Here is a 67,170-nt window from a genome sequence, read left to right as displayed (position 1 = left end):
TCCTTGGAGAGGAGGTTGCTGGCAGGGGCTCTCTCCACACTGCAAGGTGCTGGAGCTCAGAGGGCTTCGTCAGAGGGAAGGAACCAGCAAGGGGCTGGATGCCCAAGACCTCTTTGGCCCAGCAGCCTCAGGGCAGCAGGGAGAGCAAGAGGCCCACTGTGCCTCTAGGTCGGCTCTGCCCCTTCCCACACGGGCAGCCAGCCCAGCAGCTGCCTGACAGACTCTGGCTCCCCCGAGCTCTCTGCCGGTGTAGGGGGCAGGAACAGACGTGTGCATGTGGTTCTGCCTTGGCCTGGGAGTGTGGACCCCTTGTCTGGCATTCAGGCTCAGGGGCAAGGGCCGGGAGAGAGCACCACCCCGAAGCGCTTTTCTCCCGGACTTGGGAGCATTTTGCGCGGCTGGCGGGAACAGCCGGCGAGAGTGCTTGCAAAGCGGCCTTTGGAGGCAGCCGGGGAGGTCTTCCAGCGGGAGAGGGCCGGTTGTGCTCAGAGGCCCCACAGGCCAGGGGCAGGACCCAGCAGGGCCCCTGCCCCTGGCCAGCCTTGCCCAGACCTTCCTGGCCTCCGGGGGTACAGCCCCACCAAGGGAAAGGCTGCGGGGACTGGGCCCAGACATGTCTGGGCGCCTCCCCAGGCTCATCCCCGCTGGTGCCTTTCCCCTGGGCCTAGGCCTCGGTTGAGGCCTCCTTGGTGAGGAGGTTGCTAGCAGGTGCTGTCTCCACACTGCAAGGTGCTGGAGCTCAGAGGGACTCGTCAGAGGGAAGGGACCAGCAAGGGGCTGGATGCCCAAGACCTCTTTGGCCCAGCAGCCTCAGGGCAGCAGGGAGAGCAAGAGGCCCATTGTGCCCCTAGGTCGGCTCTGCCCCTTCCCACACAGGCGGCCAGCCCAGCAGCTGCCTGACAGTCTCTGGCTCCCCCGAGCTCTCAGCTGGTGCAGGGGGCAGGAACAGACCTGTGCATGTGGTTCTGCCTTGGACACGGACTGTGGACCCCCTGCCTGGCCCCCAGGCTCAGGGGCAAGGGCCGGGAGAGAGCACCACCCCGAAGCGCTTTTCTCCCGGGCTTGGGAGCATTGTGCGCAGCTGGCGGGAACAGCCGGCGAGAGTGCTTGCAAAGCGGCCTTTGGAGGCAGCCGGGGAGGTCTTCCAGCGGGAGAGGGCCGGTTGTGCTCAGAGGCCCCACAGGCCAGGGGCAGGACCCAGCAAGTCCCCTTCCCCTGGCCAGCCTTGCCCAGACCTTCCTGGTCTCCGGGGGTACTGCCCCACCAAGGGGCAGGCTGCGGGGACTGGGTCCACACATTCCCCTGCGCCTTCCCAGGCTCATCCCCGCTGGTGCCTTTCCCCTGGGCCTAGGCCTCGGTTGAGGCCTCTTTGGAGAGGAGGTTGCTGGCAGGGCCTGTCTCCACACTGCAAGGTGCTGGAGCTCAGAGGGACTCGTCAGAGGGAAGGGACCAGCAAGGGGCTGGATGCCCAAGACCTCTTTGGCCCAGCAGCCTCAGGGCAGCAGGGAGAGCAAGATGCCCATTGTGCCCCTAGGTTGGCTCTGCCCCTTCCCAAACAGGTGGCCAGCCCAGCAGCTGCCTGAGAGTCTCTGGCTCCCCCGAGCTCTCTGCTGGTGCAGGGGACAGGAACAGACCTGTGCATGTGGTTCTGCCTTGGCCAGGGACTGTGGACCCCCTGCCTGGCCCCCAGGCTCAGGGGCAAGGGCCGGGAGAGAGCACCACCCCGAAGCGCTTTTCTCCCGGGCTTGGGAGCATTGTGCGCAGCTGGCGGGAACAGCCGGCGAGAGTGCTTGCAAAGCGGCCTTTGGAGGCAGCCGGGGAGGTCTTCCAGCGGGAGAGGGCCGGTTGTGCTCAGAGGCCCCACAAGCCAGGGGCAGGACCCAGCAAGTTCCCTTCCCCTGGCCAGCCTTGCCCAGACCTTCCTGGTCTCCGGGGGTACTGCCCCACCAAGGGGCAGGCTGCGGGGACTGGGTCCAGACATGCCCGGGCGCCTCCCCAGGCTCATCCCCGCTGGTGCCTTTCCCCTGGGCCTAGGCCTCGGTTGAGGCCTCCTTGGAGAGGAGGTTGCTGGCAGGGGCTCTCTCCACACTGCAAGGTGCTGGAGCTCAGAGGGCTTCGTCAGAGGGAAGGGACCAGCAAGGGGCTGGATGCCCAAGAACTCTTTGGCCCAGCAGCCTCAGGGCAGCAGGGAGAGCAAGAGGCCCACTGTGCCTCTAGGTCGGCTCTGCCCCTTCCCACACGGGCGGCCAACCCAGCAGCTGCCTGACAGACTCTGGCTCCCCCGAGCTCTCTGCCGGTGTAGGGGGCAGGAACAGACGTGTGCATGTGGTTCTGCCTTGGCCTGGGAGTGTGGACCCCTGCCTGGCCCTCAGGCTCAGGGGCAAGGGCCGGGAGAGAGCACCACCCCGAAGCGCTTTTCTCCCGGACTTGGGAGCATTTTGCGCGGCTGGCGGGAACAGCCGGCGAGAGTGCTTGCAAAGCGGCCTTTGGAGGCAGCCGGGGAGGTCTTCCAGCGGGAGAGGGTCGGTTGTGCTCAGAGGCCCCACAGGCCAGGGACAGCACCCAGACGGTCCCCTTCCCCTGGCCAGCCTTGCCCAGACCTTCCTGGCCTCCGGGGGTACTGCCCCACCAAGGGGCAGGCTACGGGGACTGGGTCCAGACATTCCCCTGCGCCTTCCCAGGCTCATCCCCGCTGGTGCCTTTCCCCTGGGCCTAGGCCTCGGTTGAGGCCTCCTTGGAGAGGAGGTTGCTGGCAGGGGCTCTCTCCACACTGCAAGGTGCTGGAGCTCAGAGGGCTTCGTCAGAGGGAAGGGACCAGCAAGGGGCTGGATGCCCAAGACCTCTTTGGCCCAGCAGCCTCAGGGCAGCAGGGAGAGCAAGAGGCCCACTGTGCCTCTAGGTCGGCTCTGCCCCTTCCCACACGGGCAGCCAGCCCAGCAGCTGCCTGACAGACTCTGGCTCCCCCGAGCTCTCTGCCGGTGTAGGGGGCAGGAACAGACGTGTGCATGTGGTTCTGCCTTGGCCTGGGAGTGTGGACCCCCTGTCTGGCATTCAGGCTCAGGGGCAAGGGCCGGGAGAGAGCACCACCCCGAAGCGCTTTTCTCCCGGACTTGGGAGCATTTTGCGCGGCTGGCGGGAACAGCCGGCGAGAGTGCTTGCAAAGCGGCCTTTGGAGGCAGCCGGGGAGGTCTTCCAGCGGGAGAGGGCCGGTTGTGCTCAGAGGCCCCACAGGCCAGGGGCAGGACCCAGCAGGGCCCCTGCCCCTGGCCAGCCTTGCCCAGACCTTCCTGGCCTCCGGGGGTACAGCCCCACCAAGGGGCAGGCTGCGGGGACTGGGCCCAGACATGTCTGGGCGCCTCCCCAGGCTCATCCCCGCTGGTGCCTTTCCCCTGGGCCTAGGCCTCGGTTGAGGCCTCCTTGGAGAGGAGGTTGCTGGCAGGTGCTGTCTCCACACTGCAAGGTGCTGGAGCTCAGAGGGACTCGTCAGAGGGAAGGGACCAGCAAGGGGCTGGATGCCCAAGACCTCTTTGGCCCAGCAGCCTCAGGGCAGCAGGGAGAGCAAGAGGCCCATTGTGCCCCTAGGTCGGCTCTGCCCCTTCCCACACAGGCGGCCAGCCCAGCAGCTGCCTGACAGTCTCTGGCTCCCCCGAGCTCTCTGCTGGTGCAGGGGGCAGGAACAGACCTGTGCATGTGGTTCTGCCTTGGACACGGACTGTGGACCCCCTGCCTGGCCCCCAGGCTCAGGGGCAAGGGCCGGGAGAGAGCACCACCCCGAAGCGCTTTTCTCCCGGGCTTGGGAGCATTGTGCGCAGCTGGCGGGAACAGCCGGCGAGAGTGCTTGCAAAGCGGCCTTTGGAAGCAGCCGGGGAGGTCTTCCAGCGGGAGAGGGCCGGTTGTGCTCAGAGGCCCCACAGGCCAGGGGCAGGACCCAGCAAGTCCCCTTCCCCTGGCCAGCCTTGCCCAGACCTTCCTGGTCTCCGGGGGTACTGCCCCACCAAGGGGCAGGCTGCGGGGACTGGGTCCACACATTCCCCTGCGCCTTCCCAGGCTCATCCCCGCTGGTGCCTTTCCCCTGGGCCTAGGCCTCGGTTGAGGCCTCCTTGGAGAGGAGGTTGCTGGCAGGGGCTCTCTCCACACTGCAAGGTGCTGGAGCTCAGAGGGCTTCGTCAGAGGGAAGGGACCAGCAAGGGGCTGGATGCCCAAGACCTCTTTGGCCCAGCAGCCTCAGGGCAGCAGGGAGAGCAAGAGGCCCACTGTGCCTCTAGGTCGGCTCTGCCCCTTCCCACACGGGCAGCCAGCCCAGCAGCTGCCTGACAGACTCTGGCTCCCCCGAGCTCTCTGCCGGTGTAGGGGGCAGGAACAGACGTGTGCATGTGGTTCTGCCTTGGCCTGGGAGTGTGGACCCCCTGCCTGGCCCTCAGGCTCAGGGGGAAGGGCCGGGAGAGAGCACCACCCCGAAGCGCTTTTGTCCCGGACTTGGGAGCATTTTGCGCGGCTGGCGGGAACAGCCGGCGAGAGTGCTTGCAAAGCGGCCTTTGGAGGCAGCCGGGGAGGTCTTCCAGCGGGAGATAGCCGGTTGTGCTCAGAGGCCCCACAGGCCAGGGGCAGGACCCAGCAGGGCCCCTGACCCTGGCCAGCCTTGCCCAGACGTTCCTGGCCTCCGGGGGTACTGCCCCACCAAGGGGCAGGCTGCGGGGACTGGGCCCAGACATGCCTGGGCGCCTCCCCAGGCTCATCCCCGCTGGTGCCTTTCCCCTGGGCCTAGGCCTCGGTTGAGGCCTCCTTGGAGAGGAGGTTGCTGGCAGGGGCTCTCTCCACACTGCAAGGTGCTGGAGCTCAGAGGGCTTCGTCAGAGGGAAGGGACCAGCAAGGGGCTGGATGCCCAAGACCTCTTTGGCCCAGCAGCCTCAGGGCAGCAGGGAGAGCAAGAGGCCCACTGTGCCTCTAGGTCGGCTCTGCCCCTTCCCACACGGGCAGCCAGCCCAGCAGCTGCCTGACAGACTCTGGCTCCCCCGAGCTCTCTGCCGGTGTAGGGGGCAGGAACAGACGTGTGCATGTGGTTCTGCCTTGGCCTGGGAGTGTGGACCCCCTGTCTGGCATTCAGGCTCAGGGGCAAGGGCCGGGAGAGAGCACCACCCCGAAGCGCTTTTCTCCCGGACTTGGGAGCATTTTGCGCGGCTGGCGGGAACAGCCGGCGAGAGTGCTTGCAAAGCGGCCTTTGGAGGCAGCCGGGGAGGTCTTCCAGCGGGAGAGGGCCGGTTGTGCTCAGAGGCCCCACAGGCCAGGGGCAGGACCCAGCAGGGCCCCTGCCCCTGGCCAGCCTTGCCCAGACCTTCCTGGCCTCCGGGGGTACAGCCCCACCAAGGGGCAGGCTGCGGGGACTGGGCCCAGACATGTCTGGGCGCCTCCCCAGGCTCATCCCCGCTGGTGCCTTTCCCCTGGGCCTAGGCCTCGGTTGAGGCCTCCTTGGAGAGGAGGTTGCTGGCAGGTGCTGTCTCCACACTGCAAGGTGCTGGAGCTCAGAGGGACTCGTCAGAGGGAAGGGACCAGCAAGGGGCTGGATGCCCAAGACCTCTTTGGCCCAGCAGCCTCAGGGCAGCAGGGAGAGCAAGAGGCCCATTGTGCCCCTAGGTCGGCTCTGCCCCTTCCCACACAGGCGGCCAGCCCAGCAGCTGCCTGACAGTCTCTGGCTCCCCCGAGCTCTCTGCTGGTGCAGGGGGCAGGAACAGACCTGTGCATGTGGTTCTGCCTTGGACACGGACTGTGGACCCCCTGCCTGGCCCCCAGGCTCAGGGGCAAGGGCCGGGAGAGAGCACCACCCCGAAGCGCTTTTCTCCCGGGCTTGGGAGCATTGTGCGCAGCTGGCGGGAACAGCCGGCGAGAGTGCTTGCAAAGCGGCCTTTGGAGGCAGCCTGGGAGGTCTTCCAGCGGGAGAGGGCCGGTTGCGCTCAGAGGCCCCACAGGCCAGGGGCAGGACCCAGCAGGTCCCCTTCCCCTGGCCAGCCTTGCCCAGACCTTCCTGGTCTCCGGGGGTACTGCCCCACCAAGGGGCAGGCTGCGGGGACTGGGTCCAGACATTCCCCTGCGCCTTCCCAGGCTCATCCCCGCTGGTGCCTTTCCCCTGGGCCTAGGCCTCGGTTGAGGCCTCCTTGGAGAGGAGGTTGCTGGCAGGGGCTCTCTCCACACTGCAAGGTGCTGGAGCTCAGAGGGCTTCGTCAGAGGGAAGGGACCAGCAAGGGGCTGGATGCCCAAGACCTCTTTGGCCCAGCAGCCTCAGGGCAGCAGGGAGAGCAAGAGGCCCACTGTGCCTCTAGGTCGGCTCTGCCCCTTCCCACACGGGCAGCCAGCCCAGCAGCTGCCTGACAGACTCTGGCTCCCCCGAGCTCTCTGCCGGTGTAGGGGGCAGGAACAGACGTGTGCATGTGGTTCTGCCTTGGCCTGGGAGTGTGGACCCCCTGCCTGGCCCTCAGGCTCAGGGGGAAGGGCCGGGAGAGAGCACCACCCCGAAGCGCTTTTCTCCCGGACTTGGGAGCATTTTGCGCGGCTGGCGGGAACAGCCGGCGAGAGTGCTTGCAAAGCGGCCTTTGGAGGCAGCCGGGGAGGTCTTCCAGCGGGAGATAGCCGGTTGTGCTCAGAGGCCCCACAGGCCAGGGGCAGGACCCAGCAGGGCCCCTGACCCTGGCCAGCCTTGCCCAGACGTTCCTGGCCTCCGGGGGTACTGCCCCACCAAGGGGCAGGCTGCGGGGACTGGGTCCAGACATGCCCGGGCGCCTCCCCAGGCTCATCCCCGCTGGTGCCTTTCCCCTGGGCCTAGGCCTCGGTTGAGGCCTCCTTGGAGAGGAGGTTGCTGGCAGGGGCTCTCTCCACACTGCAAGGTGCTGGAGCTCAGAGGGCTTCGTCAGAGGGAAGGGACCAGCAAGGGGCTGGATGCCCAAGACCTCTTTGGCCCAGCAGCCTCAGGGCAGCAGGGAGAGCAAGAGGCCCACTGTGCCTCTAGGTCGGCTCTGCCCCTTCCCACACGGGCGGCCAGCCCAGCAGCTGCCTGACAGACTCTGGCTCCCCCGAGCTCTCTGCCGGTGTAGGGGGCAGGAACAGACGTGTGCATGTGGTTCTGCCTTGGCCTGGGAGTGTGGACCCCTGCCTGGCCCTCAGGCTCAGGGGCAAGGGCCGGGAGAGAGCACCACCCCGAAGCGCTTTTCTCCCGGACTTGGGAGCATTTTGCGCGGCTGGCGGGAACAGCCGGCGAGAGTGCTTGCAAAGCGGCCTTTGGAGGCAGCCGGGGAGGTCTTCCAGCGGGAGAGGGTTGGTTGTGCTCAGAGGCCCCACAGGCCAGGGACAGCACCCAGACGGTCCCCTTCCCCTGGCCAGCCTTGCCCAGACCTTCCTGGCCTCCGGGGGTACTGCCCCACCAAGGGGCAGGCTACGGGGACTGGGTCCAGACATTCCCCTGCGCCTTCCCAGGCTCATCCCCGCTGGTGCCTTTCCCCTGGGCCTAGGCCTCGGTTGAGGCCTCCTTGGAGAGGAGGTTGCTGGCAGGGGCTCTCTCCACACTGCAAGGTGCTGGAGCTCAGAGGGCTTCGTCAGAGGGAAGGGACCAGCAAGGGGCTGGATGCCCAAGACCTCTTTGGCCCAGCAGCCTCAGGGCAGCAGGGAGAGCAAGAGGCCCACTGTGCCTCTAGGTCGGCTCTGCCCCTTCCCACACGGGCAGCCAGCCCAGCAGCTGCCTGACAGACTCTGGCTCCCCCGAGCTCTCTGCCGGTGTAGGGGGCAGGAACAGACGTGTGCATGTGGTTCTGCCTTGGCCTGGGAGTGTGGACCCCCTGTCTGGCATTCAGGCTCAGGGGCAAGGGCCGGGAGAGAGCACCACCCCGAAGCGCTTTTCTCCCGGACTTGGGAGCATTTTGCGCGGCTGGCGGGAACAGCCGGCGAGAGTGCTTGCAAAGCGGCCTTTGGAGGCAGCCGGGGAGGTCTTCCAGCGGGAGAGGGCCGGTTGTGCTCAGAGGCCCCACAGGCCAGGGGCAGGACCCAGCAGGGCCCCTGCCCCTGGCCAGCCTTGCCCAGACCTTCCTGGCCTCCGGGGGTACAGCCCCACCAAGGGGCAGGCTGCGGGGACTGGGCCCAGACATGTCTGGGCGCCTCCCCAGGCTCATCCCCGCTGGTGCCTTTCCCCTGGGCCTAGGCCTCGGTTGAGGCCTCCTTGGAGAGGAGGTTGCTGGCAGGTGCTGTCTCCACACTGCAAGGTGCTGGAGCTCAGAGGGACTCGTCAGAGGGAAGGGACCAGCAAGGGGCTGGATGCCCAAGACCTCTTTGGCCCAGCAGCCTCAGGGCAGCAGGGAGAGCAAGAGGCCCATTGTGCCCCTAGGTCGGCTCTGCCCCTTCCCACACAGGCGGCCAGCCCAGCAGCTGCCTGACAGTCTCTGGCTCCCCCGAGCTCTCTGCTGGTGCAGGGGGCAGGAACAGACCTGTGCATGTGGTTCTGCCTTGGCCACGGACTGTGGACCCCCTGCCTGGCCCCCAGGCTCAGGGGCAAGGGCCGGGAGAGAGCACCACCCCGAAGCGCTTTTCTCCCGGGCTTGGGAGCATTGTGCGCAGCTGGCGGGAACAGCCGGCGAGAGTGCTTGCAAAGCGGCCTTTGGAGGCAGCCGGGGAGGTCTTCCAGCGGGAGAGGGCCGGTTGTGCTCAGAGGCCCCACAGGCCAGGGGCAGGACCCAGCAGGGCCCCTTCCCCTGGCCAGCCTTGCCCAGACCTTCCTGGTCTCCGGGGGTACTGCCCCACCAAGGGGCAGGCTGCGGGGACTGGGTCCACACATTCCCCTGCGCCTTCCCAGGCTCATCCCCGCTGGTGCCTTTCCCCTGGGCCTAGGCCTCGGTTGAGGCCTCCTTGGAGAGGAGGTTGCTGGCAGGGGCTCTCTCCACACTGCAAGGTGCTGGAGCTCAGAGGGCTTCGTCAGAGGGAAGGGACCAGCAAGGGGCTGGATGCCCAAGACCTCTTTGGCCCAGCAGCCTCAGGGCAGCAGGGAGAGCAAGAGGCCCAGTGTGCCCCTAGGTTGGCTCTGCCCCTTCCCAAACAGGTGGCCAGCCCAGCAGCTGCCTGAGAGTCTCTGGCTCCCCCGAGCTCTCTGCTGGTGCAGGGGACAGGAACAGACCTGTGCATGTGGTTCTGCCTTGGCCAGGGACTGTGGACCCCCTGCCTGGCCCTCAGGCTCAGGGGGAAGGGCCGGGAGAGAGCACCACCCCGAAGCGCTTTTCTCCCGGGCTTTGGAGCATTGTGCGCAGCTGGCGGGAACAGCCGGCGAGAGTGCTTGCAAAGCGGCCTTTGGAGGCAGCCGGGGAGGTCTTCCAGCGGGAGAGGGCCGGTTGTGCTCAGAGGCCCCACAGGCCAGGGGCAGGACCCAGCAAGTCCCCTTCCCCTGGCCTGCCTTGCCCAGACCTTCCTGGTCTCCGGGGGTACTGCCCCACCAAGGGGCAGGCTGCGGGGACTGGGTCCAGACATGCCCGGGCGCCTCCCCAGGCTCATCCCCGCTGGTGCCTTTCCCCTGGGCCTAGGTCTCGGTTGAGGCCTCCTTGGAGAGGAGGTTGCTGGCAGGGGCTCTCTCCACACTGCAAGGTGCTGGAGCTCAGAGGGCTTCGTCAGAGGGAAGGGACCAGCAAGGGGCTGGATGCCCAAGAACTCTTTGGCCCAGCAGCCTCAGGGCAGCAGGGAGAGCAAGAGGCCCACTGTGCCTCTAGGTCGGCTCTGCCCCTTCCCACACGGGCAGCCAGCCCAGCAGCTGCCTGACAGACTCTGGCTCCCCCGAGCTCTCTGCCGGTGTAGGGGGCAGGAACAGACGTGTGCATGTGGTTCTGCCTTGGCCTGGGAGTGTGGACCCCCTGCCTGGCCCTCAGGCTCAGGGGCAAGGGCCGGGAGAGAGCACCACCCCGAAGCGCTTTTCTCCCGGACTTGGGAGCATTTTGCGCGGCTGGCGGGAACAGCCGGCGAGAGTGCTTGCAAAGCGGCCTTTGGAGGCAGCCGGGGAGGTCTTCCAGCGGGAGATAGCCGGTTGTGCTCAGAGGCCCCACAGGCCAGGGGCAGGACCCAGCAGGGCCCCTGTCCCTGGCCAGCCTTGCCCAGACCTTCCTGGCCTCCGGGGGTACTGCCCCACCAAGGGGCAGGCTGCGGGGACTGGGCCCAGACATGCCTGGGCGCCTCCCCAGGCTCATCCCCGCTGGTGCCTTTCCCCTGGGCCTAGGCCTCGGTTGAGGCCTCCTTGGAGAGGAGGTTGCTGGCAGGGCCTGTCTCCACACTGCAAGGTGCTGGAGCTCAGAGGGACTCGTCAGAGGGAAGGGACCAGCAAGGGGCTGGATGCCCAAGACCTCTTTGGCCCAGCAGCCTCAGGGCAGCAGGGAGAGCAAGAGGCCCATTGTGCCCCTAGGTCGGCTCTGCCCCTTCCCACACAGGCGGCCAGCCCAGCAGCTGCCTGACAGTCTCTGGCTCCCCCGAGCTCTCTGCTGGTGCAGGGGGCAGGAACAGACCTGTGCATGTGGTTCTGCCTTGGACACGGACTGTGGACCCCCTGCCTGGCCCCCAGGCTCAGGGGCAAGGGCCGGGAGAGAGCACCACCCCGAAGCGCTTTTCTCCCGGGCTTGGGAGCATTGTGCGCAGCTGGCGGGAACAGCCGGCGAGAGTGCTTGCAAAGCGGCCTTTGGAGGCAGCCGGGGAGGTCTTCCAGCGGGAGAGGGCCGGTTGTGCTCAGAGGCCCCACAGGCCAGGGGCAGGACCCAGCAAGTCCCCTTCCCCTGGCCAGCCTTGCCCAGACCTTCCTGGTCTCCGGGGGTACTGCCCCACCAAGGGGCAGGCTGCGGGGACTGGGTCCAGACATGCCCGGGCGCCTCCCCAGGCTCATCCCCGCTGGTGCCTTTCCCCTGGGCCTAGGTCTCGGTTGAGGCCTCCTTGGAGAGGAGGTTGCTGGCAGGGGCTCTCTCCACACTGCAAGGTGCTGGAGCTCAGAGGGCTTCGTCAGAGGGAAGGGACCAGCAAGGGGCTGGATGCCCAAGAACTCTTTGGCCCAGCAGCCTCAGGGCAGCAGGGAGAGCAAGAGGCCCACTGTGCCTCTAGGTCGGCTCTGCCCCTTCCCACACGGGCGGCCAGCCCAGCAGCTGCCTGACAGACTCTGGCTCCCCCGAGCTCTCTGCCGGTGTAGGGGGCAGGAACAGACGTGTGCATGTGGTTCTGCCTTGGCCTGGGAGTGTGGACCCCTGCCTGGCCCTCAGGCTCAGGGGCAAGGGCCGGGAGAGAGCACCACCCCGAAGCGCTTTTCTCCCGGACTTGGGAGCATTTTGCGCGGCTGGCGGGAACAGCCGGCGAGAGTGCTTGCAAAGCGGCCTTTGGAGGCAGCCGGGGAGGTCTTTCAGCGGGAGAGGGTCGGTTGTGCTCAGAGGCCCCACAGGCCAGGGACAGCACCCAGCAGGTCCCCTTCCCCTGGCCAGCCTTGCCGAGACCTTCCTGGCCTCCGGGGGTACTGCCCCACCAAGGGGCAGGCTACGGGGACTGGGTCCAGACATTCCCCTGCGCCTTCCCAGGCTCATCCCCGCTGGTGCCTTTCCCCTGGGCCTAGGCCTCGGTTGAGGCCTCCTTGGAGAGGATGTTGCTGGCAGGGGGTCTCTCCACACTGCAAGGTGCTGGAGCTCAGAGGGCTTCGTCAGAGGGAAGGGACCAGCAAGGGGATGGATGCCCAAGACCTCTTTGGCCCAGCAGCCTCAGGGCAGCAGGGAGAGCAAGAGGCCCACTGTGCCTCTAGGTCGGCTCTGCCCCTTCCCACACGGGCAGCCAGCCCAGCAGCTGCCTGACAGACTCTGGCTCCCCCGAGCTCTCTGCCGGTGTAGGGGGCAGGAACAGACGTGTGCATGTGGTTCTGCCTTGGCCTGGGAGTGTGGACCCCCTGCCTGGCCCTCAGGCTCAGGGGCAAGGGCCGGGAGAGAGCACCACCCCGAAGCGCTTTTCTCCCGGACTTGGGAGCATTTTGCGCGGCTGGCGGGAACAGCCGGTGAGAGTGCTTGCAAAGCGGCCTTTGGAGGCAGCCGGGGAGGTCTTCCAGCGGGAGAGGGCCGGTTGTGCTCAGAGGCCCCACAGGCCAGGGGCAGGACCCAGCAAGTCCCCTTCCCCTGGCCAGCCTTGCCCAGACCTTCCTGGCCTCCGGGGCTACTGCCCCACCAAGGGGCAGGCTGCGGGGACTGGGTCCAGACATGCCCGGGCGCCTCCCCAGGCTCATCCACGCTGGTGCCTTTCCCCTGGGCCTAGGCCTCGGTTGAGGCCTCCTTGGAGAGGAGGTTGCTGGCAGGGGCTCTCTCCACACTGCAAGGTGCTGGAGCTCAGAGGGCTTCGTCAGAGGGAAGGGACCAGCAAGGGGCTGGATGCCCAAGACCTCTTTGGCCCAGCAGCCTCAGGGCAGCAGGGAGAGCAAGAGGCCCACTGTGCCTCTAGGTCGGCTCTGCCCCTTCCCACACGGGCAGCCAGCCCAGCAGCTGCCTGACAGACTCTGGCTCCCCCGAGCTCTCTGCCGGTGTAGGGGGCAGGAACAGACGTGTGCATGTGGTTCTGCCTTGGCCTGGGAGTGTGGACCCCCTGTCTGGCATTCAGGCTCAGGGGCAAGGGCCAGGAGAGAGCACCACCCCGAAGCGCTTTTCTCCCGGACTTGGGAGCATTTTGCGCGGCTGGCGGGAACAGCCGGCGAGAGTGCTTGCAAAGCGGCCTTTGGAGGCAGCCGGGGAGGTCTTCCAGCGGGAGAGGGCCGGTTGTGCTCAGAGGCCCCACAGGCCAGGGGCAGGACCCAGCAGGGCCCCTGCCCCAGGCCAGCCTTGCCCAGACCTTTCTGGCCTCCGGGGGTACAGCCCCACCAAGGGGCAGGCTGCGGGGACTGGGCCCAGACATGTCTGGGCGCCTCCCCAGGCTCATCCCCGCTGGTGCCTTTCCCCTGGGCCTAGGCCTCGGTTGAGGCCTCCTTGGAGAGGAGGTTGCTGGCAGGTGCTGTCTCCACACTGCAAGGTGCTGGAGCTCAGAGGGACTCGTCAGAGGGAAGGGACCAGCAAGGGGCTGGATGCCCAAGACCTCTTTGGCCCAGCAGCCTCAGGGCAGCAGGGAGAGCAAGAGGCCCATTGTGCCCCTAGGTCGGCTCTGCCCCTTCCCACACAGGCGGCCAGCCCAGCAGCTGCCTGACAGTCTCTGGCTCCCCCGAGCTCTCTGCTGGTGCAGGGGGCAGGAACAGACCTGTGCATGTGGTTCTGCCTTGGACACGGACTGTGGACCCCCTGCCTGGCCCCCAGGCTCAGGGGCAAGGGCCGGGAGAGAGCACCACCCCGAAGCGCTTTTCTCCCGGGCTTGGGAGCATTGTGCGCAGCTGGCGGGAACAGCCGGCGAGAGTGCTTGCAAAGCGGCCTTTGGAGGCAGCCGGGGAGGTCTTCCAGCGGGAGAGGGCCGGTTGTGCTCAGAGGCCCCACAGGCCAGGGGCAGGACCCAGCAAGTCCCCTTCCCCTGGCCAGCCTTGCCCAGACCTTCCTGGTCTCCGGGGGTACTGCCCCACCAAGGGGCAGGCTGCGGGGACTGGGTCCACACATTCCCCTGCGCCTTCCCAGGCTCATCCCCGCTGGTGCCTTTCCCCTGGGCCTAGGCCTCGGTTGAGGCCTCCTTGGAGAGGAGGTTGCTGGCAGGGGCTCTCTCCACACTGCAAGGTGCTGGAGCTCAGAGGGCTTCGTCAGAGGGAAGGGACCAGCAAGGGGCTGGATGCCCAAGACCTCTTTGGCCCAGCAGCCTCAGGGCAGCAGGGAGAGCAAGAGGCCCACTGTGCCTCTAGGTCGGCTCTGCCCCTTCCCACACGGGCAGCCAGCCCAGCAGCTGCCTGACAGACTCTGGCTCCCCCGAGCTCTCTGCCGGTGTAGGGGGCAGGAACAGACGTGTGCATGTGGTTCTGCCTTGGCCTGGGAGTGTGGACCCCCTGCCTGGCCCTCAGGCTCAGGGGGAAGGGCCGGGAGAGAGCACCACCCCGAAGCGCTTTTCTCCCGGACTTGGGAGCATTTTGCGCGGCTGGCGGGAACAGCCGGCGAGAGTGCTTGCAAAGCGGCCTTTGGAGGCAGCCGGGGAGGTCTTCCAGCGGGAGATAGCCGGTTGTGCTCAGAGGCCCCACAGGCCAGGGGCAGGACCCAGCAGGGCCCCTGACCCTGGCCAGCCTTGCCCAGACGTTCCTGGCCTCCGGGGGTACTGCCCCACCAAGGGGCAGGCTGCGGGGACTGGGCCCAGACATGCCTGGGCGCCTCCCCAGGCTCATCCCCGCTGGTGCCTTTCCCCTGGGCCTAGGCCTCGGTTGAGGCCTCCTTGGAGAGGAGGTTGCTGGCAGGGCCTGTCTCCACACTGCAAAGTGCTGGAGCTCAGAGGGACTCGTCAGAGGGAAGGGACCAGCAAGGGGCTGGATGCCCAAGACCTCTTTGGCCCAGCAGCCTCAGGGCAGCAGGGAGAGCAAGAGGCCCAGTGTGCCCCTAGGTTGGCTTTGCCCCTTCCCAAACAGGTGGCCAGCCCAGCAGCTGCCTGAGAGTCTCTGGCTCCCCCGAGCTCTCTGCTGGTGCAGGGGACAGGAACAGACCTGTGCATGTGGTTCTGCCTTGGCCAGGGACTGTGGACCCCCTGCCTGGCCCCCAGGCTCAGGGGCAAGGGCCGGGAGAGAGCACCACCCCGAAGCGCTTTTCTCCCGGGCTTGGGAGCATTGTGCGCAGCTGGCGGGAACAGCCGGCGAGAGTGCTTGCAAAGCGGCCTTTGGAGGCAGCCGGGGAGGTCTTCCAGCGGGAGAGGGCCGGTTGTGCTCAGAGGCCCCACAGGCCAGGGGCAGGACCGAGCAAGTCCCCTTCCCCTGGCCAGCCTTGCCCAGACCTTCCTGGTCTCCGGGGGTACTGCCCCACCAAGGGGCAGGCTGCGGGGACTGGGTCCAGACATGCCCGGGCGCCTCCCCAGGCTCATCCCCGCTGGTGCCTTTCCCCTGGGCCTAGGCCTCGGTTGAGGCCTCCTTGGAGAGGAGGTTGCTGGCAGGGGCTCTCTCCACACTGCAAGGTGCTGGAGCTCAGTGGGCTTCGTCAGAGGGAAGGGACCAGCAAGGGGCTGGATGCCCAAGAACTCTTTGGCCCAGCAGCCTCAGGGCAGCAGGGAGAGCAAGAGGAACACTGTGCCTCTAGGTCGGCTCTGCCCCTTCCCACACGGGCGGCCAGCCCAGCAGCTGCCTGACAGACTCTGGCTCCCCCGAGCTCTCTGCCGGTGTAGGGGGCAGGAACAGACGTGTGCATGTGGTTCTGCCTTGGCCTGGGAGTGTGGACCCCTGCCTGGCCCTCAGGCTCAGGGGCAAGGGCCGGGAGAGAGCACCACCCCGAAGCGCTTTTCTCCCGGACTTGGGAGCATTTTGCGCGGCTGGCGGGAACAGCCGGCGAGAGTGCTTGCAAAGCGGCCTTTGGAGGCAGCCGGGGAGGTCTTCCAGCGGGAGAGGGTCGGTTGTGCTCAGAGGCCCCACAGGCCAGGGACAGCACCCAGCAGGTCCCCTTCCCCTGGCCAGCCTTGCCGAGACCTTCCTGGCCTCCGGGGGTACTGCCCCACCAAGGGGCAGGCTACGGGGACTGGGTCCAGACATTCCCCTGCGCCTTCCCAGGCTCATCCCCGCTGGTGCCTTTCCCCTGGGCCTAGGCCTCGGTTGAGGCCTCCTTGGAGAGGAGGTTGCTGGCAGGGGCTCTCTCCACACTGCAAGGTGCTGGAGCTCAGAGGGCTTCGTCAGAGGGAAGGGACCAGCAAGGGGCTGGATGCCCAAGACCTCTTTGGCCCAGCAGCCTCAGGGCAGCAGGGAGAGCAAGAGGCCCACTGTGCCTCTAGGTCGGCTCTGCCCCTTCCCACACGGGCAGCCAGCCCAGCAGCTGCCTGACAGACTCTGGCTCCCCCGAGCTCTCTGCCGGTGTAGGGGGCAGGAACAGACGTGTGCATGTGGTTCTGCCTTGGCCTGGGAGTGTGGACCCCCTGCCTGGCCCTCAGGCTCAGGGGCAAGGGCCGGGAGAGAGCACCACCCCGAAGCGCTTTTCTCCCGGACTTGGGAGCATTTTGCGCGGCTGGCGGGAACAGCCGGCGAGAGTGCTTGCAAAGCGGCCTTTGGAGGCAGCCGGGGAGGTCTTCCAGCGGGAGATAGCCGGTTGTGCTCAGAGGCCCCACAGGCCAGGGGCAGGACCCAGCAGGGCCCCTGTCCCTGGCCAGCCTTGCCCAGACGTTCCTGGCCTCCGGGGGTACTGCCCCAAAAAGGGGCAGGCTGCGGGGACTGGGCCCAGACATGCCTGGGCGCCTCCCCAGGCTCATCCCCGCTGGTGCCTTTCCCCTGGGCCTAGGCCTCGGTTGAGGCCTCCTTGGAGAGGAGGTTGCTGGCAGGGCCTGTCTCCACACTGCAAGGTGCTGGAGCTCAGAGGGTCTCGTCAGAGGGAAGGGACCAGCAAGGGGCTGGATGCCCAAGACCTCTTTGGCCCAGCAGCCTCAGGGCAGCAGGGAGAGCAAGAGGCCCAGTGTGCCCCTAGGTCGGCTCTGCCCCTTCCCAAACAGGCGGCCAGCCGAGCAGCTGCCTGAGAGTCTCTGGCTCCCCCGAGCTCTCTGCTGGTTCAGGGGACAGAAACAGACCTGTGCATGTGGTTCTGCCTTGGCCAGGGACTGTGGACCCCCTGCCTGACCCCCAGGCTCAGGGGCAAGGGCCGGGAGAGAGCACCACCCCGAAGCGCTTTTCTCCCGGGCTTGGGAGCATTGTGCGCGGCTGGCGGGAACAGCCGGCGAGAGTGCTTGCAAAGCGGCCTTTGGAGGCAGCCGGGGAGGTCTTCCAGCGGAAGAGGGCCGGTTGTGCTCAGAGGCCCCACAGGCCAGGGGCAGGACCCAGCAAGTCCCCTTCCCCTGGCCAGCCTTGCCCAGACCTTCCTGGCCTCCGGGGCTACTGCCCCACCAAGGGGCAGGCTGCGGGGACTGGGTCCAGACATGCGCGGACGCCTCCCCAGGCTCATCCCCGCTGGTGCCTTTCCCCTGGGCCTAGGCCTCGGTTGAGGCCTCCTTGGAGTGGAGGTTGCTGGCAGGGGCTCTCTCCACACTGCAAGGTGCTGGAGCTCAGAGGGCTTCGTCAGAGGGAAGGGACCAGCAAGGGGCTGGATGCCCAAGACCTCTTTGGCCCAGCAGCCTCAGGGCAGCAGGGAGAGCAAGAGGCCCACTGTTCCTCTAGGTCGGCTCTGCCCCTTCCCACACGGGCGGCCAGCCCAGCAGCTGCCTGACAGACTCTGGCTCCCCCGAGCTCTCTGCCGGTGTAGGGGGCAGGAACAGACGTGTGCATGTGGTTCTGCCTTGGCCTGGGAGTGTGGACCCCTGCCTGGCCCTCAGGCTCAGGGGCAAGGGCCGGGAGAGAGCACCACCCCGAAGCGCTTTTCTCCCGGACTTGGGAGCATTTTGCGCGGCTGGCGGGAACAGCCGGCGAGAGTGCTTGCAAAGCGGCCTTTGGAGGCAGCCGGGGAGGTCTTCCAGCGGGAGAGGGTCGGTTGTGCTCAGAGGCCCCACAGGCCAGGGACAGCACCCAGCAGGTCCCCTTCCCCTGGCCAGCCTTGCCCAGACCTTCCTGGCCTCCGGGGGTACAGCCCCACCAAGGGGCAGGCTGCGGGGACTGGGCCCAGACATGTCTGGGTGCCTCCCCAGGCTCATCCCCGCTGGTGCCTTTCCCCTGGGCCTAGGCCTCGGTTGAGGCCTCCTTGGAGAGGAGGTTGCTGGCAGGTGCTGTCTCCACACTGCAAGGTGCTGGAGCTCAGAGGGACTCGTCAGAGGGAAGGGACCAGCAAGGGGCTGGATGCCCAAGAACTCTTTGGCCCAGCAGCCTCAGGGCAGCAGGGAGAGCAAGAGGCCCAGTGTGCCCCTAGGTCGGCTCTGCCCCTTCCCACACAGGCGGCCAGCCCAGCAGCTGCCTGACAGTCTCTGGCTCCCCCGAGCTCTCTGCTGGTGCAGGGGACAGGAACAGACCTGTGCATGTGGTTCTGCCTTGGCCAGGGACTGTGGACCCCCTGCCTGGCCCCCAGGCTCAGGGGCAAGGGCCGGGAGAGAGCACCACCCCGAAGCGCTTTTCTCCCGGACTTGGGAGCATTTTGCGCGGCTGGCGGGAACAGCCGGCGAGAGTGCTTGCAAAGAGGCCTTTGGAGGCAGCCGGGGAGGTCTTCCAGCGGGAGAGGGCCGGTTGTGCTCAGAGGCCCCACAGGCCAGGGGCAGGACCCAGCAGGGCCCCTGCCCCTGGCCAGCCTTGCCCAGACCTTCCTGGCCTCCGGGGGTACAGCCCCACCAAGGGGCAGGCTGCGGGGACTGGGCCCAGACATGTCTGGGCGCCTCCCCAGGCTCATCCCCGCTGGTGCCTTTCCCCTGGGCCTAGGCCTCGGTTGAGGCCTCCTTGGAGAGGAGGTTGCTGGCAGGTGCTGTCTCCACACTGCAAGGTGCTGGAGCTCAGAGGGACTCGTCAGAGGGAAGGGACCAGCAAGGGGCTGGATGCCCAAGACCTCTTTGGCCCAGCAGCCTCAGGGCAGCAGGGAGAGCAAGAGGCCCAGTGTGCCCCTAGGTCGGCTCTGCCCCTTCCCACACAGGCGGCCAGCCCAGCAGCTGCCTGACAGTCTCTGGCTCCCCCGAGCTCTCTGCTAGTGCAGGGGGCAGGAACAGACCTGTGCATATGGTTCTGCCTTGGCCACGGACTGTGGACCCCCTGCCTGGCCCCCAGGCTCAGGGGCAAGGGCCGGGAGAGAGCACCACCCCGAAGCGCTTTTCTCCCGGACTTGGGAGCATTTTGCGCGGCTGGCGGGAACAGCCGGCGAGAGTGCTTGCAAAGCGGCCTTTGGAGGCAGCCGGGGAGGTCTTCCAGCGGGAGAGGGCCGGTTGTGCTCAGAGGCCCCACAGGCCAGGGGCAGGACCCAGCAGGGCCCCTGCCCCTGGCCAGCCTTGCCCAGACCTTCCTGGTCTCCGGGGGTACTGCCCCACCAAGGGGCAGGCTGCGGGGACTGGGTCCAGACATTCCCCTGCGCCTTCCCAGGCTCATCCCCGCTGGTGCCTTTCCCCTGGGCCTAGGCCTCGGTTGAGGCCTCCTTGGAGAGGAGGTTGCTGGCAGGGGCTCTCTCCACACTGCAAGGTGCTGGAGCTCAGAGGGACTCGTCAGAGGGAAGGGACCATCAAGGGGCTGGATGCCCAAGACCTCTTTGGCCCAGCAGCCTCAGGGCAGCAGGGAGAGCAAGAGGCCCAGTGTGCCCCTAGGTCGGCTCTGCCCCTTCCCACACAGGCGGCCAGCCCAGCAGCTGCCTGACAGTCTCTGGCTCCCCCGAGCTCTCTGCCGGTGCAGGGGGCAGGAACAGACGTGTGCATGTGGTTCTGCCTTGGCCTGGGACTGTGGACCCCCTGCCTGGCCCCCAGGCTCAGGGGCAAGGGCCGGGAGAGAGCACCACCCCGAAGCGCTTTTCTCCCGGGCTTGGGAGCATTGTGCGCAGCTGGCGGGAACAGCCGGCGAGAGTGCTTGCAAAGCGGCCTTGGAGGCAGCCGGGGAGGACTTCCAGCGTGAGAGGGCCGGTTGTGCTCAGAGGCCCCACAGGCCAGGGGCAGGACCCAGCAGGGCCCCTGTCCCTGGCCAGCCTTGCCCAGACCTTCCTGGCCTCCGGGGGTACTGCCCCACCAAGGGGCAGGCTGCGGGGACTGGGCCCAGACATGCCTGGGCGCCTCCCCAGGCTCATCCCCGCTGGTGCCTTTCCCCTGGTCCTAGGCCTCGGTTGAGGCCTCCTTGGAGAGGAGGTTGCTGGCAGGTGCTGTCTCCACACTGCAAGGTGCTGGAGCTCAGAGGGACTCGTCAGAGGGAAGGGACCAGCAAGGGGCTGGATGCCCAAGACCTCTTTGGCCCAGCAGCCTCAGGGCAGCAGGGAGAGCAAGAGGCCCAGTGTGCCCCTAGGTCGGCCTTGCCCCTTCCCAAACAGGCGGCCAGCCCAGCAGCTGCCTGAGAGTCTCTGGCTCCCCCGAGCTCTCTGCTGGTGCAGGGAACAGGAACAGACGTGTGCATGTGGTTCTGCCTTGGCCAGGGACTGTGGACCCCCTGCCTGGCCCCCAGGCTCAGGGGCAAGGGCCGGGAGAGAGCACCACCCCGAAGCGCTTCTCTCCCAGGCTTGGGAGCATTGTGCGCAGCTGGCGGGAACAGCCGGCGAGAGTGCTTGCAAAGCGGCCTTGGAGGCAGCCGGGGAGGACTTCCAGCGTGAGAGGGCCGGTTGTGCTCAGAGGCCCCACAGGCCAGGGGCAGGACCCAGCAGGGCCCCTGACCCTGGCCAGCCTTGCCCAGTCCTTCCTGGACTCCGGGGGTACTGCCCCACCAAGGGGCAGGCTGCGGGGACTGGGCCCAGTCATGCCTGGGCGCCTCCCCAGGCTCATCCCCGCTGGTGCCTTTCCCCTGGGCCTAGGCCTCGGTTGAGGCCTCCTTGGAGAGGAGGTTGCTGGCAGGGCCTGTCTCCACACTGCAAGGTGCTGGAGCTCAGAGGGACTCGTCAGAGGGAAGGGACCAGCAAGGGGCTGGATGCCCAAGACCTCTTTGGCCCAGCAGCCTCAGGGCAGCAGGGAGAGCAAGAGGCCCACTGTGCCTCTAGGTCGGCTCTGCCCCTTCCCACACGGGCGGCCAGCCCAGCAGCTGCCTGACAGATTCTGGCTCCCCCGAGCTCTCTGCCGGTGTAGGGGGCAGGAACAGACGTGTGCATGTGGTTCTGCCTTGGCCTGGGAGTGTGGACCCCTGCCTGGCCCTCAGGCTCAGGGGCAAGGGCCGGGAGAGAGCACCACCCCGAAGCGCTTTTCTCCCGGACTTGGGAGCATTTTGCGCGGCTGGCGGGAACAGCCGGCGAGAGTGCTTGCAAAGCGGCCTTTGGAGGCAGCCGGGGAGGTCTTCCAGCGGGAGAGGGTCGGTTGTGCTCAGAGGCCCCACAGGCCAGGGACAGCACCCAGACGGTCCCCTTCCCCTGGCCAGCCTTGCCCAGACCTTCCTGGCCTCCGGGGGTACTGCCCCACCAAGGGGCAGGCTACGGGGACTGGGTCCAGACATTCCCCTGCGCCTTCCCAGGCTCATCCCCGCTGGTGCCTTTCCCCTGGGCCTAGGCCTCGGTTGAGGCCTCCTTGGAGAGGAGGTTGCTGGCAGGGGCTCTCTCCACACTGCAAGGTGCTGGAGCTCAGAGGGCTTCGTCAGAGGGAAGGGACCAGCAAGGGGCTGGATGCCCAAGACCTCTTTGGCCCAGCAGCCTCAGGGCAGCAGGGAGAGCAAGAGGCCCACTGTGCCTCTAGGTCGGCTCTGCCCCTTCCCACACGGGCAGCCAGCCCAGCAGCTGCCTGACAGACTCTGGCTCCCCCGAGCTCTCTGCCGGTGTAGGGGACAGGAACAGACGTGTGCATGTGGTTCTGCCTTGGCCTGGGAGTGTGGACCCCCTGTCTGGCATTCAGGCTCAGGGGCAAGGGCCGGGAGAGAGCACCACCCCGAAGCGCTTTTCTCCCGGACTTGGGAGCATTTTGCGCGGCTGGCGGGAACAGCCGGCGGGAGTGCTTGCAAAGCGGCCTTTGGAGGCAGCCAGGGAGGTCTTCCAGCGGGAGAGGGCCGGTTGTGCTCAGAGGCCCCACAGGCCAGGGGCAGGACCCAGCAGGGCCCCTGCCCCTGGCCAGCCTTGCCCAGACCTTCCTGGCCTCCGGGGGTACAGCCCCACCAAGGGGCAGGCTGCGGGGACTGGGCCCAGACATGTCTGGGCGCCTCCCCAGGCTCATCCCCGCTGGTGCCTTTCCCCTGGGCCTAGGCCTCGGTTGAGGCCTCCTTGGAGAGGAGGTTGCTGGCAGGTGCTGTCTCCACACTGCAAGGTGCTGGAGCTCAGAGGAACTCGTCAGAGGGAAGGGACCAGCAAGGGGCTGGATGCCCAAGACCTCTTTGGCCCAGCAGCCTCAGGGCAGCAGGGAGAGCAAGAGGCCCAGTGTGCCCCTAGGTCGGCTCTGCCCCTTCCCACACAGGCGGCCAGCCCAGCAGCTGCCTGACAGTCTCTGGCTCCCCCGAGCTCTCTGCTGGTGCAGGGGGCAGGAACAGACCTGTGCATGTGGTTCTGCCTTGGACACGGACTGTGGACCCCCTGCCTGGCCCCCAGGCTCAGGGGCAAGGGCCGGGAGAGAGCACCACCCCGAAGCGCTTTTCTCCCGGGCTTGGGAGCATTGTGCGCAGCTGGCGGGAACAGCCGGCGAGAGTGCTTGCAAAGCGGCCTTTGGAGGCAGCCGGGGAGGTCTTCCAGCGGGAGAGGGCCGGTTGTGCTCAGAGGCCCCACAGGCCAGGGGCAGGACCCAGCAAGTCCCCTTCCCCTGGCCAGCCTTGCCCAGACCTTCCTGGTCTCCGGGGGTACTGCCCCACCAAGGGGCAGGCTGCGGGGACTGGGTCCACACATTCCCCTGCGCCTTCCCAGGCTCATCCCCGCTGGTGCCTTTCCCCTGGGCCTAGGCCTCGGTTGAGGCCTCCTTGGAGAGGAGGTTGCTGGCAGGGGCTCTCTCCACACTGCAAGGTGCTGGAGCTCAGAGGGCTTCGTCAGAGGGAAGGGACCAGCAAGGGGCTGGATGCCCAAGACCTCTTTGGCCCAGCAGCCTCAGGGCAGCAGGGAGAGCAAGAGGCCCACTGTGCCTCTAGGTCGGCTCTGCCCCTTCCCACACGGGCAGCCAGCCCAGCAGCTGCCTGACAGACTCTGGCTCCCCCGAGCTCTCTGCCGGTGTAGGGGGCAGGAACAGACGTGTGCATGTGGTTCTGCCTTGGCCTGGGAGTGTGGACCCCCTGCCTGGCCCTCAGGCTCAGGGGGAAGGGCCGGGAGAGAGCACCACCCCGAAGCGCTTTTCTCCCGGACTTGGGAGCATTTTGCGCGGCTGGCGGGAACAGCCGGCGAGAGTGCTTGCAAAGCGGCCTTTGGAGGCAGCCGGGGAGGTCTTCCAGCGGGAGATAGCCGGTTGTGCTCAGAGGCCCCACAGGCCAGGGGCAGGACCCAGCAGGGCCCCTGACCCTGGCCAGCCTTGCCCAGACGTTCCTGGCCTCCGGGGGTACTGCCCCACCAAGGGGCAGGCTGCGGGGACTGGGCCCAGACATGCCTGGGCGCCTCCCCAGGCTCATCCCCGCTGGTGCCTTTCCCCTGGGCCTAGGCCTCGGTTGAGGCCTCCTTGGAGAGGAGGTTGCTGGCAGGGCCTGTCTCCACACTGCAAGGTGCTGGAGCTCAGAGGGACTCGTCAGAGGGAAGGGACCAGCAAGGGGCTGGATGCCCAAGACCTCTTTGGCCCAGCAGCCTCAGGGCAGCAGGGAGAGCAAGAGGCCCAGTGTGCCCCTAGGTTGGCTCTGCCCCTTCCCAAACAGGTGGCCAGCCCAGCAGCTGCCTGAGAGTCTCTGGCTCCCCCGAGCTCTCTGCTGGTTCAGGGGACAGGAACAGACCTGTGCATGTGGTTCTGCCTTGGCCAGGGACTGTGGACCCCCTGCTTGGCCCCCAGGCTCAGGGGCAAGGGCCGGGAGAGAGCACCACCCCGAAGCGCTTTTCTCCCGGGCTTGGGAGCATTGTGCGCAGCTGGCGGGAACAGCCGGCGAGAGTGCTTGCAAAGCGGCCTTTGGAGGCAGCCGGGGAGGTCTTCCAGCGGGAGAGGGCCGGTTGTGCTCAGAGGCCCCACAAGCCAGGGGCAGGACCCAGCAAGTTCCCTTCCCCTGGCCAGCCTTGCCCAGACCTTCCTGGTCTCCGGGGGTACTGCCCCACCAAGGGGCAGGCTGCGGGGACTGGGTCCAGACATGCCCGGGCGCCTCCCCAGGCTCATCCCCGCTGGTGCCTTTCCCCTGGGCCTAGGCCTCGGTTGAGGCCTCCTTGGAGAGGAGGTTGCTGGCAGGGGCTCTCTCCACACTGCAAGGTGCTGGAGCTCAGAGGGCTTCGTCAGAGGGAAGGGACCAGCAAGGGGCTGGATGCCCAAGAACTCTTTGGCCCAGCAGCCTCAGGGCAGCAGGGAGAGCAAGAGGCCCACTGTGCCTCTAGGTCGGCTCTGCCCCTTCCCACACGGGCGGCCAGCCCAGCAGCTGCCTGACAGACTCTGGCTCCCCCGAGCTCTCTGCCGGTGTAGGGGGCAGGAACAGACGTGTGCATGTGGTTCTGCCTTGGCCTGGGAGTGTGGACCCCTGCCTGGCCCTCAGGCTCAGGGGCAAGGGCCGGGAGAGAGCACCACCCCGAAGCGCTTTTCTCCCGGACTTGGGAGCATTTTGCGCGGCTGGCGGGAACAGCCGGCGAGAGTGCTTGCAAAGCGGCCTTTGGAGGCAGCCGGGGAGGTCTTCCAGCGGGAGAGGCCGGTTGTGCTCAGAGGCCCCACAGGCCAGGGACAGCACCCAGACGGTCCCCTTCCCCTGGCCAGCCTTGCCCAGACGTTCCTGGCCTCCGGGGGTACTGCCCCACCAAGGGGCAGGCTACGGGGACTGGGTCCAGACATTCCCCTGCGCCTTCCCAGGCTCATCCCCGCTGGTGCCTTTCCCCTGGGCCTAGGCCTCGGTTGAGGCCTCCTTGGAGAGGAGGTTGCTGGCAGGGGCTCTCTCCACACTGCAAGGTGCTGGAGCTCAGAGGGCTTCGTCAGAGGGAAGGGACCAGCAAGGGGCTGGATGCCCAAGACCTCTTTGGCCCAGCAGCCTCAGGGTAGCAGGGAGAGCAAGAGGCCCACTGTGCCTCTAGGTCGGCTCTGCCCCTTCCCACACGGGCAGCCAGCCCAGCAGCTGCCTGGCAGACTCTGGCTCCCCCGAGCTCTCTGCCGGTGCAGGGGGCAGGAACAGACGTGTGCATGTGGTTCTGCCTTGGCCTGGGAGTGTGGACCCCCTGTCTGGCATTCAGGCTCAGGGGCAAGGGCCGGGAGAGAGCACCACCCCGAAGCGCTTTTCTCCCGGACTTGGGAGCATTTTGCGCGGCTGGCGGGAACAGCCGGCGAGAGTGCTTGCAAAGCGGCCTTTGGAGGCAGCCGGGGAGGTCTTCCAGCGGGAGAGGGCCGGTTGTGCTCAGAGGCCCCACAGGCCAGGGGCAGGACCCAGCAGGGCCCCTGACCCTGGCCAGCCTTGCCCAGACCTTCCTGGCCTCCGGGGGTACAGCCCCACCAAGGGGCAGGCTGCGGGGACTGGGCCCAGACATGTCTGGGCGCCTCCCCAGGCTCATCCCCGCTGGTGCCTTTCCCCTGGGCCTAGGCCTCGGTTGAGGCCTCCTTGGAGAGGAGGTTGCTGGCAGGTGCTGTCTCCACACTGCAAGGTGCTGGAGCTCAGAGGGACTCGTTAGAGGGAAGGGACCAGCAAGGGGCTGGATGCCCAAGACCTCTTTGGCCCAGCAGTCTCAGGGCAGCAGGGAGAGCAAGAGGCCCATTGTGCCCCTAGGTCGGCTCTGCCCCTTCCCACACAGGCGGCCAGCCCAGCAGCTGCCTGACAGTCTCTGGCTCCCCCGAGCTCTCTGCTGGTGCAGGGGGCAGGAACAGACCTGTGCATGTGGTTCTGCCTTGGACACGGACTGTGGACCCCCTGCCTGGCCCCCAGGCTCAGGGGCAAGGGCCGGGAGAGAGCACCACCCCGAAGCGCTTTTCTCCCGGGCTTGGGAGCATTGTGCGCAGCTGGCGGGGACAGCCGGCGAGAGTGCTTGCAAAGCGGCCTTTGGAGGCAGCCGGGGAGGTCTTCCAGCGGGAGAGGGCCGGTTGTGCTCAGAGGCCCCACAGGCCAGGGGCAGGACCCAGCAAGTCCCCTTCCCCTGGCCAGCCTAGCCCAGACCTTCCTGGTCTCCGGGGGTACTGCCCCACCAAGGGGCAGGCTGCGGGGACTGGGTCCACACATTCCCCTGCGCCTTCCCAGGCTCATCCCCGCTGGTGCCTTTCCCCTGGGCCTAGGCCTCGGTTGAGGCCTCCTTGGAGAGGAGGTTGCTGGCAGGGGCTCTCTCCACACTGCAAGGTGCTGGAGCTCAGAGGGCTTCGTCAGAGGGAAGGGACCAGCAAGGGGCTGGATGCCCAAGACCTCTTTGGCCCAGCAGCCTCAGGGCAGCAGGGAGAGCAAGAGGCCCACTGTGCCTCTAGGTCGGCTCTGCCCCTTCCCACACGGGCAGCCAGCCCAGCAGCTGCCTGACAGACTCTGGCTCCCCCGAGCTCTCTGCCGGTGTAGGGGGCAGGAACAGACGTGTGCATGTGGTTCTGCCTTGGCCTGGGAGTGTGGACCCCCTGCCTGGCCCTCAGGCTCAGGGGGAAGGGCCGGGAGAGAGCACCACCCCGAAGCGCTTTTCTCCCGGACTTGGGAGCATTTTGCGCGGCTGGCGGGAACAGCCGGCGAGAGTGCTTGCAAAGCGGCCTTTGGAGGCAGCCGGGGAGGTCTTCCAGCGGGAGATAGCCGGTTGTGCTCAGAGGCCCCACAGGCCAGGGGCAGGACCCAGCAGGGCCCCTGACCCTGGCCAGCCTTGCCCAGACGTTCCTGGCCTCCGGGGGTACTGCCCCACCAAGGGGCAGGCTGCGGGGACTGGGCCCAGACATGCCTGGGCGCCTCCCCAGGCTCATCCCCGCTGGTGCCTTTCCCCTGGGCCTAGGCCTCGGTTGAGGCCTCCTTGGAGAGGAGGTTGCTGGCAGGGCCTGTCTCCACACTGCAAGGTGCTGGAGCTCAGAGGGACTCGTCAGAGGGAAGGGACCAGCAAGGGGCTGGATGCCCAAGACCTCTTTGGCCCAGCAGCCTCAGGGCAGCAGGGAGAGCAAGAGGCCCAGTGTGCCCCTAGGTTGGCTCTGACCCTTCCTAAACAGGTGGCCAGCCCAGCAGCTGCCTGAGAGTCTCTGGCTCACCCGAGCTCTCTGCTGGTGCAGGGGACAGGAACAGACCTGTGCATGTGGTTCTGCCTTGGCCAGGGACTGTGGACCCCCTGCCTGGCCCCCAGGCTCAGGGGCAAGGGCCGGGAGAGAGCACCACCCCGAAGCGCTTTTCTCCCGGGCTTGGGAGCATTGTGCGCAGCTGGCGGGAACAGCCGGCGAGAGTGCTTGCAAAGCGGCCTTTGGAGGCAGCCGGGGAGGTCTTCCAGCGGGAGAGGGCCGGTTGTGCTCAGAGGCCCCACAGGCCAGGGACAGGACCGAGCAAGTCCCCTTCCCCTGGCCAGCCTTGCCCAGACCTTCCTGGCCTCCGGGGGTACTGCCCCACCAAGGGGCAGGCTGCGGGGACTGGGTCCAGACATGCCCGGGCGCCTCCCCAGGCTCATCCCCGCTGGTGCCTTTCCCCTGGGCCTAGGCCTCGGTTGAGGCCTCCTTGGAGAGGAGGTTGCTGGCAGGGGCTCTCTCCACACTGCAAGGTGCTGGAGCTCAGAGGGCTTCGTCAGAGGGAAGGGACAAGCAAGGGGCTGGATGCCCAAGAACTCTTTGGCCCAGCAGCCTCAGGGCAGCAGGGAGAGCAAGAGGCCCACTGTGCCTCTAGGTCGGCTCTGCCCCTTCCCACACGGGCGGCCAGCCCAGCAGCTGCCTGACAGACTCTGGCTCCCCCGAGCTCTCTGCCGGTGTAGGGGGCAGGAACAGACGTGTGCATGTGGTTCTGCCTTGGCCTGGGAGTGTGGACCCCTGCCTGGCCCCCAGGCTCAGGGGCAAGGGCCGGGAGAGAGCACCACCCCGAAGCGCTTTTCTCCCGGACTTGGGAGCATTTTGCGCGGCTGGCGGGAACAGCCGGCGAGAGTGCTTGCAAAGCGGCCTTTGGAGGCAGCCAGGGAGGTCTTCCAGCGGGAGAGGGTCGGTTGTGCTCAGAGGCCCCACAGGCCAGGGACAGCACCCAGCAGGTCCCCTTCCCCTGGCCAGCCTTGCCGAGACCTTCCTGGCCTCCGGGGGTATTGCCCCACCAAGGGGCAGGCTACGGGGACTGGGTCCAGACATTCCCCTGCGCCTTCCCAGGCTCATCCCCGCTGGTGCCTTTCCCCTGGGCCTAGGCCTCGGTTGAGGCCTCCTTGGAGAGGAGGTTGCTGGCAGGGGCTCTCTCCACACTGCAAGGTGCTGGAGCTCAGAGGGCTTCGTCAGAGGGAAGGGACCAGCAAGGGGATGGATGCCCAAGACCTCTTTGGCCCAGCAGCCTCAGGGCAGCAGGGAGAGCAAGAGGCCCACTGTGCCTCTAGGTCGGCTCTGCCCCTTCCCACACGGGCAGCCAGCCCAGCAGCTGCCTGACAGACTCTGGCTCCCCCGAGCTCTCTGCCGGTGTAGGGGGCAGGAACAGACGTGTGCATGTGGTTCTGCCTTGGCCTGGGAGTGTGGACCCCCTGCCTGGCCCTCAGGCTCAGGGGCAAGGGCCGGGAGAGAGCACCACCCCGAAGCGCTTTTCTCCCGGACTTGGGAGCATTTTGCGCGGCTGGCGGGAACAGCCGGCGAGAGTGCTTGCAAAGCGGCCTTTGGAGGCAGCCGGGGAGGTCTTCCAGCGGGAGAGGGCCAGTTGTGCTCAGAGTCCCCACAGGCCAGGGGCAGGACCCAGCAAGCCCCTTCCCCTGGCCAGCCTTGCCCAGACCTTCCTGGCCTCCGGGGCTACTGCCCCACCAAGGGGCAGGCTGCGGGGACTGGGTCCAGACATGCCCGGGCGCCTCCCCAGGCTCATCCACGCTGGTGCCTTTCCCCTGGGCCTAGGCCTCGGTTGAGGCCTCCTTGGAGAGGAGGTTGCTGGCAGGGGCTCTCTCCACACTGCAAGGTGCTGGAGCTCAGAGGGCTTCGTCAGATGGAAGGGACCAGCAAGGGGCTGGATGCCCAAGACCTCTTTGGCCCAGCAGCCTCAGGGCAGCAGGGAGAGCAAGAGGCCCATTGTGCCCCTAGGTCGGCTCTGCCCCTTCCCACACAGGCGGCCAGCCCAGCAGCTGCCTGACAGTCTCTGGCTCCCCCGAGCTCTCTGCTGGTGCAGGGGGCAGGAACAGACCTGTGCATGTGGTTCTGCCTTGGACACGGACTGTGGAACCCCTGCCTGGCCCCAGGCTCAGGGGCAAGGGCCGGGAGAGAGCACCACCCCGAAGCGCTTTTCTCCCGGGCTTGGGAGCATTGTGCGCAGCTGGCGGGGACAGCCGGCGAGAGTGCTTGCAAAGCGGCCTTTGGAGGCAGCCGGGGAGGTCTTCCAGCGGGAGAGGGCCGGTTGTGCTCAGAGGCCCCACAGGCCAGGGGCAGGACCCAGCAAGTCCCCTTCCCCTGGCCAGCCTTGCCCAGACCTTCCTGGTCTCCGGGGGTACTGCCCCACCAAGGGGCAGGCTGCGGGGACTGGGTCCACACATTCCCCTGCGCCTTCCCAGGCTCATCCCCGCTGGTGCCTTTCCCCTGGGCCTAGGCCTCGGTTGAGGCCTCCTTGGAGAGGAGGTTGCTGGCAGGGGCTCTCTCCACACTGCAAGGTGCTGGAGCTCAGAGGGCTTCGTCAGAGGGAAGGGACCAGCAAGGGGCTGGATGCCCAAGACCTCTTTGGCCCAGCAGCCTCAGGGCAGCAGGGAGAGCAAGAGGCCCACTGTGCCTCTAGGTCGGCTCTGCCCCTTCCCACACGGGCAGCCAGCCCAGCAGCTGCCTGACAGACTCTGGCTCCCCCGAGCTCTCTGCCGGTGTAGGGGGCAGGAACAGACGTGTGCATGTGGTTCTGCCTTGGCCTGGGAGTGTGGACCCCTGCCTGGCCCTCAGGCTCAGGGGCAAGGGCCGGGAGAGAGCACCACCCCGAAGCGCTTTTCTCCCGGACTTGGGAGCATTTTGCGCGGCTGGCGGGAACAGCCGGCGAGAGTGCTTGCAAAGCGGCCTTTGGAGGCAGCCGGGGAGGTCTTCCAGCGGGAGATAGCCGGTTGTGCTCAGAGGCCCCACAGGCCAGGGGCAGGACCCAGCAGGGCCCCTGACCCTGGCCAGCCTTGCCCAGACGTTCCTGGCCTCCGGGGGTACTGCCCCACCAAGGGGCAGGCTGCGGGGACTGGGCCCAGACATGCCTGGGCGCCTCCCCAGGCTCATCCCCGCTGGTGCCTTTCCCCTGGGCCTAGGCCTCGGTTGAGGCCTCCTTGGAGAGGAGGTTGCTGGCAGGGCCTGTCTCCACACTGCAAGGTGCTGGAGCTCAGAGGGACTCGTCAGAGGGAAGGGACCAGCAAGGGGCTGGATGCCCAAGACCTCTTTGGCCCAGCAGCCTCAGGGCAGCAGGGAGAGCAAGAGGCCCAGTGTGCCCCTAGGTTGGCTCTGCCCCTTCCCAAACAGGTGGCCAGCCCAGCAGCTGCCTGAGAGTCTCTGGCTCCCCCGAGCTCTCTGGTGGTGCAGGGGACAGGAACAGACCTGTGCATGTGGTTCTGCCTTGGCCAGGGACTGTGGACCCCCTGCCTGGCCCCCAGGCTCAGGGGCAAGGGCCGGGAGAGAGCACCACCCCGAAGCGCTTTTCTCCCGGGCTTGGGAGCATTGTGCGCAGCTGGCGGGAACAGCCGGCGAGAGTGCTTGCAAAGCGGCCTTTGGAGGCAGCCGGGGAGGTCTTCCAGCGGGAGAGGGCCGGTTGTGCTCAGAGGCCCCACAGGCCAGGGGCAGGACCGAGCAAGTCCCCTTCCCCTGGCCAGCCTTGCCCAGACGTTCCTGGTCTCCGGGGGTACTGCCCCACCAAGGGGCAGGCTGCGGGGACTGGGTCCAGACATGCCCGGGCGCCTCCCCAGGCTCATCCCCGCTGGTGCCTTTCCCCTGGGCCTAGGCCTCGGTTGAGGCCTCCTTGGAGAGGAGGTTGCTGGCAGGGGCTCTCTCCACACTGCAAGGTGCTGGAGCTCAGAGGGCTTCGTCAGAGGGAAGGGACCAGCAAGGGGCTGGATGCCCAAGAACTCTTTGGCCCAGCAGCCTCAGGGCAGCAGGGAGAGCAAGAGGCCCACTGTGCCTCTAGGTCGGCTCTGCCCCTTCCCACACGGGCGGCCAGCCCAGCAGCTGCCTGACAGACTCTGGCTCCCCCGAGCTCTCTGCCGGTGTAGGGGGCAGGAACAGACGTGTGCATGTGGTTCTGCCTTGGCCTGGGAGTGTGGACCCCTGCCTGGCCCTCAGGCTCAGGGGCAAGGGCCGGGAGAGAGCACCACCCCGAAGCGCTTTTCTCCCGGACTTGGGAGCATTTTGCGCGGCTGGCGGGAACAGCCGGCGAGAGTGCTTGCAAAGCGGCCTTTGGAGGCAGCCGGGGAGGTCTTCCAGCGGGAGAGGGTCGGTTGTGCTCAGAGGCCCCACAGGCCAGGGACAGCACCCAGCAGGTCCCCTTCCCCTGGCCAGCCTTGCCGAGACCTTCCTGGCCTCCGGGGGTACTGCCCCACCAAGGGGCAGGCTACGGGGACTGGGTCCAGACATTCCCCTGCGCCTTCCCATGCTCATCCCCGCTGGTGCCTTTCCCCTGGCCCTAGGCCTCGGTTGAGGCCTCCTTGGAGAGGAGGTTGCTGGCAGGGGCTCTCTCCACACTGCAAGGTGCTGGAGCTCAGAGGGCTTCGTCAGAGGGAAGGGACCAGCAAGGGGCTGGATGCCCAAGACCTCTTTGGCCCAGCAGCCTCAGGGCAGCAGGGAGAGCAAGAGGCCCACTGTGCCTCTAGGTCGGCTCTGCCCCTTCCCACACGGGCAGCCAGCCCAGCAGCTGCCTGACAGACTCTGGCTCCCCCGAGCTCTCTGCCGGTGTAGGGGGCAGGAACAGACGTGTGCATGTGGTTCTGCCTTGGCCTGGGAGTGTGGACCCCCTGCCTGGCCCTCAGGCTCAGGGGCAAGGGCCGGGAGAGAGCACCACCCCGAAGCGCTTTTCTCCCGGACTTGGGAGCATTGTGCGCGGCTGGCTGGAACAGCCGGCGAGAGTGCTTGCAAAGCGGCCTTTGGAGGCAGCCGGGGAGGTCTTCCAGCGGGAGATAGCCGGTTGTGCTTAGAGGCCCCACAGGCCAGGGGCAGGACCCAGCAGGGCCCCTGTCCCTGGCCAGCCTTGCCCAGACGTTCCTGGCCTCCGGGGGTACTTCCCCACCAAGGGGCAGGCTGCGGGGACTGGGCCCAGACATGCCTGGGCGCCTCCCCAGGCTCATCCCCGCTGGTGCCTTTCCCCTGGGCCTAGGCCTCAGTTGAGGCCTCCTTGGAGAGGAGGTTGCTGGCAGGGCCTGTCTCCACACTGCAAGGTCCTGGAGCTCAGAGGGTCTCGTCAGAGGGAAGGGACCAGCAAGGGGCTGGATGCCCAAGACCTCTTTGGCCCAGCAGCCTCAGGGCAGCAGGGAGAGCAAGAGGCCCAGTGTGCCCCTAGGTCGGCTCTGCCCCTTCCCAAAAGGCGGCCAGCCCAGCAGCTGCCTGAGAGTCTCTGGCTCCCCCGAGCTCTCTGCTGGTGCAGGGGACAGGAACAGACCTGTGCATGTGGTTCTGCCTTGGCCAGGGACTGTGGACCCCCTGCCTGGCCCCCAGGCTCAGGGGCAAGGGCCGGGAGAGAGCACCACTCCGAAGCGCTTTTCTCCCGGGCTTGGGAGCATTGTGCGCGGCTGGCGGGAACAGCCGGCGAGAGTGCTTGCAAAGCGGCCTTTGGAGGCAGCCGGGGAGGTCTTCCAGCGGGAGAGGGCCGGTTGTGCTCAGAGGCCCCACAGGCCAGGGGCAGGACCCAGCAAGTCCCCTTCCCCTGGCCAGCCTTGCCCAGACCTTCCTGGCCTCCGGGGCTACTGCCCCACCAAGGGGCAGTCTGCGGGGACTGGGTCCAGACATGCCCGGGCGCCTCCCCAGGCTCATCCCCGCTGGTGCCTTTCCCCTGGGCCTAGGCCTCGGTTGAGGCCTCCTTGGAGTGGAGGTTGCTGGCAGGGGCTCTCTCCACACTGCAAGGTGCTGGAGCTCAGAGGGCTTCGTCAGAGGGAAGGGACCAGCAAGGGGCTGGATGCCCAAGACCTCTTTGGCCCAGCAGCCTCAGGGCAGCAGGGAGAGCAAGAGGCTCACTGTGCCTCTAGGTCGGCTCTGCCCCTTCCCACACGGGCGGCCAGCCCAGCAGCTGCCTGACAGACTCTGGCTCCCCCGAGCTCTCTGACGGTGTAGGGGGCAGGAACAGACGTGTGCATGTGGTTCTGCCTTGGCCTGGGAGTGTGGACCCCTGCCTGGCCCTCAGGCTCAGGGGCAAGGGCCGGGAGAGAGCACCACCCCGAAGCGCTTTTCTCCCGGACTTGGGAGCATTTTGCGCGGCTGGCGGGAACAGCCGGCGAGAGTGCTTGAAAAGCGGCCTTTGGAGGCAGCCGGGGAGGTCTTCCCGCGGGAGAGGGTCGGTTGTGCTCAGAGGCCCCACAGGCCAGGGACAGCACCCAGCAGGACCCCTTCCCCTGGCCAGCCTTGCCCAGACCTTCCTGGCCTCCGGGGGTACTGCCCCACCAAGGGGCAGGCTACGGGGACTGGGTCCAGACATTCCCCTGCGCCTTCCCAGGCTCATCCCCGCTGGTGCCTTTCCCCTGGGCCTAGGCCTCGGTTGAGGCCTCCTTGGAGAGGAGGTTGCTGGCAGGGGCTCTCTCCACACTGCAAGGTGCTGGAGCTCAGAGGGCTTCGTCAGAGGGAAGGGACCAGCAAGGGGCTGGATGCCCAAGACCTCTTTGGCCCAGCAGCCTCAGGGCAGCAGGGAGAGCAAGAGGCCCACTGTGCCTCTAGGTCGGCTCTGCCCCTTCCCACACGGGCAGCCAGCCCAGCAGCTGCCTGACAGACTCTGGCTCCCCCGAGCTCTCTGCCGGTGTAGGGGGCAGGAACAGACGTGTGCATGTGGTTCTGCCTTGGCCTGGGAGTGTGGACCCCCTGCCTGGCCCTCAGGCTCAGGGGGAAGGGCCGGGAGAGAGCACCACCCCGAAGCGCTTTTCTCCCGGACTTGGGAGCATTTTGCGCGGCTGGCGGGAACAGCCGGCGAGAGTGCTTGCAAAGCGGCCTTTGGAGGCAGCCGGGGAGGTCTTCCAGCGGGAGAGGGCCGGTTGTGCTCAGAGGCCCCACAGGCCAGGGGCAGGACCCAGCAGGGCCCCTGACCCTGGCCAGCCTTGCCCAGACCTTCCTGGCCTCCGGGGGTACAGCCCCACCAAGGGGCAGGCTGCGGGGACTGGGCCCAGACATGTCTGGGTGCCTCCCCAGGTTCATCCCCGCTGGTGCCTTTCCCCTGGGCCTAGGCCTCGGTTGAGGCCTCCTTGGAGAGGAGGTTGCTGGCAGGTGCTGTCTCCACACTGCAAGGTGCTGGAGCTCAGAGGGACTCGTCAGAGGGAAGGGACCAGCAAGGGGCTGGAGGCCCAAGACCTCTTTGGCCCAGCAGCCTCAGGGCAGCAGGGAGAGCAAGAGGCCCAGTGTGCCCCTAGGTCGGCTCTGCCCCTTTCCACACAGGCGGCCAGCCCAGCAGCTGCCTGACAGTCTCTGGCTCCCCCGAGCTCTCTGCTGGTGCAGGGGACAGGAACAGACCTGTGCATGTGGTTCTGCCTTGGCCACGGACTGTGGATCCCCTGCCTGGCCCCCAGGCTCAGGGGCAAGGGCCGGGAGAGAGCACCACCCCGAAGCGCTTTTCTCCCGGGCTTGGGAGCATTGTGCGCAGCTGGCGGGAACAGCCGGCGAGAGTGCTTGCAAAGCGGCCTTTGGAGGCAGCCGGGGAGGTCTTCCAGCGGGAGAGGGCCGGTTGTGCTCAGAGGCCCCACAGGTCAGGGGCAGGACCCCGCAGGGCCCCTTCCCCTGGCCAGCCTTGCCCAGACCTTTCTGGTCTCCGGGGGTACTGCCCCACCAAGGGGCAGGCTGCGGGGACTGGGCCCAGACATGCCTGGGCGCCTCCCCAGGCTCATCCCCGCTGGTGCCTTTCCCCTGGGCCTAGGCCTCGGTTGAGGCCTCCTTGGAGAGGAGGTTGCTGGCAGGGCCTGTCTCCACACTGCAAGGTGCTGGAGCTCAGAGGGACTCGTCAGAGGGAAGGGACCAGCAAGGGGCTGGATGCCCAAGACCTCTTTGGCCCAGCAGCCTCAGGGCAGCAGGGAGAGCAAGAGGCCCAGTGTGCCCCTAGGTCGGCTCTGCCCCTTCCCAAACAGGCGGCCAGCCCAGCAGCTCCCTGAGCGTCTCTGGCTCCCCCGAGCTCTCTGCTGGTGCAGGGGACAGGAACAGACCTGTGCATGTGGTTCTGCCTTGGCCAGGGACTGTTGACCCCCTGCCTGGCCCCCAGGCTCAGGGGCAAGGGCCGGGAGAGAGCACCACCCCGAAGCGCTTTTCTCCCGGGCTTGGGAGCATTGTGCGCTGCTGGCGGGAACAGCCGGCGAGAGTGCTTGCAAAGCGGCCTTTGGAGGCAGCCGGGGAGGTCTTCCAGCGGGAGAGGGCCGGTTGTGCTCAGAGGCCCCACAGGCCAGGGGCAGGACCCAGCAAGTCCCCTTCCCCTGGCCAGCCTTGCCCAGACCTTCCTGGCCTCCGGGGCTACTGCCCCACCAAGGGGCAGGCTGCGGGGACTGGGTCCAGACATGCCCGGGCGCCTCCCCAGGCTCATCCCCGCTGGTGCCTTTCCCCTGGGCCTAGGCCTCGGTTGAGGCCTCCTTGGAGAGGAGGTTGCTGGCAGGGGCTCTCTCCACACTGCAAGGTGCTGGAGCTCAGAGGGCTTCGTCAGAGGGAAGGGACCAGCAAGGGGCTGGATGCCCAAGACCTCTTTGGCCCAGCAGCCTCAGGGCAGCAGGGAGAGCAAGAGGCCCACTGTGCCTCTAGGTCGGCTCTGCCCCTTCCCACACGGGCAGCCAGCCCAGCAGCTGCCTGACAGACTCTGGCTCCCCCGAGCTCTCTGCCGGTGTAGGGGGCAGGAACAGACGTGTGCATGTGGTTCTGCCTTGGCCTGGGAGTGTGGACCCCCTGCCTGGCCCTCAGGCTCAGGGGGAAGGGCCGGGAGAGAGCACCACCCCAAAGCGCTTTTCTCCCGGACTTGGGAGCATTTTGCGCGGCTGGCGGGAACAGCCGGCGAGAGTGCTTGCAAAGCGGCCTTTGGAGGAAGCCGGGGAGGTCTTCCAGCGGGAGAGGGCCGGTTGTGCTCAGAGGCCCCACAGGACAGGGGCAGGACCCAGCAGGGCCCCTGCCACTGGCCAGCCTTGCCCAGACCTTCCTGGCCTCCGGGGGTACAGCCCCACCAAGGGGCAGGCTGCGGGGACTGGGCCCAGACATGTCTGGGCGCCTCCCCAGGCTCATCCCCGCTGGTGCCTTTCCCCTGGGCCTAGGCCTCGGTTGAGGCCTCCTTGGAGAGGAGGTTGCTGGCAGGTGCTGTCTCCACACTGCAAGGTGCTGGAGCTCAGAGGGACTCGTCAGAGGGAAGGGACCAGCAAGGGGCTGGATGCCCAAGACCTCTTTGGCCCAGCAGCCTCAGTGCAGCAGGGAGAGCAAGAGGCCCAGTGTACCCCTAGGTCGGCTCTGCCCCTTCCCACACAGGCGGCCAGCCCAGCAGCTGCCTGACAGTCTCTGGCTCCCCTGAGCTCTCTGCTGGTGCAGGGGGCAGGAACAGACCTGTGCATGTGGTTCTGCCTTGGCCAGGGACTGTGGACCCCCTGCCTGGCCCCCAGGCTCAGGGGCAAGGGCCGGGAGAGAGCACCACCCCGAAGCGCTTTTCTCCCGGACTTGGGAGCATTGTGCGCAGCTGGCGGGAACAGCCGGCGAGAGTGCTTGCAAAGCGGCCTTTGGAGGCAGCCGGGGAGGTCTTCCAGCGGGAGAGGGCCGGTTGTGCTCAGAGGCCCCACAGGCCAGGGGCAGGACCGAGCAAGTCCCCTTCCCCTGGCCAGCCTTGCCCAGACCTTCCTGGTCTCCGGGGGAACTGCCCCACCAAGGGGCAGGCTGCGGGGACTGGGTCCAGACATGCCCGGGCGCCTCCCCAGGCTCATCCCCGCTGGTGCCTTTCCCCTGGGCCTAGGCCTCGGTTGAGGCCTCCTTGGAGAGGAGGTTGCTGGCAGGGGCTCTCTCCACACTGCAAGGTGCTGGAGCTCAGAGGGCTTCGTCAGAGGGAAGGGACAAGCAAGGGGCTGGATGCCCAAGAACTCTTTGGCCCAGCAGCCTCAGGGCAGCAGGGAGAGCAAGAGGCCCACTGTGCCTCTAGGTCGGCTCTGCCCCTTCCCACACGGGCGGCCAGCCCAGCAGCTGCCTGACAGACTCTGGCTCCCCCGAGCTCTCTGCCGGTGTAGGGGGCAGGAACAGACGTGTGCATGTGGTTCTGCCTTGGCCTGGGAGTGTGGACCCCTGCCTGGCCCTCAGGCTCAGGGGCAAGGGCCGGGAGAGAGCAGCACCCCGAAGCGCTTTTCTCCCGGACTTGGGAGCATTTTGCGCGGCTGGCGGGAACAGCCGGCGAGAGTGCTTGCAAAGCGGCCTTTGGAGGCAGCCGGGGAGGTCTTCCAGCGGGAGAGGGTCGGTTGTGATCAGAGGCCCCACAGGCCAGGGACAGCACCCAGCAGGTCCCCTTCCCCTGGCCAGCCTTGCCGAGACCTTCCTGGCCTCCGGGGGTACTGCCCCACCAAGGGGCAGGCTACGGGGACTGGGTCCAGACATTCCCCTGCGCCTTCCCAGGCTCATCCCCGCTGGTGCCTTTCCCCTGGGCCTAGGCCTCGGTTGAGGCCTCCTTGGAGAGGAGGTTGCTGGCAGGGGCTCTCTCCACACTGCAAGGTGCTGGAGCTCAGAGGGCTTCGTCAGAGGGAAGGGACCAGCAAGGGGATGGATGCCCAAGACCTCTTTGGCCCAGCAGCCTCAGGGCAGCAGGGAGAGCAAGAGGCCCACTGTGCCTCTAGGTCGGCTCTGCCCCTTCCCACACGGGCAGCCAGCCCAGCAGCTGCCTGACAGACTCTGGCTCCCCCGAGCTCTCTGCCGGTGTAGGGGGCAGGAACAGACGTGTGCATGTGGTTCTGCCTTGGCCTGGGAGTGTGGACCCCCTGCCTGGCCCTCAGGCTCAGGGGCAAGGGCCGGGAGAGAGCACCACCCCGAAGCGCTTTTCTCCCGGACTTGGGAGCATTTTGCGCGGCTGGCGGGAACAGCCGGCGAGAGTGCTTGCAAAGCGGCCTTTGGAGGCAGCCGGGGAGGTCTTCCAGCGGGAGAGGGCCGGTTGTGCTCAGAGGCCCCACAGGCCAGGGGCAGGACCCAGCAAGTCCCCTTCCCCTGGCCAGCCTTGCCCAGACCTTCCTGGCCTCCGGGGCTACTGCCCCACCAAGGGGCAGGCTGCGGGGACTGGGTCCAGACATGCCCGGGCGCCTCCCCAGGCTCATCCCCGCTGGTGCCTTTCCCCTGGGCCTAGGCCTCGGTTGAGGCCTCCTTGGAGAGGAGGTTGCTGGCAGGGGCTCTCTCCACACTGCAAGGTGCTGGAGCTCAGAGGGCTTCGTCAGAGGGAAGGGACCAGCAAGGGGATGGATGCCCAAGACCTCTTTGGCCCAGCAGCCTCAGGGCAGCAGGGAGAGCAAGAGGCCCACTGTGCCTCTAGGTCGGCTCTGCCCCTTCCCACACGGGCAGCCAGCCCAGCAGCTGCCTGACAGACTCTGGCTCCCCCGAGCTCTCTGCCGGTGTAGGGGGCAGGAACAGACGTGTGCATGTGGTTCTGCCTTGGCCTGGGAGTGTGGACCCCCTGTCTGGCATTCAGGCTCAGGGGCAAGGGCCGGGAGAGAGCACCACCCCGAAGCGCTTTTCTCCCGGACTTGGGAGCATTTTGCGCGGCTGGCGGGAACAGCCGGCGAGAGTGCTTGCAAAGCGGCCTTTGGAGGCAGCCGGGGAGGTCTTCCAGCGGGAGAGGGCCGGTTGTGCTCAGAGGCCCCACAGGCCAGGGGCAGGACCCAGCAGGGCCCCTGCCACTGGCCAGCCTTGCCCAGACCTTCCTGGCCTCCGGGGGTACAGCCCCACCAAGGGGCAGGCTGCGGGGACTGGGCCCAGACATGTCTGGGCGCCTCCCCAGGCTCATCCCCGCTGGTGCCTTTCCCCTGGGCCTAGGCCTCGGTTGAGGCCTCCTTGGAGAGGAGGTTGCTGGCAGGTGCTGTCTCCACACTGCAAGGTGCTGGAGCTCAGAGGGACTCGTCAGAGGGAAGGGACCAGCAAGGGGCTGGATGCCCAAGACCTCTTTGGCCCAGCAGCCTCAGGGCAGCAGGGAGAGCAAGAGGCCCATTGTGCCCCTAGGTCGGCTCTGCCCCTTCCCACACAGGCGGCCAGCCCAGCAGCTGCCTGACAGTCTCTGGCTCCCCCGAGCTCTCTGCTGGTGCAGGGGGCAGGAACAGACCTGTGCATGTGGTTCTGCCTTGGCCACGGACTGTGGACCCCCTGCCTGGCCCCCAGGCTCAGGGGCAAGGGCCGGGAGAGAGCACCACCCCGAAGCGCTTCTCTCCCGGGCTTGGGAGCATTGTGCGCAGCTGGCGGGAACAGCCGGCGAGAGTGCTTGCAAAGCGGCCTTTGGAGGCAGCCGGGGAGGTCTTCCAGCGGGAGAGGGCCGGTTGTGCTCAGAGGCCCCACAGGCCAGGGGCAGGACCCAGCAAGTCCCCTTCCCCTGGCCAGCCTTGCCCAGACCTTCCTGGTCTCCGGGGGTACTGCCCCACCAAGGGGCAGGCTGCGGGGACTCTGTCCACACATTCCCCTGCGCCTTCCCAGGCTCATCCCCGCTGGTGCCTTTCCCCTGGGCCTAGGCCTCGGTTGAGGCCTCCTTGGAGAGGAGGTTGCTGGCAGGGGCTCTCTCCACACTGCAAGGTGCTGGAGCTCAGAGGGCTTCGTCAGAGGGAAGGGACCAGCAAGGGGCTGGATGCCCAAGACCTCTTTGGCCCAGCAGCCTCAGGGCAGCAGGGAGAGCAAGAGGCCCACTGTGCCTCTAGGTCGGCTCTGCCCCTTCCCACACGGGCAGCCAGCCCAGCAGCTGCCTGACAGACTCTGGCTCCCCCGAGCTCTCTGCCGGTGCAGGGGGCAGGAACAGACGTGTGCATGTGGTTCTGCCTTGGCCTGGGAGTGTGGACCCCCTGCCTGGCCCTCAGGCTCAGGGGGAAGGGCCGGGAGAGAGCACCACCCCGAAGCGCTTTTCTCCCGGACTTGGGAGCATTTTGCGCGGCTGGCGGGAACAGCCGGCGAGAGTGCTTGCAAAGCGGCCTTTGGAGGCAGCCGGGGAGCTCTTCCAGCGGGAGATGGCCGGTTGTGCTCAGAGGCCCCACAGGCCAGGGACAGGACCCAGCAGGGCCCCTGTCCCTGGCCAGCCTTGCCCAGACGTTCCTGGCCTCCGGGGGTACTGCCCCACCAAGGGGCAGGCTGCGGGGACTGGGCCCAGACATGCCTGGGCGCCTCCCCAGGCTCATCCCCGCTGGTGCCTTTCCCCTGGGCCTAGGCCTCGGTTGAGGCCTCCTTGGAGAGGAGGTTGCTGGCAGGGCCTGTCTCCACACTGCAAGGTGCTGGAGCTCAGAGGGACTCGTCAGAGGGAAGGGACCAGCAAGGGGCTGGATGCCCAAGACCTCTTTGGCCCAGCAGCCTCAGGGCAGCAGGGAGAGCAAGAGGCCCAGTGTGCCCCTAGGTCGGCTCTGCCCCTTCCCAAACAGGCGGCCAGCCCAGCAGCTGCCTGAGAGTCTCTGGCTCCCCCGAGCTCTCTGCTGGTGCAGGGGACAGGAACAGACCTGTGCATGTGGTTCTGCCTTGGCCAGGGACTGTGGACCCCCTGCCTGGCCCCCAGGCTCAGGGGCAAGGGCCGGGAGAGAGCACCACCCCGAAGCGCTTTTCTCCCGGGCTTGGGAGCATTGTGCGCAGCTGGCGGGAACAGCCGGCGAGAGTGCTTGCAAAGCGGCCTTTGGAGGCAGCCGGGGAGGTCTTCCAGCGGGAGAGGGCCGGTTGTGCTCAGAGGCCCCACAGGCCAGGGGCAGGACCCAGCAAGTCCCCTTCCCCTGGCCAGCCTTGCCCAGACCATCCTGGCCTCCGGGGCTACTGCCCCACCAAGGGGCAGGCTGCGGGGACTGGGTCCAGACATGCCCGGGCGCCTCCCCAGGCTCATCCCCGCTGGTGCCTTTCCCCTGGGCCTAGGGCTCGGTTGAGGCCTCCTTGGAGTGGAGGTTGCTGGCAGGGGCTCTCTCCACACTGCAAGGTGCTGGAGCTCAGAGGGCTTCGTCAGAGGGAAGGGACCAGCAAGGGGCTGGATGCCCAAGACCTCTTTGGCCCAGCAGCCTCAGGGCAGCAGGGAGAGCAAGAGGCCCACTGTGCCTCTAGGTCGGCTCTGCCCCTTCCCACACGGGCAGCCAGCCCAGCAGCTGCCTGACAGACTCTGGCTCCCCCGAGCTCTCTGCCGGTGTAGGGGGCAGGAACAGACGTGTGCATGTGGTTCTGCCTTGGCCTGGGAGTGTGGACCCCCTGCCTGGCCCTCAGGCTCAGGGGGAAGGGCCGGGAGAGAGCACCACCCCAAAGCGCTTTTCTCCCGGACTTGGGAGCATTTTGCGCGGCTGGCGGGAACAGCCGGCGAGAGTGCTTACAAAGCGGCCTTTGGAGGAAGCCGGGGAGGTCTTCCAGCGGGAGAGGGCCGGTTGTGCTCAGAGGCCCCACAGGCCAGGGGCAGGACCCAGCAGGGCCCCTGCCACTGGCCAGCCTTGCCCAGACCTTCCTGGCCTCCGGGGGTACAGCCCCACCAAGGGGCAGGCTGCGGGGACTGGGCCCAGACATGTCTGGGCGCCTCCCCAGGCTCATCCCCGCTGGTGCCTTTCCCCTGGGCCTAGGCCTCGGTTGAGGCCTCCTTGGAGAGGAGGTTGCTGGCAGGTGCTGTCTCCACACTGCAAGGTGCTGGAGCTCAGAGGGACTCGTCAGAGGGAAGGGACCAGCAAGGGGCTGGATGCCCAAGACCTCTTTGGCCCAGCAGCCTCAGTGCAGCAGGGAGAGCAAGAGGCCCAGTGTGCCCCTAGGTCGGCTCTGCCCCTTCCCACACAGGCGGCCAGCCCAGCAGCTGCCTGACAGTCTCTGGCTCCCCCGAGCTCTCTGCTGGTGCAGGGGGCAGGAACAGACCTGTGCATGTGGTTCTGCCTTGGCCACGGACTGTGGACCCCCTGCCTGGCCCCCAGGCTCAGGGGCAAGGGCCGGGAGAGAGCACCACCCCGAAGCGCTTCTCTCCCGGGCTTGGGAGCATTGTGCGCAGCTGGCGGGAACAGCCGGCGAGAGTGCTTGCAAAGCGGCCTTTGGAGGCAGCCGGGGAGGTCTTCCAGCGGGAGAGGGCCGGTTGTGCTCAGAGGCCCCACAGGCCAGGGGCAGGACCCAGCAGGGCCCCTTCCCCTGGCCAGCCTTGCCCAGACCTTCCTGGTCTCCGGGGGTACTGCCCCACCAAGGGGCAGGCTGCGGGGACTGGGTCCACACATTCCCCTGCGCCTTCCCAGGCTCATCCCCGCTGGTGCCTTTCCCCTGGGCCTAGGCCTCGGTTGAGGCCTCCTTGGAGAGGAGGTTGCTGGCAGGGACTCTCTCCACACTGCAAGGTGCTGGAGCTCAGAGGGCTTCATCAGAGGGAAGGGACCAGCAAGGGGCTGGATGCCCAAGACCTCTTTGGCCCAGCAGCCTCAGGGCAGCAGGGAGAGCAAGAGGCCCACTGTGCCTCTAGGTCGGCTCTGCCCCTTCCCACACAGGCAGCCAGCCCAGCAGCTGCCTGACAGACTCTGGCTCCCCCGAGCTCTCTGCCGGTGTAGGGGGCAGGAACAGACGTGTGCATGTGGTTCTCCCTTGGCCTGAGAGTGTGGACCCCCTGCCTGGCCCTCAGGCTCAGGGGCAAGGGCCGGGAGAGAGCACCACCCCGAAGCGCTTTTCTCCCGGACTTGGGAGCATTTTGCGCGGCTGGCGGGAACAGCCGGCGAGAGTGCTTGCAAAGCGGCCTTTGGAGGCAGCCGGGGAGGTCTTCCAGCGGGAGAGGGCCGGTTGTGCTCAGAGGCCCCACAGGCCAGGGGCAGGACCCAGCAGGGCCCCTCACCCTGGCCAGCCTTGCCCAGACCTTCCTGGCCTCCGGGGGTACTGCCCCACCAAGGGGCAGGCTGCGGGGACTGGGCCCAGACATGCCTGGGCGCCTCCCCAGGCTCATCCCCGCTGGTGCCTTTCCCCTGGGCCTAGGCCTCGGTTGAGGCCTCCTTGGAGAGGAGGTTGCTGGCAGGGCCTGTCTCCACACTGCAAGGTGCTGGAGCTCAGAGGGACTCGTCAGAGGGAAGGGACCAGCAAGGGGCTGGATGCCCAAGACCTCTTTGGCCCAGCAGCCTCAGGGCAGCAGGGAGAGCAAGAGGCCCAGTGTGCCCCTAGGTCGGCTCTGCCCCTTCCCAAACAGGCTTCCAGCCCAGCAGCTGCCTGACAGTCTCTGGCTCCCCCGAGCTCTCTGCTGGTGCAGGGGACAGGAACAGACCTGTGCATGTGGTTCTGCCTTGGCCAGGGACTGTGGACCCCCTGCCTGGCCCCCAGGCTCAGGGGCAAGGGCCGGGAGAGAGCACCACCCCGAAGCGCTTTTCTCCCGGACTTGGGAGCATTTTGCGCGGCTGGCGGGAACAGCCGGCGAGAGTGCTTGCAAAGCGGCCTTTGGAGGCAGCCGGGGAGGTCTTCCAGCGGGAGAGGGCCGGTTGTGCTCAGAGGCCCCACAGGCCAGGGGCAGGACCCAGTAGGGCCCCTGCCCCTGGCCAGCCTTGCCCAGACCTTCCTGGCCCCCGGGGGTACAGCCCCACCAAGGGGCAGGCTGCGGGGACTGGGCCCAGACATGTCTGGGCGCCTCCCCAGGCTCATCCCAGCTGGTGCCTTTCCCCTGGGCCTAGGCCTCGGTTGAGGCCTCCTTGGAGAGGAGGTTGCTGGCAGGTGCTGTCTCCACACTGCAAGGTGCTGGAGCTCAGAGGGACTCGTCAGAGGGAAGGGACCAGCAAGGGGCTGGATGCCCAAGACCTCTTTGGCCCAGCAGCCTCAGGGCAGCAGGGAGAGCAAGAGGCCCAGTGTGCCCCTAGGTCGGCTCTGCCCCTTCCCACACAGGCGGCCAGCCCAGCAGCTGCCTGACAGTCTCTGGCTCCCCCGAGCTCTCTGCTAGTGCAGGGGGCAGGAACAGACCTGTGCATATGGTTCTGCCTTGGCCACGGACTGTGGACCCCCTGCCTGGCCCCCAGGCTCAGGGGCAAGGGCCGGGAGAGAGCACCACCCCGAAGCGCTTTTCTCCCGGACTTGGGAGCATTTTGCGCGGCTGGCGGGAACAGCCGGCGAGAGTGCTTGCAAAGCGGCCTTTGGAGGCAGCCGGGGAGGTCTTCCAGCGGGAGAGGGCCGGTTGTGCTCAGAGGCCCGACAGGCCAGGGGTAGGACCCAGCAGGGCCCCTGCCCCTGGCCAGCCTTGCCCAGACCTTCCTGGCCTCCGGGGGTACAGCCCCACCAAGGGGCAGGCTGCGGGGACTGGGCCCAGACATGTCTGGGCGCCTCCCCAGGCTCATCCCCGCTGGTGCCTTTCCCCTGGGCCTAGGCCTCGGTTGAGGCCTCCTTGGAGAGGAGGTTGCTGGCAGGGCCTGTCTCCACACTGCAAGGTGCTGGAGCTCAGAGGGACTCGTCAGAGGGAAGGGACCAGCAAGGGGCTGGATGCCCAAGACCTCTTTGGCCCAGCAGCCTCAGGGCAGCAGGGAGAGCAAGAGGCCCAGTGTGCCCCTAGGTTAGCTCTGCCCCTTCCCAAACAGGCGGCCAGCCCAGCAGCTGCCTGAGAGTCTCTGGCTCCCCCGAGCTCTCTGCTGGTGCAGGGGACAGGAACAGACCTGTGCATGTGGTTCTGCCTTGGCCAGGGACTGTGGACCCCCTGCCTGGCCCCCAGGCTCAGGGGCAAGGGCCGGGAGAGAGCACCACCCCGAAGCGCTTTTCTCCCGGACTTGGGAGCATTTTGCGCGGCTGGCGGGAACAGCCGGCGAGAGTGCTTGCAAAGCGGCCTTTGGAGGCAGCCGGGGAGGTCTTCCAGCGGGAGAGGGCCGGTTGTGCTCAGAGGCCCCACAGGCCAGGGGCAGGACCCAGCAGGGCCCCTGCCCCTGGCCAGCCTTGCCCAGACCTTCCTGGCCTCCGGGGGTACAGCCCCACCAAGGGGCAGGCTGTGGGGACTGGGCCCAGACATGTCTGGGCGCCTCCCCAGGCTCATCCCCGCTGGTGCCTTTCCCCTGGGCCTAGGCCTCGGTTGAGGCCTCCTTGGAGAGGAGGTTGCTGGCAGGTGCTGTCTCCACACTGCAAGGTGCTGGAGCTCAGAGGGACTCGTCAGAGGGAAGGGACCAGCAAGGGGCTGGATGCCCAAGACCTCTTTGGCCCAGCAGCCTCAGGGCAGCAGGGAGAGCAAGAGGCCCAGTGTGCCCCTAGGTCGGCTCTGCCCCTTCCCACACAGGCGGCCAGCCCAGCAGCTGCCTGACAGTCTCTGGCTCCCCCGAGCTCTCTGCTGGTGCAGGGGGCAGGAACAGACCTGTGCATGTGGTTCTGCCTTGGCCACGGATTGTGGACCCACTGCCTGGCCCCCAGGCTCAGGGGCAAGGGCCGGGAGAGAGCACCACCCCAAAGCGCTTTTCTCCCGGGCTTGGAAGCATTGTGCGCAGCTGGCGGGAACAGCCGGCGAGAGTGCTTGCAAAGCGGCCTTTGGAGGCAGCCGGGGAGGTCTTCCAGCGGGAGAGGGCCGGTTGTGCTCAGAGGCCCCACAGGCCAGGGGCAGGACCCAGCAGGGCCCCTTCCCCTGGCCAGCCTTGCCCAGACCTTCCTGGTCTCCGGAGGTACTGCCCCACCAAGGGGCGGGCTGCGGGGACTGGGTCCAGACATTCCCCTGCGCCTTCCCAGGCTCATCCCCGCTGGTGCCTTTCCCCTGGGCCTAGGCCTCGGTTGAGGCCTCCTTGGAGAGGAGGTTGCTGGCAGGGGCTCTCTCCACACTGCAAGGTGCTGGAGCTCAGAGGGCTTCGTCAGAGGGAAGGGACCAGCAAGGGGCTGGATGCCCAAGACCTCTTTGGCCCAGCAGCCTCAGGGCAGCAGGGAGAGCAAGAGGCCCACTGTGCCTCTAGGTCGGCTCTGCCCCTTCCCACACGGGCAGCCAGCCCAGCAGCTGCCTGACAGACTCTGGCTCCCCCGAGCTCTCTGCCGGTGTAGGGGGCAGGAACAGACGTGTGCATGTGGTTCTGCCCTGGCCTGGGAGTGTGGACCCCCTGCCTGGCCCTCAGGCTCAGGGGGAAGGGCCGGGAGAGAGCACCACCCCGAAGCGCTTTTCTCCCGGACTTGGGAGCATTTTGCGCGGCTGGCGGGAACAGCCGGCGAGAGTGCTTGCAAAGCGGCCTTTGGAGGCAGCCGGGGAGGTCTTCCAGCGGGAGAGGGCCGGTTGTGCTCAGAGGCCCCACAGGCCAGGGGCAGGACCCAGCAGGGCCCCTGTCCCTGACCAGCCTTGCCCAGACCTTCCTGGCCTCCGGGGGTACTGCCCCACCAAGGGGCAGGCTGCGGGGACTGGGCCCAGACATGCCCGGGCGCCTCCCCAGGCTCATCCCCGCTGGTGCCTTTCCCCTGGGCCTAGGCCTCGGTTGAGGCCTCCTTGGAGAGGAGGTTGCTGGCAGGGGCTCTCTCCACACTGCAAGGTGCTGGAGCTCAGAGGTCTTCGTCAGAAGAAAGGGACCAGCAAGGGGCTGGATGCCCAAGACCTCTTTGGCCCAGCATCCTCAGGGCAGCAGGGAGAGCAAGAGGCCCAGTGTGCCCCTAGGTCGGCTCTGCCCCTTCCCACACAGTCGGCCAGCCCAGCAGCTGCCTGACAGTCTCTGGCTCCCCCGAGCTCTCTGCCGGTGCAGGGGGCAGGAACAGACGTGTGCATGTGGTTCTGCCTTGGCCTGGGACTGTGGACCCCCTGCCTGGCCCCGGGACTGTGGACCCCCTGCCTGGCCCCCAGGCTCAGGGGCAAGGGCCGGGAGAGAGCACCACCCCGAAGCGCTTTTCTCCCAGGCTTGGGAGCATTGTGCGCAGCTGGCGGGAACAGCGGGCGAGAGTGCTTGCAAAGCGGCCTTGGAGGCAGCCGGGGAGGACTTCCAGCGTGAGAAGGCCGGTTGTGCTCAGAGGCCCCACAGGCCAGGGGCAGGACCCAGCAGGGCCCCTGACCCTGGCCAGCCTTGCCCAGACCTTCCTGGCCTCCGGGGGTACTGCCCCACCAAGGGGCAGGCTGCGGGGACTGGGCCCAGACATGCCTGGGCGCCTCCCCAGGCTCATCCCCGCTGGTGCCTTTCCCCTGGGCCTAGGCCTCGGTTGAGGCCTCCTTGGAGAGGAGGTTGCTGGCAGGGCCTGTCTCCACACTGCAAGGTGCTGGAGCTCAGAGGGACTCGTCAGAGGGAAGGGACCAGCAAGGGGCTGGATGCCCAAGACCTCTTTGGCCCAGCAGCCTCAGGGCAGCAGGGAGAGCAAGAGGCCCAGTGTGCCCCTAGGTCGGCTCTGCCCCTTCCCAAACAGGCGGCCAGCCCAGCAGCTGCCTGAGAGTCTCTGGCTCCCCCGAGCTCTCTGCTGGTGCAGGGGACAGGAACAGACCTGTGCATGTGGTTCTGCCTTGGCCAGGGACTGTGGACCCCCTGCCTGGCCCCCAGGCTCAGGGGCAAGGGCCGGGAGAGAGCACCACCCCGAAGCGCTTTTCTCCCGGGCTTGGGAGCATTGTGCGCAGCTGGCGGGAACAGCCGGCGAGAGTGCTTGCAAAGCGGCCTTTGGAGGCAGCCGGGGAGGTCTTCCAGCGGGAGAGGCCGGTTGTGCTCAGAGGCCCCACAGGCCAGGGACAGCACCCAGACGGTCCCCTTCCCCTGGCCAGCCTTGCCCAGACGTTCCTGGCCTCCGGGGGTACTGCCCCACCAAGGGGCAGGCTACGGGGACTGGGTCCAGACATTCCCCTGCGCCTTCCCAGGCTCATCCCCGCTGGTGCCTTTCCCCTGGGCCTAGGCCTCGGTTGAGGCCTCCTTGGAGAGGAGGTTGCTGGCAGGGGCTCTCTCCACACTGCAAGGTGCTGGAGCTCAGAGGGCTTCGTCAGAGGGAAGGGACCAGCAAGGGGCTGGATGCCCAAGACCTCTTTGGCCCAGCAGCCTCAGGGTAGCAGGGAGAGCAAGAGGCCCACTGTGCCTCTAGGTCGGCTCTGCCCCTTCCCACACGGGCAGCCAGCCCAGCAGCTGCCTGACAGACTCTGGCTCCCCCGAGCTCTCTGCCGGTGCAGGGGGCAGGAACAGACGTGTGCATGTGGTTCTGCCTTGGCCTGGGAGTGTGGACCCCCTGTCTGGCATTCAGGCTCAGGGGCAAGGGCCGGGAGAGAGCACCACCCCGAAGCGCTTTTCTCCCGGACTTGGGAGCATTTTGCGCGGCTGGCGGGAACAGCCGGCGAGAGTGCTTGCAAAGCGGCCTTTGGAGGCAGCCGGGGAGGTCTTCCAGCGGGAGAGGGCCGGTTGTGCTCAGAGGCCCCACAGGCCAGGGGCAGGACCCAGCAGGGCCCCTTCCCCTGGCCAGCCTTGCCCAGACCTTCCTGGTCTCCGGGGGTACTGCCCCACCAAGGGGCAGGCTGCGGGGACTGGGTCCACACATTCCCCTGCGCCTTCCCAGGCTCATCCCCGCTGGTGCCTTTCCCCTGGGCCTAGGCCTCGGTTGAGGCCTCCTTGGAGAGGAGGTTGCTGGCAGGGACTCTCTCCACACTGCAAGGTGCTGGAGCTCAGAGGGCTTCATCAGAGGGAAGGGACCAGCAAGGGGCTGGATGCCCAAGACCTCTTTGGCCCAGCAGCCTCAGGGCAGCAGGGAGAGCAAGAGGCCCACTGTGCCTCTAGGTCGGCTCTGCCCCTTCCCACACAGGCAGCCAGCCCAGCAGCTGCCTGACAGACTCTGGCTCCCCCGAGCTCTCTGCCGGTGTAGGGGGCAGGAACAGACGTGTGCATGTGGTTCTCCCTTGGCCTGAGAGTGTGGACCCCCTGCCTGGCCCTCAGGCTCAGGGGCAAGGGCCGGGAGAGAGCACCACCCCGAAGCGCTTTTCTCCCGGACTTGGGAGCATTTTGCGCGGCTGGCGGGAACAGCCGGCGAGAGTGCTTGCAAAGCGGCCTTTGGAGGCAGCCGGGGAGGTCTTCCAGCGGGAGAGGGCCGGTTGTGCTCAGAGGCCCCACAGGCCAGGGGCAGGACCCAGCAGGGCCCCTGACCCTGGCCAGCCTTGCCCAGACCTTCCTGGCCTCCGGGGGTACTGCCCCACCAAGGGGCAGGCTGCGGGGACTGGGCCCAGACATGCCTGGGCGCCTCCCCAGGCTCATCCCCGCTGGTGCCTTTCCCCTGGGCCTAGGCCTCGGTTGAGGCCTCCTTGGAGAGGAGGTTGCTGGCAGGGCCTGTCTCCACACTGCAAGGTGCTGGAGCTCAGAGGGACTCGTCAGAGGGAAGGGACCAGCAAGGGGCTGGATGCCCAAGACCTCTTTGGCCCAGCAGCCTCAGGGCAGCAGGGAGAGCAAGAGGCCCAGTGTGCCCCTAGGTCGGCTCTGCCCCTTCCCAAACAGGCTTCCAGCCCAGCAGCTGCCTGACAGTCTCTGGCTCCCCCGAGCTCTCTGCTGGTGCAGGGGACAGGAACAGACCTGTGCATGTGGTTCTGCCTTGGCCAGGGACTGTGGACCCCCTGCCTGGCCCCCAGGCTCAGGGGCAAGGGCCGGGAGAGAGCACCACCCCGAAGCGCTTTTCTCCCGGACTTGGGAGCATTTTGCGCGGCTGGCGGGAACAGCCGGCGAGAGTGCTTGCAAAGAGGCCTTTGGAGGCAGCCGGGGAGGTCTTCCAGCGGGAGAGGGCCGGTTGTGCTCAGAGGCCCCACAGGCCAGGGGCAGGACCCAGTAGGGCCCCTGCCCCTGGCCAGCCTTGCCCAGACCTTCCTGGCCCCCGGGGGTACAGCCCCACCAAGGGGCAGGCTGCGGGGACTGCGCCCAGACATGTCTGGGCGCCTCCCCAGGCTCATCCCCGCTGGTGCCTTTCCCCTGGGCCTAGGCCTCGGTTGAGGCCTCCTTGGAGAGGAGGTTGCTGGCAGGTGCTGTCTCCACACTGCAAGGTGCTGGAGCTCAGAGGGACTCGTCAGAGGGAAGGGACCAGCAAGGGGCTGGATGCCCAAGACCTCTTTGGCCCAGCAGCCTCAGGGCAGCAGGGAGAGCAAGAGGCCCAGTGTGCCCCTAGGTCGGCTCTGCCCCTTCCCACACAGGCGGCCAGCCCAGCAGCTGCCTGACAGTCTCTGGCTCCCCCGAGCTCTCTGCTAGTGCAGGGGGCAGGAACAGACCTGTGCATATGGTTCTGCCTTGGCCACGGACTGTGGACCCCCTGCCTGGCCCCCAGGCTCAGGGGCAAGGGCCGGGAGAGAGCACCACCCCGAAGCGCTTTTCTCCCGGACTTGGGAGCATTTTGCGCGGCTGGCGGGAACAGCCGGCGAGAGTGCTTGCAAAGCGGCCTTTGGAGGCAGCCGGGGAGGTCTTCCAGCGGGAGAGGGCCGGTTGTGCTCAGAGGCCCGACAGGCCAGGGGTAGGACCCAGCAGGGCCCCTGCCCCTGGCCAGCCTTGCCCAGACCTTCCTGGCCTCCGGGGGTACAGCCCCACCAAGGGGCAGGCTGCGGGGACTGGGCCTAGACATGTCTGGGCGCCTCCCCAGGCTCATCCCCGCTGGTGCCTTTCCCCTGGGCCTAGGCCTCGGTTGAGGCCTCCTTGGAGAGGAGGTTGCTGGCAGGGCCTGTCTCCACACTGCAAGGTGCTGGAGCTCAGAGGGACTCGTCAGAGGGAAGGGACCAGCAAGGGGCTGGATGCCCAAGACCTCTTTGGCCCAGCAGCCTCAGGGCAGCAGGGAGAGCAAGAGGCCCAGTGTGCCCCTAGGTTAGCTCTGCCCCTTCCCAAACAGGCGGCCAGCCCAGCAGCTGCCTGAGAGTCTCTGGCTCCCCCGAGCTCTCTGCTGGTGCAGGGGACAGGAACAGACCTGTGCATGTGGTTCTGCCTTGGCCAGGGACTGTGGACCCCCTGCCTGGCCCCCAGGCTCAGGGGCAAGGGCCGGGAGAGAGCACCACCCCGAAGCGCTTTTCTCCCGGACTTGGGAGCATTTTGCGCGGCTGGCGGGAACAGCCGGCGAGAGTGCTTGCAAAGCGGCCTTTGGAGGCAGCCGGGGAGGTCTTCCAGCGGGAGAGGGCCGGTTGTGCTCAGAGGCCCCACAGGCCAGGGGCAGGACCCAGCAGGGCCCCTGCCCCTGGCCAGCCTGGCCCAGACCTTCCTGGCCTCCGGGGGTACAGCCCCACCAAGGGGCAGGCTGTGGGGACTGGGCCCAGACATGTCTGGGCGCCTCCCCAGGCTCATCCCCGCTGGTGCCTTTCCCCTGGGCCTAGGCCTCGGTTGAGGCCTCCTTGGAGAGGAGGTTGCTGGCAGGTGCTGTCTCCACACTGCAAGGTGCTGGAGCTCAGAGGGACTCGTCAGAGGGAAGGGACCAGCAAGGGGCTGGATGCCCAAGACCTCTTTGGCCCAGCAGCCTCAGGGCAGCAGGGAGAGCAAGAGGCCCAGTGTGCCCCTAGGTCGGCTCTGCCCCTTCCCACACAGGCGGCCAGCCCAGCAGCTGCCTGACAGTCTCTGGCTCCCCCGAGCTCTCTGCTGGTGCAGGGGGCAGGAACAGACCTGTGCATGTGGTTCTGCCTTGGCCACGGATTGTGGACCCACTGCCTGGCCCCCAGGCTCAGGGGCAAGGGCCGGGAGAGAGCACCACCCCAAAGCGCTTTTCTCCCGGGCTTGGAAGCATTGTGCGCAGCTGGCGGGAACAGCCGGCGAGAGTGCTTGCAAAGCGGCCTTTGGAGGCAGCCGGGGAGGTCTTCCAGCGGGAGAGGGCCGGTTGTGCTCAGAGGCCCCACAGGCCAGGGGCAGGACCCAGCAGGGCCCCTTCCCCTGGCCAGCCTTGCCCAGACCTTCCTGGTCTCCGGAGGTACTGCCCCACCAAGGGGCAGGCTGCGGGGACTGGGTCCAGACATTCCCCTGCGCCTTCCCAGGCTCATCCCCGCTGGTGCCTTTCCCCTGGGCCTAGGCCTCGGTTGAGGCCTCCTTGGAGAGGAGGTTGCTGGCAGGGGCTCTCTCCACACTGCAAGGTGCTGGAGCTCAGAGGGCTTCGTCAGAGGGAAGGGACCAGCAAGGGGCTGGATGCCCAAGACCTCTTTGGCCCAGCAGCCTCAGGGCAGCAGGGAGAGCAAGAGGCCCACTGTGCCTCTAGGTCGGCTCTGCCCCTTCCCACACGGGCAGCCAGCCCAGCAGCTGCCTGACAGACTCTGGCTCCCCCGAGCTCTCTGCCGGTGTAGGGGGCAGGAACAGACGTGTGCATGTGGTTCTGCCCTGGCCTGGGAGTGTGGACCCCCTGCCTGGCCCTCAGGCTCAGGGGGAAGGGCCGGGAGAGAGCACCACCCCGAAGCGCTTTTCTCCCGGACTTGGGAGCATTTTGCGCGGCTGGCGGGAACAGCCGGCGAGAGTGCTTGCAAAGCGGCCTTTGGAGGCAGCCGGGGAGGTCTTCCAGCGGGAGAGGGCCGGTTGTGCTCAGAGGCCCCACAGGCCAGGGGCAGGACCCAGCAGGGCCCCTGTCCCTGACCAGCCTTGCCCAGACCTTCCTGGCCTCCGGGGGTACTGCCCCACCAAGGGGCAGGCTGCGGGGACTGGGTCCAGACATGCCCGGGCGCCTCCCCAGGCTCATCCCCGCTGGTGCCTTTCCCCTGGGCCTAGGCCTCGGTTGAGGCCTCCTTGGAGAGGAGGTTGCTGGCAGGGGCTCTCTCCACACTGCAAGGTGCTGGAGCTCAGAGGTCTTCGTCAGAAGAAAGGGACCAGCAAGGGGCTGGATGCCCAAGACCTCTTTGGCCCAGCATCCTCAGGGCAGCAGGGAGAGCAAGAGGCCCAGTGTGCCCCTAGGTCGGCTCTGCCCCTTCCCACACAGGCGGCCAGCCCAGCAGCTGCCTGACAGTCTCTGGCTCCCCCGAGCTCTCTGCCGGTGCAGGGGGCAGGAACAGACGTGTGCATGTGGTTCTGCCTTGGCCTGGGACTGTGGACCCCCTGCCTGGCCCCGGGACTGTGGACCCCCTGCCTGGCCCCCAGGCTCAGGGGCAAGGGCCGGGAGAGAGCACCACCCCGAAGCGCTTTTCTCCCAGGCTTGGGAGCATTGTGCGCAGCTGGCGGGAACAGCGGGCGAGAGTGCTTGCAAAGCAGCCTTGGAGGCAGCCGGGGAGGACTTCCAGCGTGAGAAGGCCGGTTGTGCTCAGAGGCCCCACAGGCCAGGGGCAGGACCCAGCAGGGCCCCTGACCCTGGCCAGCCTTGCCCAGACCTTCCTGGCCTCCGGGGGTACTGCCCCACCAAGGGGCAGGCTGCGGGGACTGGGCCCAGACATGCCTGGGCGCCTCCCCAGGCTCATCCCCGCTGGTGCCTTTCCCCTGGGCCTAGGCCTCGGTTGAGGCCTCCTTGGAGAGGAGGTTGCTGGCAGGGCCTGTCTCCACACTGCAAGGTGCTGGAGCTCAGAGGGACTCGTCAGAGGGAAGGGACCAGCAAGGGGCTGGATGCCCAAGACCTCTTTGGCCCAGCAGCCTCAGGGCAGCAGGGAGAGCAAGAGGCCCAGTGTGCCCCTAGGTCGGCTCTGCCCCTTCCCAAACAGGCGGCCAGCCCAGCAGCTGCCTGAGAGTCTCTGGCTCCCCCGAGCTCTCTGCTGGTGCAGGGGACAGGAACAGACCTGTGCATGTGGTTCTGCCTTGGCCAGGGACTGTGGACCCCCTGCCTGGCCCCCAGGCTCAGGGGCAAGGGCCGGGAGAGAGCACCACCCCGAAGCGCTTTTCTCCCGGGCTTGGGAGCATTGTGCGCAGCTGGCGGGAACAGCCGGCGAGAGTGCTTGCAAAGCGGCCTTTGGAGGCAGCCGGGGAGGTCTTCCAGCGGGAGAGGCCGGTTGTGCTCAGAGGCCCCACAGGCCAGGGACAGCACCCAGACGGTCCCCTTCCCCTGGCCAGCCTTGCCCAGACGTTCCTGGCCTCCGGGGGTACTGCCCCACCAAGGGGCAGGCTACGGGGACTGGGTCCAGACATTCCCCTGCGCCTTCCCAGGCTCATCCCCGCTGGTGCCTTTCCCCTGGGCCTAGGCCTCGGTTGAGGCCTCCTTGGAGAGGAGGTTGCTGGCAGGGGCTCTCTCCACACTGCAAGGTGCTGGAGCTCAGAGGGCTTCGTCAGAGGGAAGGGACCAGCAAGGGGCTGGATGCCCAAGACCTCTTTGGCCCAGCAGCCTCAGGGTAGCAGGGAGAGCAAGAGGCCCACTGTGCCTCTAGGTCGGCTCTGCCCCTTCCCACACGGGCAGCCAGCCCAGCAGCTGCCTGACAGACTCTGGCTCCCCCGAGCTCTCTGCCGGTGCAGGGGGCAGGAACAGACGTGTGCATGTGGTTCTGCCTTGGCCTGGGAGTGTGGACCCCCTGTCTGGCATTCAGGCTCAGGGGCAAGGGCCGGGAGAGAGCACCACCCCGAAGCGCTTTTCTCCCGGACTTGGGAGCATTTTGCGCGGCTGGCGGGAACAGCCGGCGAGAGTGCTTGCAAAGCGGCCTTTGGAGGCAGCCGGGGAGGTCTTCCAGCGGGAGAGGGCCGGTTGTGCTCAGAGGCCCCACAGGCCAGGGGCAGGACCCAGCAGGGCCCCTGACCCTGGCCAGCCTTGCCCAGACCTTCCTGGCCTCCGGGGGTACAGCCCCACCAAGGGGCAGGCTGCGGGGACTGGGCCCAGACATGTCTGGGCGCCTCCCCAGGCTCATCCCCGCTGGTGCCTTTCCCCTGGGCCTAGGCCTCGGTTGAGGCCTCCTTGGAGAGGAGGTTGCTGGCAGGTGCTGTCTCCACACTGCAAGGTGCTGGAGCTCAGAGGGACTCGTTAGAGGGAAGGGACCAGCAAGGGGCTGGATGCCCAAGACCTCTTTGGCCCAGCAGTCTCAGGGCAGCAGGGAGAGCAAGAGGCCCATTGTGCCCCTATGTCGGCTCTGCCCCTTCCCACACAGGCGGCCAGCCCAGCAGCTGCCTGACAGTCTCTGGCTCCCCCGAGCTCTCTGCTGGTGCAGGGGGCAGGAACAGACCTGTGCATGTGGTTCTGCCTTGGACACGGACTGTGGACCCCCTGCCTGGCCCCCAGGCTCAGGGGCAAGGGCCGGGAGAGAGCACCACCCCGAAGCGCTTTTCTCCCGGGCTTGGGAGCATTGTGCGCAGCTGGCGGGAACAGCCGGCGAGAGTGCTTGCAAAGCGGCCTTTGGAGGCAGCCGGGGAGGTCTTCCAGCGGGAGAGGGCCGGTTGTGCTCAGAGGCCCCACAGGCCAGGGGCAGGACCCAGCAAGTCCCCTTCCCCTGGCCAGCCTTGCCCAGACCTTCCTGGTCTCCGGGGGTACTGCCCCACCAAGGGGCAGCCTGCGGGGACTGGGTCCACACATTCCCCTGCGCCTTCCCAGGCTCATCCCCGCTGGTGCCTTTCCCCTGGGCCTAGGCCTCGGTTGAGGCCTCCTTGGAGAGGAGGTTGCTGGCAGGGGCTCTCTCCACACTGCAAGGTGCTGGAGCTCAGAGGGCTTCGTCAGAGGGAAGGGACCAGCAAGGGGCTGGATGCCCAAGACCTCTTTGGCCCAGCAGCCTCAGGGCAGCAGGGAGAGCAAGAGGCCCACTGTGCCTCTAGGTCGGCTCTGCCCCTTCCCACACGGGCAGCCAGCCCAGCAGCTGCCTGACAGACTCTGGCTCCCCCGAGCTCTCTGCCGGTGTAGGGGGCAGGAACAGACGTGTGCATGTGGTTCTGCCTTGGCCTGGGAGTGTGGACCCCCTGCCTGGCCCTCAGGCTCAGGGGGAAGGGCCGGGAGAGAGCACCACCCCGAAGCGCTTTTCTCCCGGACTTGGGAGCATTTTGCGCGGCTGGCGGGAACAGCCGGCGAGAGTGCTTGCAAAGCGGCCTTTGGAGGCAGCCGGGGAGGTCTTCCAGCGGGAGATAGCCGGTTGTGCTCAGAGGCCCCACAGGCCAGGGGCAGGACCCAGCAGGGCCCCTGACCCTGGCCAGCCTTGCCCAGACGTTCCTGGCCTCCGGGGGTACTGCCCCACCAAGGGGCAGGCTGCGGGGACTGGGCCCAGACATGCCTGGGCGCCTCCCCAGGCTCATCCCCGCTGGTGCCTTTCCCCTGGGCCTAGGCCTCGGTTGAGGCCTCCTTGGAGAGGAGGTTGCTGGCAGGGCCTGTCTCCACACTGCAAGGTGCTGGAGCTCAGAGGGACTCGTCAGAGGGAAGGGACCAGCAAGGGGCTGGATGCCCAAGACCTCTTTGGCCCAGCAGCCTCAGGGCAGCAGGGAGAGCAAGAGGCCCAGTGTGCCCCTAGGTTGGCTCTGCCCCTTCCTAAACAGGTGGCCAGCCCAGCAGCTGCCTGAGAGTCTCTGGCTCACCCGAGCTCTCTGCTGGTGCAGGGGACAGGAACAGACCTGTGCATGTGGTTGTGCCTTGGCCAGGGACTGTGGACCCCCTGCCTGGCCCCCAGGCTCAGGGGCAAGGGCCGGGAGAGAGCACCACCCCGAAGCGCTTTTCTCCCGGGCTTGGGAGCATTGTGCGCAGCTGGCGGGAACAGCCGGCGAGAGTGCTTGCAAAGCGGCCTTTGGAGGCAGCCGGGGAGGTCTTCCAGCGGGAGAGGGCCGGTTGTGCTCAGAGGCCCCACAGGCCAGGGACAGGACCGAGCAAGTCCCCTTCCCCTGGCCAGCCTTGCCCAGACCTTCCTGGCCTCCGGGGGTACTGCCCCACCAAGGGGCAGGCTGCGGGGACTGGGTCCAGACATGCCCGGGCGCCTCCCCAGGCTCATCCCCGCTGGTGCCTTTCCCCTGGGCCTAGGCCTCGGTTGAGGCCTCCTTGGAGAGGAGGTTGCTGGCAGGGGCTCTCTCCACACTGCAAGGTGCTGGAGCTCAGAGGGCTTCGTCAGAGGGAAGGGACCAGCAAGGGGCTGGATGCCCAAGAACTCTTTGGCCCAGCAGCCTCAGGGCAGCAGGGAGAGCAAGAGGCCCACTGTGCCTCTAGGTCGGCTCTGCCCCTTCCCACACGGGCGGCCAGCCCAGCAGCTGCCTGACAGACTCTGGCTCCCCCGAGCTCTCTGCCGGTGTAGGGGGCAGGAACAGACGTGTGCATGTGGTTCTGCCTTGGCCTGGGAGTGTGGACCCCTGCCTGGCCCCCAGGCTCAGGGGCAAGGGCCGGGAGAGAGCACCACCCCGAAGCGCTTTTCTCCCGGACTTGGGAGCATTTTGCGCGGCTGGCGGGAACAGCCGGCGAGAGTGCTTGCAAAGCGGCCTTTGGAGGCAGCCAGGGAGGTCTTCCAGCGGGAGAGGGTCGGTTGTGCTCAGAGGCCCCACAGGCCAGGGACAGCACCCAGCAGGTCCCCTTCCCCTGGCCAGCCTTGCCGAGACCTTCCTGGCCTCCGGGGGTACTGCCCCACCAAGGGGCAGGCTACGGGGACTGGGTCCAGACATTCCCCTGCGCCTTCCCAGGCTCATCCCCGCTGGTGCCTTTCCCCTGGGCCTAGGCCTCGGTTGAGGCCTCCTTGGAGAGGAGGTTGCTGGCAGGGGCTCTCTCCACACTGCAAGGTGCTGGAGCTCAGAGGGCTTCGTCAGAGGGAAGGGACCAGCAAGGGGATGGATGCCCAAGACCTCTTTGGCCCAGCAGCCTCAGGGCAGCAGGGAGAGCAAGAGGCCCACTGTGCCTCTAGGTCGGCTCTGCCCCTTCCCACACGGGCAGCCAGCCCAGCAGCTGCCTGACAGACTCTGGCTCCCCCGAGCTCTCTGCCGGTGTAGGGGGCAGGAACAGACGTGTGCATGTGGTTCTGCCTTGGCCTGGGAGTGTGGACCCCCTGCCTGGCCCTCAGGCTCAGGGGCAAGGGCCGGGAGAGAGCACCACCCCGAAGCGCTTTTCTCCCGGACTTGGGAGCATTTTGCGCGGCTGGCGGGAACAGCCGGCGAGAGTGCTTGCAAAGCGGCCTTTGGAGGCAGCCGGGGAGGTCTTCCAGCGGGAGAGGGCCAGTTGTGCTCAGAGTCCCCACAGGCCAGGGGCAGGACCCAGCAAGCCCCTTCCCCTGGCCAGCCTTGCCCAGACCTTCCTGGCCTCCGGGGCTACTGCCCCACCAAGGGGCAGGCTGCGGGGACTGGGTCCAGACATGCCCGGGCGCCTCCCCAGGCTCATCCACGCTGGTGCCTTTCCCCTGGGCCTAGGCCTCGGTTGAGGCCTCCTTGGAGAGGAGGTTGCTGGCAGGGGCTCTCTCCACACTGCAAGGTGCTGGAGCTCAGAGGGCTTCGTCAGATGGAAGGGACCAGCAAGGGGCTGGATGCCCAAGACCTCTTTGGCCCAGCAGCCTCAGGGCAGCAGGGAGAGCAAGAGGCCCATTGTGCCCCTAGGTCGGCTCTGCCCCTTCCCACACAGGCGGCCAGCCCAGCAGCTGCCTGACAGTCTCTGGCTCCCCCGAGCTCTCTGCTGGTGCAGGGGGCAGGAACAGACCTGTGCATGTGGTTCTGCCTTGGACACGGACTGTGGAACCCCTGCCTGGCCCCAGGCTCAGGGGCAAGGGCCGGGAGAGAGCACCACCCCGAAGCGCTTTTCTCCCGGGCTTGGGAGCATTGTGCGCAGCTGGCGGGGACAGCCGGCGAGAGTGCTTGCAAAGCGGCCTTTGGAGGCAGCCGGGGAGGTCTTCCAGCGGGAGAGGGCCGGTTGTGCTCAGAGGCCCCACAGGCCAGGGGCAGGACCCAGCAAGTCCCCTTCCCCTGGCCAGCCTTGCCCAGACCTTCCTGGTCTCCGGGGGTACTGCCCCACCAAGGGGCAGGCTGCGGGGACTGGGTCCACACATTCCCCTGCGCCTTCCCAGGCTCATCCCCGCTGGTGCCTTTCCCCTGGGCCTAGGCCTCGGTTGAGGCCTCCTTGGAGAGGAGGTTGCTGGCAGGGGCTCTCTCCACACTGCAAGGTGCTGGAGCTCAGAGGGCTTCGTCAGAGGGAAGGGACCAGCAAGGGGCTGGATGCCCAAGACCTCTTTGGCCCAGCAGCCTCAGGGCAGCAGGGAGAGCAAGAGGCCCACTGTGCCTCTAGGTCGGCTCTGCCCCTTCCCACACGGGCAGCCAGCCCAGCAGCTGCCTGACAGACTCTGGCTCCCCCGAGCTCTCTGCCGGTGTAGGGGGCAGGAACAGACGTGTGCATGTGGTTCTGCCTTGGCCTGGGAGTGTGGACCCCTGCCTGGCCCTCAGGCTCAGGGGCAAGGGCCGGGAGAGAGCACCACCCCGAAGCGCTTTTCTCCCGGACTTGGGAGCATTTTGCGCGGCTGGCGGGAACAGCCGGCGAGAGTGCTTGCAAAGCGGCCTTTGGAGGCAGCCGGGGAGGTCTTCCAGCGGGAGATAGCCGGTTGTGCTCAGAGGCCCCACAGGCCAGGGGCAGGACCCAGCAGGGCCCCTGACCCTGGCCAGCCTTGCCCAGACGTTCCTGGCCTCCGGGGGTACTGCCCCACCAAGGGGCAGGCTGCGGGGACTGGGCCCAGACATGCCTGGGCGCCTCCCCAGGCTCATCCCCGCTGGTGCCTTTCCCCTGGGCCTAGGCCTCGGTTGAGGCCTCCTTGGAGAGGAGGTTGCTGGCAGGGCCTGTCTCCACACTGCAAGGTGCTGGAGCTCAGAGGGACTCGTCAGAGGGAAGGGACCAGCAAGGGGCTGGATGCCCAAGACCTCTTTGGCCCAGCAGCCTCAGGGCAGCAGGGAGAGCAAGAGGCCCAGTGTGCCCCTAGGTTGGCTCTGCCCCTTCCCAAACAGGTGGCCAGCCCAGCAGCTGCCTGAGAGTCTCTGGCTCCCCCGAGCTCTCTGGTGGTGCAGGGGACAGGAACAGACCTGTGCATGTGGTTCTGCCTTGGCCAGGGACTGTGGACCCCCTGCCTGGCCCCCAGGCTCAGGGGCAAGGGCCGGGAGAGAGCACCACCCCGAAGCGCTTTTCTCCCGGGCTTGGGAGCATTGTGCGCAGCTGGCGGGAACAGCCGGCGAGAGTGCTTGCAAAGCGGCCGTTGGAGGCAGCCGGGGAGGTCTTCCAGCGGGAGAGGGCCGGTTGTGCTCAGAGGCCCCACAGGCCAGGGGCAGGACCGAGCAAGTCCCCTTCCCCTGGCCAGCCTTGCCCAGACGTTCCTGGTCTCCGGGGGTACTGCCCCACCAAGGGGCAGGCTGCGGGGACTGGGTCCAGACATGCCCGGGCGCCTCCCCAGGCTCATCCCCGCTGGTGCCTTTCCCCTGGGCCTAGGCCTCGGTTGAGGCCTCCTTGGAGAGGAGGTTGCTGGCAGGGGCTCTCTCCACACTGCAAGGTGCTGGAGCTCAGAGGGCTTCGTCAGAGGGAAGGGACCAGCAAGGGGCTGGATGCCCAAGAACTCTTTGGCCCAGCAGCCTCAGGGCAGCAGGGAGAGCAAGAGGCCCACTGTGCCTCTAGGTCGGCTCTGCCCCTTCCCACACGGGCGGCCAGCCCAGCAGCTGCCTGACAGACTCTGGCTCCCCCGAGCTCTCTGCCGGTGTAGGGGGCAGGAACAGACGTGTGCATGTGGTTCTGCCTTGGCCTGGGAGTGTGGACCCCTGCCTGGCCCTCAGGCTCAGGGGCAAGGGCCGGGAGAGAGCACCACCCCGAAGCGCTTTTCTCCCGGACTTGGGAGCATTTTGCGCGGCTGGCGGGAACAGCCGGCGAGAGTGCTTGCAAAGCGGCCTTTGGAGGCAGCCGGGGAGGTCTTCCAGCGGGAGAGGGTCGGTTGTGCTCAGAGGCCCCACAGGCCAGGGACAGCACCCAGCAGGTCCCCTTCCCCTGGCCAGCCTTGCCGAGACCATCCTGGCCTCCGGGGGTACTGCCCCACCAAGGGGCAGGCTACGGGGACTGGGTCCAGACATTCCCCTGCGCCTTCCCATGCTCATCCCCGCTGGTGCCTTTCCCCTGGGCCTAGGCCTCGGTTGAGGCCTCCTTGGAGAGGAGGTTGCTGGCAGGGGCTCTCTCCACACTGCAAGGTGCTGGAGCTCAGAGGGCTTCGTCAGAGGGAAGGGACCAGCAAGGGGCTGGATGCCCAAGACCTCTTTGGCCCAGCAGCCTCAGGGCAGCAGGGAGAGCAAGAGGCCCACTGTGCCTCTAGGTCGGCTCTGCCCCTTCCCACACGGGCAGCCAGCCCAGCAGCTGCCTGACAGACTCTGGCTCCCCCGAGCTCTCTGCCGGTGTAGGGGGCAGGAACAGACGTGTGCATGTGGTTCTGCCTTGGCCTGGGAGTGTGGACCCCCTGCCTGGCCCTCAGGCTCAGGGGCAAGGGCCGGGAGAGAGCACCACCCCGAAGCGCTTTTCTCCCGGACTTGGGAGCATTTTGCGCGGCTGGCTGGAACAGCCGGCGAGAGTGCTTGCAAAGCGGCCTTTGGAGGCAGCCGGGGAGGTCTTCCAGCGGGAGATAGCCGGTTGTGCTTAGAGGCCCCACAGGCCAGGGGCAGGACCCAGCAGGGCCCCTGTCCCTGGCCAGCCTTGCCCAGACGTTCCTGGCCTCCGGGGGTACTGCCCCACCAAGGGGCAGGCTGCGGGGACTGGGCCCAGACATGCCTGGGCGCCTCCCCAGGCTCATCCCCGCTGGTGCCTTTCCCCTGGGCCTAGGCCTCAGTTGAGGCCTCCTTGGAGAGGAGGTTGCTGGCAGGGCCTGTCTCCACACTGCAAGGTCCTGGAGCTCAGAGGGTCTCGTCAGAGGGAAGGGACCAGCAAGGGGCTGGATGCCCAAGACCTCTTTGGCCCAGCAGCCTCAGGGCAGCAGGGAGAGCAAGAGGCCCAGTGTGCCCCTAGGTCGGCTCTGCCCCTTCCCAAAAGGCGGCCAGCCCAGCAGCTGCCTGAGAGTCTCTGGCTCCCCCGAGCTCTCTGCTGGTGCAGGGGACAGGAACAGACCTGTGCATGTGGTTCTGCCTTGGCCAGGGACTGTGGACCCCCTGCCTGGCCCCCAGGCTCAGGGGCAAGGGCCGGGAGAGAGCACCACTCCGAAGCGCTTTTCTCCCGGGCTTGGGAGCATTGTGCGCAGCTGGCGGGAACAGCCGGCGAGAGTGCTTGCAAAGCGGCCTTTGGAGGCAGCCGGGGAGGTCTTCCAGCGGGAGAGGGCCGGTTGTGCTCAGAGGCCCCACAGGCCAGGGGCAGGACCCAGCAAGTCCCCTTCCCCTGGCCAGCCTTGCCCAGACCTTCCTGGCCTCCGGGGCTACTGCCCCACCAAGGGGCAGTCTGCGGGGACTGGGTCCAGACATGCCCGGGCGCCTCCCCAGGCTCATCCCCGCTGGTGCCTTTCCCCTGGGCCTAGGCCTCGGTTGAGGCCTCCTTGGAGTGGAGGTTGCTGGCAGGGGCTCTCTCCACACTGCAAGGTGCTGGAGCTCAGAGGGCTTCGTCAGAGGGAAGGGACCAGCAAGGGGCTGGATGCCCAAGACCTCTTTGGCCCAGCAGCCTCAGGGCAGCAGGGAGAGCAAGAGGCTCACTGTGCCTCTAGGTCGGCTCTGCCCCTTCCCACACGGGCGGCCAGCCCAGCAGCTGCCTGACAGACTCTGGCTCCCCCGAGCTCTCTGACGGTGTAGGGGGCAGGAACAGACGTGTGCATGTGGTTCTGCCTTGGCCTGGGAGTGTGGACCCCTGCCTGGCCCTCAGGCTCAGGGGCAAGGGCCGGGAGAGAGCACCACCCCGAAGCGCTTTTCTCCCGGACTTGGGAGCATTTTGCGCGGCTGGCGGGAACAGCCGGCGAGAGTGCTTGAAAAGCGGCCTTTGGAGGCAGCCGGGGAGGTCTTCCAGCGGGAGAGGGTCGGTTGTGCTCAGAGGCCCCACAGGCCAGGGACAGCACCCAGCAGGTCCCCTTCCCCTGGCCAGCCTTGCCCAGACCTTCCTGGCCTCCGGGGGTACTGCCCCACCAAGGGGCAGGCTACGGGGACTGGGTCCAGACATTCCCCTGCGCCTTCCCAGGCTCATCCCCGCTGGTGCCTTTCCCCTGGGCCTAGGCCTCGGTTGAGGCCTCCTTGGAGAGGAGGTTGCTGGCAGGGGCTCTCTCCACACTGCAAGGTGCTGGAGCTCAGAGGGCTTCGTCAGAGGGAAGGGACCAGCAAGGGGCTGGATGCCCAAGACCTCTTTGGCCCAGCAGCCTCAGGGCAGCAGGGAGAGCAAGAGGCCCACTGTGCCTCTAGGTCGGCTCTGCCCCTTCCCACACGGGCAGCCAGCCCAGCAGCTGCCTGACAGACTCTGGCTCCCCCGAGCTCTCTGCCGGTGTAGGGGGCAGGAACAGACGTGTGCATGTGGTTCTGCCTTGGCCTGGGAGTGTGGACCCCCTGCCTGGCCCTCAGGCTCAGGGGGAAGGGCCGGGAGAGAGCACCACCCCGAAGCGCTTTTCTCCCGGACTTGGGAGCATTTTGCGCGGCTGGCGGGAACAGCCGGCGAGAGTGCTTGCAAAGCGGCCTTTGGAGGCAGCCGGGGAGGTCTTCCAGCGGGAGAGGGCCGGTTGTGCTCAGAGGCCCCACAGGCCAGGGGCAGGACCCAGCAGGGCCCCTGACCCTGGCCAGCCTTGCCCAGACCTTCCTGGCCTCCGGGGGTACAGCCCCACCAAGGGGCAGGCTGCGGGGACTGGGCCCAGACATGTCTGGGTGCCTCCCCAGGTTCATCCCCGCTGGTGCCTTTCCCCTGGGCCTAGGCCTCGGTTGAGGCCTCCTTGGAGAGGAGGTTGCTGGCAGGGGCTCTCTCCACACTGCAAGGTGCTGGAGCTCAGAGGGACTCGTCAGAGGGAAGGGACCAGCAAGGGGCTGGAGGCCCAAGACCTCTTTGGCCCAGCAGCCTCAGGGCAGCAGGGAGAGCAAGAGGCCCAGTGTGCCCCTAGGTCGGCTCTGCCCCTTTCCACACAGGCGGCCAGCCCAGCAGCTGCCTGACAGTCTCTGGCTCCCCCGAGCTCTCTGCTGGTGCAGGGGACAGGAACAGACCTGTGCATGTGGTTCTGCCTTGGCCACGGACTGTGGATCCCCTGCCTGGCCCCCAGGCTCAGGGGCAAGGGCCGGGAGAGAGCACCACCCCGAAGCGCTTTTCTCCCGGGCTTGGGAGCATTGTGCGCAGCTGGCGGGAACAGCCGGCGAGAGTGCTTGCAAAGCGGCCTTTGGAGGCAGCCGGGGAGGTCTTCCAGCGGGAGAGGGCCGGTTGTGCTCAGAGGCCCCACAGGTCAGGGGCAGGACCCCGCAGGGCCCCTTCCCCTGGCCAGCCTTGCCCAGACCTTCCTGGTCTCCGGGGGTACTGCCCCACCAAGGGGCAGGCTGCGGGGACTGGGTCCACACATTCCCCTGCGCCTTCCCAGGCTCATCCCCGCTGGTGCCTTTCCCCTGGGCCTAGGCCTCGGTTGAGGCCTCCTTGGAGAGGAGGTTGCTGGCAGGGGCTCTCTCCACACTGCAAGGTGCTGGAGCTCAGAGGGCTTCGTCAGAGGGAAGGGACCAGCAAGGGGCTGGATGCCCAAGACCTCTTTGGCCCAGCAGCCTCAGGGCAGCAGGGAGAGCAAGAGGCCCACTGTGCCTCTAGGTCGGCTCTGCCCCTTCCCACACGGGCAGCCAGCCCAGCAGCTGCCTGACAGACTCTGGCTCCCCCGAGCTCTCTGCCGGTGTAGGGGGCAGGAACAGACGTGTGCATGTGGTTCTGCCTTGGCCTGGGAGTGTGGACCCCCTGCCTGGCCCTCAGGCTCAGGGGGAAGGGCCGGGAGAGAGCACCACCCCGAAGCGCTTTTCTCACGGACTTGGGAGCATTTTGCGCAGCTGGCGGGAACAGCCGGCGAGAGTGCTTGCAAAGCGGCCTTTGGAGGAAGCCGGGGAGGTCTTCCAGCGGGAGAGTGCCGGTTGTGCTCAGAGGCCCCACAGGCCAGGGGCAGGACCCAGCAGGGCCCCTGTCCCTGGCCAGCCTTGCCCAGACGTTCCTGGCCTCCGGGGGTACTGCCCCACCAAGGGGCAGGCTGCGGGGACTGGGCCCAGACATGCCTGGGCGCCTCCCCAGGCTCATCCCCGCTGGTGCCTTTCCCCTGGGCCTAGGCCTCGGTTGAGGCCTCCTTGGAGAGGAGGTTGCTGGCAGGGCCTGTCTCCACACTGCAAGGTGCTGGAGCTCAGAGGGACTCGTCAGAGGGAAGGGACCAGCAAGGGGCTGGATGCCCAAGACCTCTTTGGCCCAGCAGCCTCAGGGCAGCAGGGAGAGCAAGAGGCCCAGTGTGCCCCTAGGTCGGCTCTGCCCCTTCCCAAACAGGCGGCCAGCCCAGCAGCTCCCTGAGCGTCTCTGGCTCCCCCGAGCTCTCTGCTGGTGCAGGGGACAGGAACAGACCTGTGCATGTGGTTCTGCCTTGGCCAGGGACTGTGGACCCCCTGCCTGGCCCCCAGGCTCAGGGGCAAGGGCCGGGAGAGAGCACCACCCCGAAGCGCTTTTCTCCCGGGCTTGGGAGCATTGTGCGCTGCTGGCGGGAACAGCCGGCGAGAGTGCTTGCAAAGCGGCCTTTGGAGGCAGCCGGGGAGGTCTTCCAGCGGGAGAGGGCCGGTTGTGCTCAGAGGCCCCACAGGCCAGGGGCAGGACCCAGCAAGTCCCCTTCCCCTGGCCAGCCTTGCCCAGACCTTCCTGGCCTCCGGGGCTACTGCCCCACCAAGGGGCAGGCTGCGGGGACTGGGTCCAGACATGCCCGGGCGCCTCCCCAGGCTCATCCCCGCTGGTGCCTTTCCCCTGGGCCTAGGCCTCGGTTGAGGCCTCCTTGGAGAGGAGGTTGCTGGCAGGGGCTCTCTCCACACTGCAAGGTGCTGGAGCTCAGAGGGCTTCGTCAGAGGGAAGGGACCAGCAAGGGGCTGGATGCCCAAGACCTCTTTGGCCCAGCAGCCTCAGGGCAGCAGGGAGAGCAAGAGGCCCACTGTGCCTCTAGGTCGGCTCTGCCCCTTCCCACACGGGCAGCCAGCCCAGCAGCTGCCTGACAGACTCTGGCTCCCCCGAGCTCTCTGCCGGTGTAGGGGGCAGGAACAGACGTGTGCATGTGGTTCTGCCTTGGCCTGGGAGTGTGGACCCCCTGCCTGGCCCTCAGGCTCAGGGGGAAGGGCCGGGAGAGAGCACCACCCCAAATCGCTTTTCTCCCGGACTTGGGAGCATTTTGCGCGGCTGGCGGGAACAGCCGGCGAGAGTGCTTGCAAAGCGGCCTTTGGAGGAAGCCGGGGAGGTCTTCCAGCGGGAGAGGGCCGGTTGTGCTCAGAGGCCCCACAGGCCAGGGGCAGGACCCAGCAGGGCCCCTGCCACTGGCCAGCCTTGCCCAGACCTTCCTGGCCTCCGGGGGTACAGCCCCACCAAGGGGCAGGCTGCGGGGACTGGGCCCAGACATGTCTGGGCGCCTCCCCAGGCTCATCCCCGCTGGTGCCTTTCCCCTGGGCCTAGGCCTCGGTTGAGGCCTCCTTGGAGAGGAGGTTGCTGGCAGGTGCTGTCTCCACACTGCAAGGTGCTGGAGCTCAGAGGGACTCGTCAGAGGGAAGGGACCAGCAAGGGGCTGGATGCCCAAGACCTCTTTGGCCCAGCAGCCTCAGTGCAGCAGGGAGAGCAAGAGGCCCAGTGTACCCCTAGGTCGGCTCTGCCCCTTCCCACACAGGCGGCCAGCCCAGCAGCTGCCTGACAGTCTCTGGCTCCCCTGAGCTCTCTGCTGGTGCAGGGGGCAGGAACAGACCTGTGCATGTGGTTCTGCCTTGGCCAGGGACTGTGGACCCCCTGCCTGGCCCCCAGGCTCAGGGGCAAGGGCCGGGAGAGAGCACCACCCCGAAGCGCTTTTCTCCCGGACTTGGGAGCATTGTGCGCAGCTGGCGGGAACAGCCGGCGAGAGTGCTTGCAAAGCGGCCTTTGGAGGCAGCCGGGGAGGTCTTCCAGCGGGAGAGGGCCGGTTGTGCTCAGAGGCCCCACAGGCCAGGGGCAGGACCGAGCAAGTCCCCTTCCCCTGGCCAGCCTTGCCCAGACCTTCCTGGTCTCCGGGGGAACTGCCCCACCAAGGGGCAGGCTGCGGGGACTGGGTCCAGACATGCCCGGGCGCCTCCCCAGGCTCATCCCCGCTGGTGCCTTTCCCCTGGGCCTAGGCCTCGGTTGAGGCCTCCTTGGAGAGGAGGTTGCTGGCAGGGGCTCTCTCCACACTGCAAGGTGCTGGAGCTCAGAGGGCTTCGTCAGAGGGAAGGGACAAGCAAGGGGTTGGATGCCCAAGAACTCTTTGGCCCAGCAGCCTCAGGGCAGCAGGGAGAGCAAGAGGCCCACTGTGCCTCTAGGTCGGCTCTGCCCCTTCCCACACGGGCGGCCAGCCCAGCAGCT

This window comes from Cervus elaphus, chromosome X, assembly GCF_910594005.1.
Source record: "Cervus elaphus chromosome X, mCerEla1.1, whole genome shotgun sequence".
In the NCBI taxonomy this organism is placed as follows: Eukaryota; Metazoa; Chordata; class Mammalia; order Artiodactyla; family Cervidae; genus Cervus; species Cervus elaphus.
The sequence above is the reverse complement of the archived record's forward strand: the minus strand, read 5'-3'. Positions refer to the sequence as shown.